This window comes from Rutidosis leptorrhynchoides, chromosome 6 (assembly GCF_046630445.1).
Source record: "Rutidosis leptorrhynchoides isolate AG116_Rl617_1_P2 chromosome 6, CSIRO_AGI_Rlap_v1, whole genome shotgun sequence".
Classification (NCBI taxonomy): domain Eukaryota; kingdom Viridiplantae; phylum Streptophyta; class Magnoliopsida; order Asterales; family Asteraceae; genus Rutidosis; species Rutidosis leptorrhynchoides.
The window spans coordinates 442750441-442822529 of record NC_092338.1 but is presented as its reverse complement, the minus strand read 5'-3'; the positions used below and the strand labels follow the sequence as shown (position 1 = coordinate 442822529).

Here is a 72089-nt window from a genome sequence, read left to right as displayed (position 1 = left end):
AATAGTCCCGACGAACATTTTTGGAAAACGATAAATCTTCCGCGGCGCGAATTTCTTGAGAAACTTGTTCTATCTAACGTTTTCAAGTCCTAACAAACTTTTTCAAACATACCTTACATAAATGTACCTCATTTCAGATCGAGATTCTCGTTTCACTTCTAAATTTCAGGGTGCCTTACAAAAAGCCCCGGGACCACGTTTAAATATGGGTACCGCGTATCATCCACAAACCGACGGACCAAGCAAACATATGATTCAAACCTTGGAAACCATAATACGAGTTTGCGTTATCAACTTCAAAATTTACTTGAGAAAAGTTTTTGCCTTTAACCAAATTCTCCTACAACGATGGTTATCATTCAAGTCTTAACGTCACACTTCTCGAGGACCTGTATAGCCGTAATTGTCGTTTTCTTAAATTGTTGAACCGAAGTAGGTGACAAGCGAACCACCGGACCCGAAATCATTCATGAAACAACCGAAAAATTTTTCAATTCCAAGAAAGGCTCAAGACGGCCCGTAGTCGCCAAAAGAGCCATACAAATGTTAAACTTAAACCTCTCGAATTCCAAGTGGGAAACCGCGTAACGTTAAAAGTCGCACCTTGAAAAGGTGTAGTCCGTTTCGGAAACGTAGAAAGCTAAATCCGCGATATTTTTAGTCCTTTTGAAATTTTGGGGTGTGTTGTGCCCGTTGCTTACCGCTTCGAACTTCCGACTCAAACAAATTCCGTTCATCCTACATTCTATGTATCAACTTAAAGACGTGTTTTGCGAAACAAGAACTTGTTATTCCTTTTCGATGAGCTTACTAACGACGATAAACCTCACTTCCAAGGAGGACCGGTTGAAACTATAAATCGTGGAACCAAACTTTAAACCAACGTAAAATCGCGACTGTCGAAGTTCGTTGAAATACCCGAAGGAGTACCTTCACTTATTCGTAGAACCGACAACGCAAGATCTCGAGGAAGAAACAACGACTACTACTTCCAACTAAATTTCGGGACGAAATTTCTTTTAAGGTGTAGGTAATGTAACATCCCGCGTTTTTCCGTTAAATTTATTTTTTTAACACTATCTTTTTTTTTAATAATACCTTTCGTGATTTAAATTCGTGGTTTCCATTGACTAACGTTCATAATATTCCCGTTATTTAATTATAACATCACTCGTTTACTCGAGCGTTTTTAAAATATTCGTTTGGTTAGTTCCCGCACCCGCTTTGAAACTTGAGGGACCAAAGTTGGCTAGTGGGCAAACTAGTTGACTAGGTCAACTAGTCAACCCACCACTACCACCACACATTCAATCCCACCTCTCTTTCTCTTTTTCTCTCTACTTCCATTATTGGAACTCAAACACCAAATTCACAAATTCATCATCTAAATCCGATTGGAGAAGCAAACATCAAAACAAATTACATTTTCGTGATCCTCTCTTCATCCTCTTCGATTTGGTACCAATTTCATAGCTTGGGGTAAAGTTTCTAAAACTCTAGATTTTCTCTAAATTCGTGTTTTTATACTTGAAATGGTGTTAGTTAGTGTCTATGGCTCGTGTGTAACATGAATATATATTTTGTTTGCTCGATTTGTTGTTTTGAGTAACTAGTTTGAACATTTGAAATGGGTTTGCTTAATCTTGCATTTTGGAAGATTAAATGTTGTTTGATTGTTAAAGTTCATGTTTTAATTGTGTTACTAGTATCACTAGCTTCGTTTTGATGCGTAGGTTGATTAAGAAAACTTCAAACACATGATTATTGATTTTTGTGAATTTTGGTTAGGGTTTGATAGACTTTGAAATGAACTTTTGATGCGTTGAATGCTTGTTAATGTTGTTAGTAAGTGTTTAGATGCAATGTATGCTTAATTACCTTCGAAACGGCATATCGTATGTGTAAATTGGATTCCCGAATCATAAAATACGTTTTACGAACTTGAAACTTTGAAAATAAACCTTTCTTGATCAATTGACGAGTTTTCGGTTATTGTAAATGATGTTTTTGCTTGATGAAAAGTGGTTAGTTGTATTCCTTGTCAAAATACCTTTCCAACGATATAAGATACTTGTTTTGGATGTTTACGGTTTAGGATTTATGGGTATTTGAAGTTGGATTCGTGCTTGAGTGTGAAAACTGCCAGAATTCTCTGCACAGGTAATGGCGCGGCGCGCCATACACCCGCGCGGCGCGCCAAAGTGGGCTGTCCAATTTTGTCAATTTTCGAATAATGTTTGCTATGCTACGCACCCCCGATTCACATGAGACTTGTTCTAACATGCTTATACATGAATAAAAACCTCAGAAAAATAGTTCGGGACCGAACCCGAACGTGTTGACTTTTTCGTTGACTTTGACCGGTCAAAGTTTGACTTTTTGTCAAACTTAACCAAATGATTATGCAATCTTTCTAACATGATTCTTTACTTTTATCTTGCATGAAACTTGATAATTTGATTCACATGCTATATAATCGAGTCATAACGAGCCATAGGACTAATTGAACACATTTCACCCGACCTTGTGTCGTAACCGGTTAATTGATACAACTTATTTGTTTAGGTCAAGGCTAAACAACTATCATGCACACGTTTACTTTGTGAAGTACTTTTATACTCGTGCACTCGAGGTGAGATCATAGTCCCACCTTTTCAACAACTTTTTATACTTTTAAATTGTGGGCTGAGAAACATATACTTTGTTACATTTTGTACTACTTACTTTTATACTTTGAACACAAGTACAAGGAAAACAAACATTCCACAGCGAGTTAGAACAAAAATCCTCAATTCGATTATCATTAGTTACACTTGCAGGGTGTAAGCGAGAACTTATATTGTGTGGCCATACGGGTTTGACAAACCCTCATTACGGACGGTTCGCTACCGTCTACGGATGAAATATATTTTCGAGAAACAGTGTATGTTCTAACACTATTGTGATGGGGTTCTATGGAAGGAAACGTTAAGTCTTGATAATTGGGTGCTCGCGAACAATACTTTTGGAATGCAAACGATTTTGATAATCAACTATGGGAATACTAAATCTTGTGGTTCAAAAACAACGTTTACAAATACACCTATGATTTCACCAACGTTTTTCGTTGACAGTTTTCTATATGTTTCTCAGGTTCATACTCGGCTACTTGATACATGCTTCCGCACACTTTGATTACTTGCTTGAGGTCAAGCATACATGCATACGCTAGTGATAGCACTTTTGGATTAAACCTTAAAGCATACATACTTACGCTATTTATAGCAACTGTGATTTTCAACTTATATTATGTCGCAAGTTATTTCATTTATACTTTACAATTTTTGTAATCTTAAACTTGTTGTCGAATTGTTTGTAAACTAAACTTTGCAAGTCTTGTACGTTTCAAATGAATGCGACATAATTTTGGTCAAACGAGTCTCATATAGGGACTATGACCACGCAACGGGACCTAAGTAGTCGGCGCCGTCAATGACGATTTTGCCGGGTCGCTACAGTATTCCCAGTCCCAAAAATATATATTGCAAAAGCATTTAAAAAGGGAGCAAATGAAACTCACAATACGATATTTTGTAGTAAAAATATTCATACGACGGAACTGAACAATGCAGGGTTGGCCTCGGATTCACGAACCTATATCATTTATATACATATTAACACATATAATAGAAATCGAACAAATTTATATATCCTTATTAATTATTATTTTAGTAAATTATATGTGTCATTAATAACTTAATTAACTATATTTACTTTAGATAAATAGTTAATATTCATTGTAAAATATTAATATAGTTAGGTTGTTAAATATATTTTTATATAACTAATATTTATTTGGTAAAATAATACCATTAATAATAAGTAAAAAAATATGTTTTTGATCATAATAATAATATTAATAATAATAATAATACTAATAATAATAATTATAGTAATAATACTATTAATGTAAAATAATAATAATAATAATGATAATAATAATAAAAATATTGATAATTCTAAATATAATATTAATAATAATATTAATAAAAATACTTTTGTTAATAATAATAATTTCAAAATGATAACATTAATAATAATAATAATGAATACTAATAGTAATAACTATAAAAATAATGATTTTACTAATAATAACAATACTAATATTTATATTAATAACTATAATGATAATAATACTACTAATAATAATACTAATACTTATGATGATAATAATAATAAAATTAATAATGATCAGAATAATAATAATAATAATAATAATAATAATAATAATAATAATAATAATAATAATAATAATAATAATAATAATAATAATAATAATAATAATAATGAGTAATAAGTAAACTACCTCAAAGCAGTAGCCCTTTTAAAAAAATGCCCAAGTCTGGGTTTGAACCCGCGACATCCCACTAATCCGATAACATCCTTAACCATATTTATTATTATCGTTATTTCACCTATCATTAACGAATCATAATCATCATCATGCTAGATCGTCTTATTATTTTGTGTATCATTAAATTTAATTCGTTATTAGTTATCATCGTCTTCATAATCACCATCAACGTGATCATAATCATAATCAACACTCGTCATCATCATTTTATGTATCACCATCATTTATTTCTCTAACCTCTAATATACCTCATTTCAACTTCTTAATCACGATTTTATCATACCATACCCTATTTCAATCATTATCATATTAACACCATCACTCACGATCAATGTCATTATCGTCTATCATCATCAAAATCGATCTATGGCACCATTATCATCTTTATTTATATCATAATTCATCATAACCTTAATCATCTAAACGTCTTTCATATCAATTATCAACTTCTCCTTTATCATTTTACACGGCATCATCAATATCTTCATATCTAGATTATCACAATCATCCTAATTATCTAGTTATCATTATCGAACCCTCATCTCAATTCATCATCGTCATTCCCTATTAGATTTGGGTTTCGATTGAAACATAAATCATTTAGGCTTGTGTTACGACCCATGGGTAGTACAAACAAATTCAGCAACCCGTAACATTTCTGTCCCAAATTCCCACGACCCACTAATTGTTTCACAAGCCCAATCAAATATGATGGATCTCGGCCCACAATAAAAATCAGTTTAAGGAGCCCATTTAACCTTTACCAGGTTTACGGTTTAGAGGGATAATTAGAAGTAGTAATAATACATTTAATGGTGTTTAAAGAACTTATAATCCAAGAATAACAGTTCCAGTCGGTCCCTCCACTACTTTTTATTCGAGTATGATGTCCTACCATCAATCAATCTAATTATCTTTAATCATGTTTCCTTACTTCATTTATATTAATAATTCGTACATCATAAATCTGTGATCATAGGAAAGCTTAAAAGTGTTACTTGAGTGAGATACAATAACCATTTATATGGCGTACCAGCTGTAGCAATTCCATCATCCTTCATTCTTTATTTTCACAAGAACCAAAAAGGTCTTGCAGCATTAGCACAGTAGCGTGTTATGGGTTTTATCGAGGCTTGGTTTGCGGTTCAAAATAGAAAGGACGTGCAGTAAGAAGAAACTGCAACAATGGTGGGTGTGTTGGTGATCACTTGGTGTTTGAAGAAAGTAGGAAACCGAAGGGACTAGCAGTGTAACGATGACAGTAAATCATGGTTGCGGGTGACGGTTATTATGGTGCTGATGGTGTTTAATTCTGACAAAACTGGAGATACAGTAGCAGCAATAACGGGTTACATGGTTTGTGGCATTCTTTATGTTTCGCTAAGAAGAAAGAATGAGAGAGAGATGATGTAGGTGGTGGTGACCGACGGTTGTTCAGGGTGATGATGGTGGTTACATATAAATAGATTGAAGGTGGTTCTTGATGGCATGGGTGGTTGTCGAAGATGGCTTTGGTGTGAGGTTTCTCGGCTGATCAGGAAGCAGATAACAGGTGCCGGTTTATTATGTTTAAGTGTTGGTTTTCGATGAAACAAGATTCTAGAGAGAGAGTAAAAGAGGTGGTGTAGTCTCATGTCGTAGATGATGGTTTATGGCTGCTCTTAGCAGCAGTCGAGTGGCATAACATAGTGGATATCTTGGTTCGAAAAGAAGTATATAGTAGTGGACGGTTTCGAACATATAGCAGCTGCATTTATGATGGTTGTCTATGGTGGTGAGGGTATTGAAATTTTATTACAAAGATATGGAGATTAGGAAGTTAAATGATTGTGTGAATAACATGTAGCACTCGATTATTTTATAATCAAATTGGTGTTGACAGAAGGAATCAATCAACAACAGAAATTGAAGAAAAATAAATATCGATATAGATGTTTAATTGAATTCGTACTAATGATCTTGATGTGTAATAATTTGTAGACAAAAACAAATTTTAGTTACAGTTTGATAGGGATTTTTAAGAGATTCCAAATATATCAATGATATAGTCATGCATGTATGATACGTGACATAGAAATATTAAATTACGTTTATGTGTTACTTAGCTTTATTTTATGTTCCCATAATTACTTGATTCTTCTATAAACATGTGAGCACCATATATGCTTGACACCTGTTGATTTCTAATCCTACATGTTAAAAAAAAAATTTGGTTGAGATGAGAATGGATTATATTAAGTATTGAATTGAACGTCCACCTATCTCTATTATATATATTGTGGTATAATGAACCCAATCACAGTAAAAGGAGGCTGTCCACCATAATGTTTGATTGAATCACATAAGTTCGAATTAAACTTTTCCTCAATAATAATCGAAACGTCCATCGAGTATTACAATTATTAAATAATTATATTTGATATACTCTATATATATAGATTATATCGTATATTATTATTTTAAGATATTATATATATATATATATATATATATATATATATACACATTTATTTACAAATAGTGGTTCATGAATCGTTGAGAATGGTCGAATTTAAATGAATGCAAGAAAACAGTTTTAAAAAAATTGAGACATAACCTAACAGAATTTTCTTATCGTGTCAAAAATATAATATCGTATCGAGAGTTTGATTTAAAATTAGTCGAAATTTTCCGGGTCGTCACATGTTTCGATGCCAATATTTACGAATTGGGGTGAGTGGGTTGCTTGGTTTGACAATTGGCAATTTCACTCATCTTCAAAGGAAGGCATGTACGCGGTAATCGCTTATTTCTAATGGCATATTTGGAAATGGAGAAATGGCGTGATTTTCAACAACAAAAAATTGAAGAAGGAGTGTATTTTCGATTCTATTCAGTTGTATTCGTTTAATTGGTTTGTTAGTAGAGGAAAATCTAACATAAGTTGGAACGATTGGCTCATTAAATCCTTGTAATTGTTGATTTTTCGCCCTCTAGTGTCTTGTTAGAGGGTATTTGTTAATAAAAAAATTTTTCGTTAAAAAAAATAACGCGCTATGAGCAGATGCGCTCGCAGTTTGTTGGCACTACAAGCGGGTGAGCTCGTAAAGCTAGCATGGTTGGCACTAAAACCTGTGCTACCAGAAAAGCTGTACAAAGGACTATAACATTCAGTTCAAGGGCAGAGCATAAACCGACAAAATATGCCACATGTGGTTGGAAAGACCGCAACAATATTGTACGAACTCCATATAATGCTTCAATTCGTACGACGGTTGTTACAGACGGTTGGCAGATAGTGTTGAGACCACTTGCACTTTTTCTGCTTTATAGACAATTGGTACGACATGGAATGTCCCCTGTTGTTCTATTACATGCCACTAATAGACAATAATGTTCTACTATAAATAGAATCGGATACCTTCATTACAACACACTTTATACGTGCTTAACACATTCACATTTCACACACAACATTCAATACAACAAACTTTCTATTTGAAAGACTGTGACGACCCGGAAATTTTTGACCAAATTTAAACTTGATCTTTATATGAATTCGACACGATAAGCAAATTTTGTAACACTGAGTCTCAAAATTTTGGAACTATATTCATGAAATCAATTACCTTTGACCGTGCTCGACGATTCAAGAACAATTGTTGTAAATAAATATGTGAACAATATATATATATATATATATATATATATATATATATATATATATATATATATATATATATATATATATATATATATGATTTTTGTAAATAAATAATATACTATGTATATTGTGAATATGTTATATGAATATTACATAACTAATAATATGTAATATATTATGTGTTGAAATTATAATTGCTAGGTTAATATTATTATCAGTATTTTATTTTAATATTTGTATCATTAATATTAGTATATAAAGTATATAAGTATAAAATTCGATAAGTACAAGTTGTTATATTGTTAATATATTTATAATAAATATATAACTAATAATATTAATGGTACCAATAATAATATTAATATTGTTATTATTAAGATCTAAATTAAAATCAGTGTTAGAAATATTATTATTATCATTAAATAGTATATAGAAATGAAAGTTGATATATATAAATTGATATAGTATTATAATTTGTAATATTGTTATTAATAATATTATTGTTGTACATTTTATAGTAATTACTATCATTATCATTATTAATAATAATAATATTAGTACTACTATACTTGTATTACTATTAATTATAATATTAAGAGTATTATTAATATAATTATATTTATTAAAAGATTAATTATATTCTATAAATAAAAGATATATATAAAAATAAGAGAAATTCAAATAAAAATAAAATAAAAACAAATATATGAATACCAATATATATATATACAGTTATATATAATTACATATACATAATACGGTTATACATATATAAACAAATATTTATATAGAGATATATGTATATGTGTAAATACAGTTTAATATATATACTCCATATACAAACACAGAAAAATCTGTATTCTGTTACATATCGTTTTCTTTCTGTTGCCAATTTGATTCCCAAGCTATACAAAACAAAGGTGTTAGATATCAAAGTCTTCAATTCGTACGATTCTGTTGAATTAAGCAATCTACTTTAATCTTTTCATTCATCTGCTACATACTACTCGTACTTCCTGTCTGCAATTTGTTACTCATCGAATCTTCACTTCAATAAGACAATCGGGTAAACACAAATTCAGTTAGTCATCTAATTCAACTGATACAAATTGATAAGAAGAATCCAACAAAATGAATTACGAACACAGTTTCATTCACCATCTGCTTTTCATTTGATTGTGATTATGTCAAATCCAAATTTAATACAAACAAAATCAGTTGCCAATCGACTTCAACTTTATCTTCTTTTATTTCTTCTTCTTGAACTCTTCTTCTGCTTGAGATTCTCTGTCGATCACCATCAACCCTACAAAACAAAATTTGATCAATTATTATTTCTGCGTCACTCACATTACATATATAATTATATATAAAGCATATGGAGGGAGGGAGAGTTATATATTATTTTCACTATCACCTTTGATCATCATCTTCATTAATCACCATGAAACAATCTCCATCATCATCTCGCTAATCATCGGTCACCTATGTCGAACACCACTGAACCACAATCACTTTGTAATGTCACATCAGTTTCTTCAATCCTCCACAACACCACCATCCATCGACACCACTGTCTAAATCACCACAAACCATTGCTCCTGCTACGCTGTTAGTGTTTCTGTCCGAAAGAAACCCTCGCAAGCCATCCTCAAACACAAACACCACCCTCTATCGAAAACCACCTGCACCCCGCCTTCGTTGTTTCTATTTCTAACTAAGTTGATTATGCTGCAACTGCAGCTGCTATACTTCTATTTCCCGGCGACAACTCACACCACGGTAACCATTAAAACATCATTGCAACTTCAATACCCATAACCCTATGTCCACTCTCTCTCTATACACTCTCTCTAACTATATTTTTTTTTGTGAACACCCATGAATCACCTTGGTTACCTTCTTAAACCTTCGACTAAGCACTGCTTGAAAATAGATACCAAGCAGTACGCTACTCTTCTTTCTTGATTTATGTCACGAAACCCATCGTTAAAACTCACTTGCAAGTCGACCTATTATTTTCTGTTTACATTAATATTTGATGAAACCTCGCTATTCACCATTTATGTTGGGATATAAAAACGCGAAATAAAGAATGATGATTCCGTGATTATGATATTGCATTATTAAATAATGGTTAGCAAGGAATAAAAGGTGGATGAGTTGTGATAAAACTGTTGGATGCTGCCACTTTTCTAAAACCATATGGCCGACATTTCCTAATGTTTGGAGCCATGTATTATTGGATATTGTGGCCGAAACACTTGAACATTTTTAGGCAAAATTTTTTGCATAATCATTTTTTGCTGTAGTGTCGACATGTGGCCACCATTCATCCCATTCCCTTTACTTTATGTCAATGTCATCCATTTGCAAAACCTGAGTATAGCTCGAGTGGACTTAAGAAAGTATTTGGGCTGCTGCAATTATTACCAAACCAGTTATTTTTCTAACTAGGCCGATAGGTTCAAAAATTTCTTTTGGGTCGAAACCCAATTAGATAATAAAGATCATAAATCGTGAGTGTATGATGAGGTGACAAAGTAGGTATTAAAATGATAATGGAAATGACGCGCATAAAATAATGAAAGTGATTATGAATAATCAATTATAATGATGATCATGTTAATATGATGGTAATGTTGATGGTAGATGTTGATGATGATGTGATGGTCATTAATGAAATGTCCCGTTCATATTGATTATAAACGTTCCAAATTAGTTGATTTCGTCGTGAGGTTTTGACCTCTATATGAGACGTTTTTCAAAGACTGCATTCATTTTTAAAACAACCATAACCTTTATTTTATCGATAAAGGTTTAAAAAAACATTACGTAGATTATCAAATAATGATAATCTAAAATATACCGTTTACACACGACCATTACATAATGGTTTACAATAAGAATATATTACATCAAAAATAAGTTTCTTGAATGCAGTTTTTACATAATATCATACAAGCATGGACTCCAAATCTTGTCCTTATTTTAGTATGCAACAGCGGAAGCTCTTAATAATCACCTGAGAATAAACATGCTTAAAACGTCAACAAAAATGTTGGTGAGTTATAGGTTTAACCTATATATTATCAAATCATAATAATAGACCACAAGATTTCATATTTCAATATACATCCCATACATAGAGATAAAAATTTATTCATATGGTGAACACCTGGTAACCGACATTAACAAGATGCATATAAGAATATCCCCTATCATTTCGGGAAATCCTTCGGACATGATAAAAACGAATTTAAAGTACTAAAGCATCCGGTACTTTGGATGGGGTTCGTTAGGCCCAATAGATCTATCTTTAGGATTCACGTCAATTAGTAGATCGGTTTACTAATTCTTAGGCTACCAAGCAAAAGGGGCATATTCGGATTCGATCATTCACCCATATAATGTAGTTTCATTTACTTGTGTCTATTTCATAAAACATTTATAAAACTGCATGTATTCTCATCCCAAAATATTAGATTTTAAAAGTGGGACTATAACTCAGTTTCACATATTTTTACTTCGTCGGGAAGTAAGACTTGGCCACCGGTCGATTCACGAACCTATAACAAATATGTATATATATATATATATCAAAGTATGTTCAAAATATAATTACAACATTTTTAATACGTTTTACTGTTTTAAATTTATTAAGTCAGCTGTCCTCGTTAGTAACCTATAACTAGTTGTCCACAATTAGATGTACAGAAATAAACCGATATATATTATCTTGAATCAATCCACGACCCAGTGTATACACGTCTCAGGCTAGATCACAACTCAAAGTATATATATTTTTAGAATCAACCTCAACCCTGTATAGCTAACTCCCACATTACTGTATATAGAGTGTCTATGGTTGTTCCAAATAATATATATACATGGTTCGATATGACATGTCAAAACATTTGCATATGTGTCTATGGTATCCCAAGATTACATAATATATTAGAATACATGTATAATACAATATAAGTTAGCTAGGATATGATTAATATAGATTTGTTACCAATTTTCACGTAGCTACAACAAGAAAAATTATCCAATCTTGTTTTACCCATAACTTCTTCATTTTAAATCCGTTTTGAGTGAATAAAATTGCTATGGTTTCATATTGAACTCTATTTTATGAATCTAAACAGAAAAAGTATAGGTTTATAGTCGGAAATATAAGTTACAAGTCATTTTTGTAAAGGTAGTCATTTCAGTCGAAAGAACGACGTCTAGATGACCATTTTAGAAACATACTTTCACTTTGAGTTTAACCATGATTTTTGGATATAGTTTCATATTCATAAGAAAGATAATTTTCCCAGAAGAACAACTTTTAAATCAAAGTTTAACATAGTTTTTAATTAACTAACCCAAAATAGCCCGCGGTGTTACTACGACGGCGTATATCCGGTTTTACGGTGTTTTTCGTGTTTTCCGGTTTTAAATCATTAAGTTAGCATATCATATAGATATAGAACATGTGTTTAGTTCATTTTAAAAGTCAAGTTAGAAGGATTAACTTTTGTTTGCGAACAAGTTTAGAATTAACTAAACTATGTTCTAGTGATTACAAGTTTAAACCTTCGAATAAGATAGCTTTATATGTATGAATCGAATGATGTTGTGAACATCATTACTACCTCAAGTTTTCTGGATAAAGCTACTGGAAATGAGAAAAATGGATCTAGCTTCAAAGGATCCTTGGATGGCTTGAAAGTTCTTGAAGCAGAATCATGACACGAAAACAGTTCAAGTAAGATTTTCACACGAAATAAGATTGTTATAGTTGTAGAAATTGAATCAAAGTTTGAATATGAATAATACCTTGAATTAGAAAGACAACCTACTGTAAATAACAAAGGTTCCTTGATCTTAGATGATTACTTGGAATGGATTAGAAAGCTTGGAAGTAGACTTGCAAACTTAGAAGTATTCTTGATTTTTATGAAACTATACTTATGGAATTTATGAAGAACACTTAGAACTTGAAGATGGGACTTGAGAGAGATTAATTAGATGAAGAAAATTGAATAATGAAAGTGTTTGTAGGTATTTTTGGTCGTTGGTATATGGATTAGATATAAAGGATATGTAATTTTATTTTCATGTAAATAAGTCATGAATGATTACTCATATTTTTGTAATTTTATGAGATATTTCATGCTAGTTGCCAAATGATGGTTCCCACATGTGTTAGATGACTCACATGGGCTGCTAAGAGCTGATCATTGGAGTGTATATACCAATAGTTCATACATCTAAAAGCTGTGTATTGTACGAGTACGAATACGGGTGCATACGAGTAGAATTGTTGATGAAACTGAACGAGGATGTAACTGTAAGCATTTTTGTTAAGTAGAAGTATTTTGATAAGTGTCTTGAAGTCTTTCAAAGGTGTATGAATACATATTAAAACACTACATGTATATACATTTTAACTGAGTCATTAAGTCATCATTAGTCGTTACATGTAAATGTTGTTTTGAAACCTTTAGGTTAACGATCTTGTTAAATGTTGTTAACCCATTGTTTATTATATCAAATGAGATTTTAAATTATTATATTATCATGATATTATGATGTATGAATATCTCTTAATATGATATATATACATTAAATGTCGCTACAACGATAATCGTTACATATATGTCTCGTTTCAAAATCATTAAGTTAGTAGTCTTGTTTTTACATATGTAGTTCATTGTTAATATACTTAATGATATGTTTACCTATCATATTATCATGTTAACTATATATATATCCATATATATGTCATCATATAGTTTTTACAAGTTTTAACGTTCGTGAATCACCGGTCAACTTGGGTGGTCAATTGTCTATATGAAACCTATTTCAATTAATCAAGTCTTAACAAGTTTGATTGCTTAAAATGTTGGAAACACTTAATCATGTAAATAACAATTTCATTTAATATATATATATATATATATATATATATATATATATATATATATATATATATATATATATATATATATATATATATATATATATATATATATATAAACATGGAAAAGTTCAGGTCACTACAGTACCTACCCGTTAAATAAATTTCGTCCCGAAATTTTAAGCAGTTGGAGGTGTTGATGTATCTTCTGGAAATAAATGCGGGTATTTCTTCTTCATATGATCTTCTCATTCCCAGGTGAACTCGGGTCCTCTACGAGCATTCCATCGAACCTTAACAATTAGTATCTTGTTTTGCTTAAGTCTTTTAACCTCACGATCCATTATTTCGACGGGTTCTTCGATGAATTGAAGTTTTTCGTTGATTTGGCTTTCATCTAACGGAATAGTGAGATCTTTTTTAGCAAAACTTTTCTTCAAATTCGAGACGTGGAAAGTGTTATGTACAGCCGCGAGTTATTGAGGTAACTCAAGTCGGTAAGCTACTGGTCCGACACGATCAATAATCTTGAATGGTCCAATATACCTTGGATTTAATTTCCCTCATTTACCAAATCGAACAACGCCTTTCCAAGGTGCAACTTTAAGCATGACCATCTCTCCAATTTCAAATTCTATATCTTTTCTTTTAATGTCAGCGTAGCTCTTTTGTCGACTTTGGGCGGTTTTCAACCGTTGTTGAATTTGGATGATCTTCTCGGTAGTTTTTTGTATTATCTCCGGACCCGTAATCTGTCTATCTCCCACTTCACTCCAACAAATCGAAGACCTGCACTTTCTACCATAAAGTGCTTCAAACGGCGCCATCTCAATGCTTGAATGGTAGATGTCGTTGTAGGAAAATTCTGTTAACGGTAGATGTCGATCCCAACTGTTTTCGAAATCAATAACACATGCTCGTAGCATGTCTTCAAGCGTTTGTATCGTCCTTTCGCTCTGCCCATCAGTTTGTGGATGATATGCAGTACTCATGTCTAGACGAGTTCCTAATGCTTGCTGTAATGTCTGTCAGAATCTTGAAATAAATCTGCCATCCCTATCTGAGATAATAGAGATTGGTATTCCATGTCTGGAGACGACTTCCTTCAAATACAGTCGTGCTAACTTCTCCATCTTGTCATCTTCTCTTATTGGCAGGAAGTGTGCTGATTTGGTAAGACGATCAACTATTACCCAAATAGTATCAAAACCACTTGCAGTCCTTGGCAATTTAGTGATGAAATCCATGGTAATGTTTTCCCATTTCCATTCCGGGATTTCGGGTTGTTGAAGTAGACCTGATGGTTTCTGATGCTCAGCTTTGACCTTAGAACACGTCAAACATTCTCCTATGTATTTAGCAACATCGGCTTTCATACCCGGCCACCAAAAATATTTCTTGAGATCCTTGTACATCTTCCCCGTTCCAGGATGTATTGAGTATCTGGTTTTATGAGCTTCTCTAAGTACCATTTCTTTCATATCTCCAAATTTTGGTACCCAAATCCTTTCAGCCCTATACCAGGTTCCGTCTTTCCGAATATTAAGATGCTTCTCCGATCCTTTGGGTATTTCATCCTTTAAATTTCCCTCTTTTAAAACTCCTTATTGCGCCTCCTTTATTTGAGTAGTAAGGTTATTGTGAATCATTATATTCATACATTTTACTCGAATGGGTTCTCTGTCCTTCCTGCTCAAGGCGTCGGCTACCACATTTGCCTTCCCCGGGTGATAACGAATTTCAAAGTCGTAATCATTCAACAATTCAATCCACCTACGCTGCCTCATATTCAGTTGTTTCTGATTAAATATGTGTTGAAGACTTTTATGGTCGGTATATATAATACTTTTGACCCCATATAAGTAGTGCCTCCAAGTCTTTAATATAAAAACAACCGCGCCTAATTCCAAATCATGCGTCGTATAATTTTGTCCGTGAATCTTCAATTGTCTAGACGCATAAGCAATTATTTTCGTTCGTTGCATTAATACACAACCGAGACCTTGCTTTGAGGCGTCACAATATATCACAAAATCATCATTCCCTTCAGGTAATGACAATATAGGTGCCGTAGTTAACTTTTTCTTCAATAACTGAAATGCTTTCTCTTGTTCATCCTTCCATTCAAATTTCTTCCATTTATGCGTTAATGCAGTCAAGGGTTTTGCTATTCTGGAAAAGTCTTGGATGAACCTTCTGTAGTAACCAGCTAGTCCCAAAAACTGGCGTATGTGTTTATGAGTTTTCGGGGTTTTCCACTTTTCAACGGTTTCAATCTTTGCTGGATCCACCTGAATACCTTCTTTGTTCACTATGTGACCGAGGAATTGAACTACTTCCAACCAAAATGCACACTTTGAAAACTTAGCGTACAGTTTTTCTTTCCTTAACAACTTTAGCACTTTTCTCAAGTGTTCTTCGTGCTCTTGATCATTCTTCGAGTAAATAAGTATGTCATCGATGAAAACAATGACAAACTTGTCAAGATATGGCCCACACACTTGGTTCATGAGGTACATGAACACAGCTGGTGCGTTAGTCAATCCAAATGGCATAACCATAAACTCATAATGACCGTAACGCGTCCTAAAAGCAGTCTTTGGAATATCATCCTCCTTCACCCGCATTTGATGATATCCAGAACGTAAATCGATCTTCGAATAAACAGACGAGCCTTGTAGTTGATCAAATAAGTCGTTGATTCTCGGTAGTGGGTAGCGGTTCTTGATGGTAAGTTTGTTCAACTCTTGGTAGTCGATACACAACCTAAATGTACCATCCTTCTTCTTGACAAACAAAACAGGAGCTCCCCACAGTGATGTGCTTGGTCGAATGAAACCACGCTCTAAAAGTTCTTGTAATTGGCTCTAAAGTTCCTTCATTTTGCTAAGTGCGAGTCTGTATAGAGCACGAGCTATTGGTGCAGTTCCCGGTACAAGGTCTATTTGAAATTCAACGGATCGGTGTGGAGGTAGTCCCGGTAATTCTTTCGGAAATACATCGGGAAAATCTTTTGCGACGGGAATATCATTGATGTTCTTTTCTTCGGAATTAACTTTCTCGACGTGTGCTAGCACAACATAGCAACCTTTTCTTATTAGTTTTTGTGCCTTCAGGTTACTAATAAGATTTAACTTCGCGTTGTTCTTTTCTTCGTACACCATTAAGGGTTTTCCTTTTTCTCGTATAATGCAAATTGCATTTTTGTAACAAACGATCTCTGCTTTCACTTCTTTCAACCAGTCCATACCGATTATCACATCAAAACTACCTAACTCTACTGGTATGAAGTCAATCTTAAATGTTTCGCTAACCAGTTTAATTTCTCGATTCCGACATATATTATCTGCTGAAATTAATTTACCATTTGCTAATTCGAGTAAAAATTTACTATCCAAAGGCGTCAATGGGAAACTTAATTTAGCACAAAATTCTCTACTCATATAGCTTCTATCCGCACCCGAATCAAATAAAACATAAGCAGATTTTTCGTCAATAAGAAACGTACCCGTAACAAGCTCCGGGTCTTCCTGTGCTTCTGCCGCATTAATATTGAAAACTCTTCCACGGCCCTGCCCATTAGTATTCCCCTGATTCGGGAAATTTCTAATAATGTGGCCCGATTTTCCACATTTATAACAAACAGCGTTGGTATTACTTGCTCCGACACTATTCGTTTCGGCATTACTTGTTCCGACATTATTTGTTTCAGAACTCTTCTGTTAAACTTTGGTCCGTAGACCTCACACTTTGTCGTGCTATGACCATTTCTTTTACACCTGTTGTAAAATGTCGTGCAAAACCCCTGATGATTTTCTTCACACCTATGACATGGCTGTTTTTGGTTTTTGTTACCGTTGTTGTTATTGAGGTTGTTGTTGGGATTGTTATTGTTGCTGAAACGGTTGTTGTAGTTGTTGTTGTTGTTGGGATGTTTGTTGTAGTTATTGTTAAGATTGCGGTTATTGTTGCGATTGTTGTTGCGGTTGTTGGGATAGTTGTTGCGATTGTGGTTGTAATTGTTGTTGTTGTTGTTGTACTGGTGACTCTTGTCACCGTTTTCCTCCCACTTCCTCTTGAGTTGTTTTGTGTTGGCTTCTTCGGCCGCCTGCTCTTTAATTCTTCCCTCAATCTGATTTATGAGTTTATGAGCCATTCGACTTGCCTTCTGTATAGAAGTGGGATCGTGTGAACTCACATCTTCTTGAATCCTTACTGGTAACCCTTTTACAAACACGTCGATCTTCTCTTCTTCATCTTCGAATGCTCCCGGACACAATAGGCACAACTCTGTGAATCGTGGTTCATATGTGGTAACGTCGAACCCTTGTGTTCGTAACTCTCTAAGTTCTGCCTTGAGTTTATTGACTTCGTTTCTAGGACGGTACTGCTCGTTCATCAATTGCTTGAATGCCGACCACGGTAGTGCGTAAGCAGCATTTTGTCCTACATGTTCAAGATATGTGTTCCACCACGTTAACGCAGTACCTGTGAAGGTATGCGTAGCGTACTTAACTTTGTCCTCTTCAGTACACTTACTTATGGCAAACACCAATTCAACTTTCTCGGTCCACCTTTTCAATCCAATTGGTCCTTCGGTTCCATCAAATTCCAAAGGTTTGTAGGCAGTGAATTCTTTGTAGGAGCATCCTACATGATTTCTTGCACTGTTAGCTGCATTGCTAGATTCAGAGTTATTGTTGGTATGTAACGCAGCCTGTACTGCTGCTATGTTTGCAGCAAGAAAGGTACGAAATTCCTCTTCGCTCATATTCATGGTTTGTCGAGTAGTCGGAGCCATTTCCTTCAAAATAGCCAACTGAATCGAGTTAATCATATAGAATATTAAGAGTAGTCAATAGTATTTTGTAGCATAATATGAACTCATTTATAAAAGCTTTTTCTTCATATTAGCGTTTTATAAGTTTAAATTTGGGTACTACCTACCCGTTAAGTTCATACTTAGTAGCTAATATACAATTCAACTACTACAATTCCATATGAAAAGCTGATTATAATAATATATCACATATAAATATTCTTCAAACTTACAACATCGCTATATTACATATAACATGAAATATAGTACACTTTGATACAAGACAGTTTTGAAGATAAACCTAGTTAATACGCAAGTTGTTCAGCAAAGGAAATAAAGACACGTAATTCATAAGTCCAGAAACAAGTCATGCATTCTGGTTTTACTAAGACGACTTCCCATCCTTAGTCTTGTGGAAAATAACCGTTATGACCATTGGCTAGGTAGCATGTTGTAATGTCGTCAAAAGGACGAGGGTTTCGTAATGTCCAACAGCCCCGTAATAATCTAAAAACCTTGTTTCTCACCCCAACTACTGAATCCGTCACTTGTGGGAAGGTTTTATTTAAAAGTTGCAATTCGATGTTCTTTTTCTCACTTAGGTAAGAAGCAAACATCACTAACCCGTAAGCATAACATGCTTCTTTATGTTGCATGTTAGAAGCTCTTTCTAATTCACGAAATCCTATTTTGGGATATGTTGAGTCAAAATAGGTTCTTAACCCGTAGCGTAAAATTGCATTTGGGTTCCCCGCATTTAATGCTTTAAAGAAAACACGGCGTAACTTACGGTCTCCCCAATGTGATATACCCCACCTATCAAAGGAAAGCCTTTTATAAACTAAGGCATTTCCGGAAAGTCTTTCAAATGTTTGACAAGTTAATTTCGCCATAACTAAATGTGCTGATGAATTCTAACCGACTCTAGACAAGATTTCCTCAATCATATCCTCTGGTAGGTCTTCTAAAATATTCGGTTGTCTACCCTTAACGTCCATTTTATTTTTATACTGTAAAATAAACAAGGATTAGATTTGTAAAAGATAATTATCAAACAATACAAGTAATTTTTACATAGAACATAAAAGTACAAGCACAATACAATACATATAATACACAACATGATTACAACCCTCTAATCTGAATCACTGGTTTCTTCTTCTTCTTCGGACTTGGTTCGTTTTCCTAATGTTCTAGGAATATATGATGTTCCTCTAATACGAGCCGTCGTTTTCCATAATAGTTTAGAAAAACCTGGTGGTTTAGAGGTTCCCGGGTCATTGTTACATTTTAGGAAATACGGATGTTGTCGATACATATAAAGTTCATCGGGGTTGGAATCGGGTTTCTCTATTTTTATACCTTTTCCCTTATTATTTTCTTTCTCTTTATTAAATTGGGTCGAGGTAATTTCTATAACATCATCGGAATCCTCATCGGGATCCGATTCATCGAAAAATTGGTAATCCTCCCAATATTTTGCTTCCTCGGCGAAAACACCATTGACCATTATTAACTTTGGTCCATTGGTTGAGGATTTTATTTTATTTAATCGATTTACTATAGGTATCAATATTTCTTCCTCCGGAACCTCTTCCTCTTCCGGTTCCTCCTCTTCCGATTCCTCCTCTTCTGGTTCCTCTTCTTCTGGTTCCTCCTCTTCCGGTTCCTCCTCTTCCGGTTCCTCTTCGGGAATTTGTGAATCTTCCCAAAATATATTTGATTCTTCATTATTATTAGGTGAATCAATGGGATTTGTACTAGAGGTAGACATCTATCACACAATATCAAACACGTTAAGAGATTAATATATCACATAATATTTACATGTTAATAATATATAGTTTCCAACAACAAAAATGTTAAGCAATCGTTTTTGAAGAAAAACACAGTCGAAGTCCAGACTCACTAATGCATCATAACAAACTCGATAAGACACACTAATGCAAATTTTCTAGTTCTCTAAGACCAACGCTCGGATACCAACTGAAATGTCCCGTTCTTATTGATTATAAATGTTCCGAATTAATTGATTTCTTCGCGAGGTTTTGACCTCTATATGAGACGTTTTTCAAAGACTGCATTTATTTTTAAAACAACCATAACCTTTATTTTATCGATAAAGGTTTAAAAAAATATTACGTAAATTATCAAATAATGATAATCTAAAATATACCGTTTACACACGACCATTACATAATGGTTTACAATAAGAATATATTACATCAAAAATAAGTTTCTTGAATGCAGTTTTTACATAATATCATACAAGCATGGACTCCAAATCTTGTCCTTATTTTAGTATGCAACAGCGGAAGCTCTTAATAATCACCTGAGAATAAACATGCTTAAAACGTTAACAAAAATGTTGGTGAGTTATAGGTTTAACCTATATATTATCAAATCATAATAATAGACCACAAGATTTCATATTTCAATATACATCCCATACATAGAGATAAAAATTCATTTATATGGTGAACACCTGGTAACCGACATTAACAAGATGCATATAAGAATATCCCCTATCATTCCGGAAAATCCTTCGGACATGATAAAAACGAATTCGAAGTACTAAAGCATCCGGTACTTTGGATGGGGTTCGTTAGGCCCGATAGATCTATCTTTAGGATTCGCGTCAATTAGTAGATCGGTTTACTAATTCTTAGGCTACCAAGCAAAAGGGGCATATTCGTCTTCGATCATTCACCCATATAATGTAGTTTCATTTACTTGTGTCTATTTCGTAAAACTTTTATAAAACTGCATGTATTCTCATCCCAAAATATTAGATTTTAAAAGTGGGACTATAACTCACTTTCACATATTTTTACTTCGTCGGGAAGTAATACTTGGCTACTGGTCGATTCACGAACCTATAACAAATATGTGCATATATATCAAAGTATGTTCAAAATATAATTACAACATTTTTAATACGTTTTACTGTTTTAAATTTATTAAGTCATCTGTCCTCGTTAGTAACCTATAACTAGTTGTCCACAATTAGATGTACAGAAATAAATCAATATATATTATCTTGAATCAATCCACGACCCAGTGTATACACGTCTCAAGCTAGATCACAACTCAAAGTATATATATTTTTGGAATCAACCTCAACCCTGTATAGCTAACTCCCACATTACTACATATAGAGTGTCTATGGTTGTTCCAAATAATATATATACATGGGTCGATATGATATGTCAAAACATTTGCATACGTGTCTATGGTATCCCAAGATTACATAATATATTAGAATACATGTATAATACAATATAAGTTAGCTAGGATATGATTAATATAGATTTGTTACCAATTTTCACGTAGCTACAACAAGAAAAATTATCCAATCTTGTTTTACCCATAACTTCTTCATTTTAAATCCGTTTTGAGTGAATCAAATTGCTATGGTTTCATATTTAACTCTATTTTATGAATATAAACAGAAAAAGTATAGGTTTATAGTCAGAAATATAAGTTACAAGTTGTTTTTGTAAAGGTAGTCATTTCAGTCGAAAGAACGACGTCTAGATGACCATTTTAGAAAACATACTTCCACTTTGAGTTTAACCATGATTTTTGGATATAGTTTCATGTTCATAAGAAAAATCATTTTCCCAGAAGAACAACTTTTAAATCAAAGTTTAACATAGTTTTTAATTAACTAACCCAAAACAGCCCGCGGTGTTACTACGACGGCATATATCCGGTTTTACGGTGTTTTTCGTGTTTTCCGGTTTTAAATCATTAAGTTAGCATATCATATAGATACAGAACATGTGTTTAGTTGATTTTAAAAGTCAAGTTAGAAGGATTAACTTTTGTTTGCGAACAAGTTTAGAATTAACTAAACTATGTTCTAGTGATTACAAGTTTAAACCTTCGAATAAGATAGCTTTATATGTATGAATCGAATGATGTTATGAACATCATTACTACCTCAAGTTTTTTGGATAAAGCTACTGGAAATGAGAAAAATGGATCTAGCTTCAAAGGATCCTTGGATGGCTTGAAAGTTCTTGAAGCAGAATCATGACACGAAAACAGTTCAAGTAAGATTTTCACTCGAAATAAGATTGTTATAGTTGTAGAAATTGAATCAAAGTTTGAATATGAATAATAACTTGAATTAGAAAGATATCCTACTGTAAATAACAAAGGTTTCTTGATCTTAGATGATTACTTGGAATGGATTAGAAAGCTTGGAAGTAGACTTGCAAACTTGGAAGTATTCTTGATTTTTATGAAACTATACTTATGGAATTTATGAAGAACACTTAGAACTTGAAGATGGAACTTGAGAGAGATCAATTAGATGAAGAAAATTGAAGAATGAAAGTGTTTGTAGGTGTTTTTGGTCGTTGGTATATGGATTAGATATAAAGGATATGTAATTTTGTTTTCATGTAAATAAGTCATGAATGATTACTCATATTTTTGTAATTTTATGAGATATTTCATGCTAGTTGCCAAATGATGGTTCCCACATGTGTTAGATGACTCACATGGGCTGATAAGAGCTGATCATTGGAGTGTATATACCAATAGTTCATACATCTAAAAGCTGTGTATTGTACGAGTACGAATACGGGTGCATACGAGTAGAATTGTTGATGAAACTGAACGAGGATGTAACTGTAAGAATTTTTGTTAAGTAGAAGTATTTTGATAAGTGTCTTGAAGTCTTTCAAAAGTGTATGAATACATATTAAAACACTACATGTATATACATTTTAACTGAGTCGTTAAGTCATCGTTAGTCGTTACATGTAAATGTTGTTTTGAAACCTTTAGGTTAACGATCTTGTTAAATGTTGTTAACTCATTGTTTATTATATCAAATGAGATTTTAAATTATTATATTATCATGATATTATGATGTATGAATATCTCTTAATATGATATATATACATTAAATGTCGTTACAACGATAATCATTACATATATGTCTCGTTTCAAAATCATTAAGTTAGTAGTCTTGTTTTTACATATGTAGTTCATTGTTAATATACTTAATGATATGTTTACCTATCATAATATCATGTTAACTATATATATATCCATATATATGTCATCATATAGTTTTTACAAGTTTTAACGTTCGTGAATCACCGGTCAACTTGGGTGGTCAATTGTCTATATGAAACCTATTTCAATTAATCAAGTATTAAAAAGTTTGATTGCTTAACATGTTGGAAACACTTAATCATGTAAATAACAATTTCATTTAATATATATATAAACATGGAAAAGTTCGGGTCACTACAATTAGATGATGATTAGAAGCGTATTAATGATGATGATAGAATACACTCTAATGATAGATGGGGATGATATGATAAAGTGACAAGTGATGATGTTTAAGTTAAGATGATGATGAAGATATTATGATATGCTAATAATGGATCAAAAGAATAAATGGTATGAATTAGAACAGAAAAACAGTTACGGACGAATGGTTAAGGGAGTTATCGGGTTAGCGGGACGTCGCGGGTTCAAACCCGGACTTGGGCATTTTTTTTAGGACTACTTCTTTGAGGTAGTTTACTTATTACTCATTATTATTATTATTATTATTATTATTATTATTATTATTATTATTATTATTATTATTATTATTATTATTATTATTATTATTATTATTATTATTATTATCATTGTTATTTTTAAAATGAGTAGTATTATTATTGAAACTAATTTTTTTTTATAAAAATTATCATTTTTATTATTAGAACTATCATTATTATTATTATTAGAATTATCATTATTTTTTTTATCATTATTATTTTTATTATCATTTTTATTATTTCTAACACTAATATTATCATTTTTATCATTATTATTATTAGTATTATTAATATATCAAATGAAGATTTTCTATATAAAAATATATTATTTACATAAAACATAACTAAATAAATATGTTTGTAATAAATATTAATTATCTATTTAATGTATATAAAAATAAATATAGTTAATTTAGTTATTAATGAAACGTACAAGTTACTAAAATAAAAATTAATAATAATACCTAAATTTGTTCGATTATGATTATATGTGTTAATATATATACTTCATATAGGTTCGTGAATCCGAGGTCAACCCTGTATTGTTCAGTTTCGTCATATGTATTTTTACTACAAAATACAGTATCGTGAGTTCATTTGATTCCCTTTTACTCTTTACATTTTTGGGACTGAGAATACATGCGCTACTTTTACAACTTCTTTATTAAATGCTTTTGAAATACATTTTGAACTGCGAATACATGAAATGCTTTTATAAATGTTTACGAGATAGACACAAGCAAAACATTCCTCGAATGAATTATGTGGACGTGATAATTGCCACCATTGAATTATGTGGACGTGATAATTGCCACAATTGATATGAATATTTTTCCCCTGATTATTATTGCTTGGTAACCTAAGAATTAGGGAACATCACTAATTTTGATAATTAGTGCACGCCTAATTGACGCGAATCCTAAAGGTAACTACCGGGTTTAACACCCCCACCCAGAATGTTCACTAGACGGAATGGCTAGTGGACGTGGTGTTTAGTACTTCGAAGTTTATATGATTATTATACAGACGAGATGTTATGTTTTGGGGATATTATTATGCGCATTATATGTTAAGGTCGGTTACCAAGCCAAGCTATGAAAGCAATGAAAAGTGAATGTTATGTATCGAGAGAATGATTTTATACACAGGTTATGTGTATGTTATTTTTGTGCACAAGATATGTGTACGGTTACTAAGATTTATGAAAGATGATTTCGTACACGAGAAAGGTGTACTGTATTTAAAAGATATCGCATGTACATTACAGGTGGGTATAGGATTCGGGCCCATTTGTACCATGCAGCATTTAAATCTTGCGGTCTATCAAAATGATGAATTTTATTGTTTACGATAGACTTATGAACTCACCAACCTTTTGGTTGACACTTTAAAACATGTTTATTCTCAGGTATGAAAGAAATCTTCCGCTGTGCATTTGCTCATATTAGAGATATTACTTGGAGTCATTCATGACATATTTCAAAAGACGTTGCATTCGAGTCGTTGAGTTCATCAAGATTATTACTAAGTCAATTATAGTTAGATATATTATGAAATGGTATGCATGCCGTCAACTTTCAATGTAAGGAAAGTTTGTCTTTTAAAAACGAATGCAATGTTTGTAAAATGTATCATATAGAGGTCAAGTACCTCGCGATGTAACCAAATGTTATTGTATTCTTTCTTATAGATTAGGACGGGTCTTTACAAAGACCATCATCGTCAAGAGTGCGGCCCGATTAAACCTGAAATCTTGACAGCTTTATAGCTCTTATTCAACAGTCACATGTAACGTTCCTTGAACATAAATCAACACTTATTCTCGGGCCATTGATACTGGTTAACCCGACGATGGTGGGTTAACATTTAACCACCCCTGCTGAGACCTTCATCTCATATCAGAGTTATTCACGGTGCACAGGAGTAAAGACTTAAATATAAAAATTGCTTAAATCCTCTTCTTTTGTTAACAAGTATGGACCAAACATTAAGGATCAATTCTATGTTTGATCACCCCAAACTAACTTTTGGAGTATTTTGGTAACTTTATTTTTATTTTTTTAATAACACTTACTGGCGACTTGACTGTCGTTTAGAACCTAAATTGAATTTCAGGCAGGTTTAAAATTCATTGAAATTTGATTATACCATTTTTATAGCATCTCACACTTTTTTAACATACTTATTGGCCGAAAGTCCATTCGGAAGCAATATCTCTATTCATAGAACATTTAGAGGACTTTCTCTACTTTTGGGAAGTTGCACTCTGTGTGGAGAAATGACTTCTCTTTATTCTAGGATATGATATGGGAAATTGTCTACAACCATTTTTTTGAACGTTCAGATAACCAACCGTCAACCTTTTATTTTAACCGTTCAATAAAACAATCGTGAACCGATCAAACTTTTTCCACTTCCTTTTTTCACCTTCCTTTTTTTCCATTACTTTTTAAAGGTTCAATTAATCAACCGTTAACCCTTTTTTTAACATTTAGTTAAACGATTGTTAACCGACTAAAATCATTCCGCAGTGAACCACATGTATTTTATTCTCGTTCTTATTTCTTTATTATAGTTTCCAAGCCAATCTTCTGTATTGTAACATATTTTTAGTTCACTATTTTTTATTTTTGCATATCACCAACTTCTTTTTTTAACGGCTTTGCATATCACCAATTAACATGAAGAATATACGAGCTTATAGCTCAGTGGTACCCGATGCCTTTGATCCCTGGGCCCACAGTGGGGAAGCTTTGACCCAAGAAAGGCGCAAGTTCAATTCTCAGTCTGGACGCCCCGCATGGAATTATTTCTCCCTCCGGGGGGAAATTTGTGAAGTGCTTCGGGGGACTAGCTAGCTGGGGTAAAAATCGCCTTGCCGTCACTGTGGGTACTGGGAGGAGGTACTTTTCCGGCACAGGTCTCTTTTGGGGTGGGATTGGTGGGTGCTACGGCACACAGGGTTAGCGTGTCCCTGCCAACTTACACGTTTTGACCCGACCCAACATGAAGAATATTGATATATTTTGAAAGTTTCTTTGTACAAGTCTTATTTTGTGTCATAAGAGTAGAAGTTAGCTAATCTCTAATCTCTAATAATAATATATTTATATATAATTAGGAATGATTTTGTTGAATTGACTTAATGTTATGAAGTTTTATAATTAGAATTGTTTCCTGTTCTTCCATGATCATTTGTCCCCCATTATTTTGACAAATGACTTTAATGATTAATTAAGATAAACAATTATTGAAAAGATTTAGAGAACAATATGGATTGAGTGTGTCTCTTTTGAGAAACCAAGCCATATGGTGATTATTTATAGTTAAGATCGATTTAGACATTAATGATTTTAAATTTTAATTACATTAAATTAAATATAAATATATCAGGTAAGAATCGAATATCTGATTTCTTTAATAGATTACGCCGTATTATATTAGTAACGTAATTTGAATGAAAAAAAAAAAAGTATTTATGTCGTCATGTATAAACTTTACGTACAAGTGGCAAATTTTATTTTACTATTCGTTTTTGTGTATATATGTACTGAACAAGTGGTAAAAAATAACTAAAAAAAAAAGCAAAAATTATTATTATGATTCTAATTATAATGTTTGATTTGTTACTCAATTATTATCCGTTAGTAAAGGACATACTTCATTCCGTAAAAACAAATTGGTCTTACTAATTGATCGTTTGATCTTTTGTATCCAATTTCTTTAATAGCTGTCAAAATATTTTTTTAACGACAAAGTTACACCCTAAATGAATATCTTTGTGCTTATATACAAATGTACGTACACTCTTAAACTCGAACTCATAGCCTCGTAATCGGAGGGGCTACTTCAATATCGTTAAGCCAACACCGTTTGGTTCTTTGTTTACATACTACATAACCCTTTCTTTGGGTGCGTACATACTACATAACCCTTTATCACCACTGGGCATTGACTTTACACTTTGGCTCAAGAGTCAAATATCTAAAGCTGACTTTTTGTAAAGAAACATGTGCTTTGACCAATTTTACTGCAATGGTTGATCTTCTTGCACTTTCTGTGGTGATTCTATTAGCTATATAGTTGTCAACAACACTATCAAGCTCGAATCGATTTAGATGGATATTCTCTTTTTAATTGGTGATCACTCATTATTGTAACATCGTTTGTTGTCCACTCTTTAACTCTCGATAGTGGCATTGACATTGTGCGTAGCGGACCAACAAATCAAGACCACACAATGCTTTCTTCCAGACATCAAGGATCGAAACAATGAACCCATCTAGTCACGCTCACCAAAAAAGGCTTTCTTTCTTAACGTGAACCCATCACCATCAGTCTCACTTTTATTATACTCCAGTTGACAAAAAAAGTCTCACTTTTATTATACTCCAGTTGACAAAAAAGTCTGAGTTAAGAAACGCGTCGAAGAGTATTTTTGCCCATACGAGTCAAATTCGATGGTGGGCCTTTTCTCAACGTCATTAATGAACTACTCCGTATGCAAGTTCTGCAAAAATAACTCTATATTCATAGTTTTGGTTGGTTTGGATTCCATGGACAAAACATTGCTATTTTTAAAAAGACAAGTTCATTGCGTGAACGGATGCTTTCGGGTAGTACGGAGAAGATATTGGTTATACAGCTCATAGATAGCCATTTTAGGATCAAAATGCTCAAGATCAATTGGGCAAGTGTATGCAGCTTACACACCATCTCTTACTAAATTTAGGGTACAGAAAAGGAATGAGGGGGCATTCCCCATGACACTTGTATAATGGCAACAATAGCAAAAGTCAGTTTTTGGTTTAGGCATTCCATCTTGCCAACTCTCATAATTGTCATCTATATAATCCCCTATTTCGGTTCTTTAAGTACGTCATAAACTGTTGTTAGAGGAAGCAAATGCAAACTAATGATTGAGTTGACCTATGCAGGGTTAATCTTAATAGATTGAAACCATATAAAACACTGGTGTCATAGGTTAACAGATAAGGGAAGTGATATTCAAGGTACTTTTAACCTGCATATGTGATTGTAAACAAGTATTCATCTAGCATTATTCAACTTTTGGATTATGTTTATGTAATAAACTAAGAAAATGTATTACCATTTGTCATGGTTGAACGAGTAAAACCTCATGTAAATGCAATGTCTCAACAAAATCGAACAGTTACAATCAAAAGAGAAAATTCCATAGCAAGTGGCCACACAATTCACTCAGGATCATCATCAAGAATTATTCAAAACATGAATCACCGCCTCATTCCCATCCCCCATTTAGTGGTGTGCCTTGGCTGCAGCTTTTCTTTGAGAGTCGGCCTTTGCCTGGAAAACATGCACATCACAAAAAGTCAACATGAATCTTCACAAGTAGTAACACATTCTGTTAGTGAGTCAAGTACGAGCATAACTCGAAAAAAAAAAAAGGACGCCACCTGGAAGTGGAATTTTTGACTCCGTTACATGCAAAATTCTAAATGGGTCAATCCACATTGTCTGATATCTCTAACAGATCAGATGCACAATAACTATATAGTATTAATAAAACAATTGAAATGGGTCAAAACTCAACCATAGTGTACTTATAAGCAATTATAAATAAAACCTCCTTTATCTTATTCAGAAGATCCAATTGAAATTTTATTATTATTGCACTTGTAACCTGATTTAACAAACTAACAAACTAATTTCAATAACAAATTTTGGTAAAAAAATATACTATAACCTTTTTATGTTTTAGGGCTCAGCAACCCAATCCAGACTATTTCGACCCATAACATAAATGGCTTGTTTTGCATGCTACCCAACCCATCCATTCCACCACCATCAGCCAACACACAACTGAAGCAAGAATAAATGTGCTCAGCACACCCACAATTCGGACTATAAATATTTGTTTTGTAGCCTCGCCTTGATTTTTCCAATCCAAAATTGCGAGAATATAACGTTTACTTCACATTTAGCAGTTATATATTCACATGTTTCAATTCATCTCTCTAACTTTTCTAAGACAATTACTACCATTCTTGTGCATAATTCATAACTAACACCTTCTATATATAGCAGAAACCTTACCCAATGTGTCCCTAAATATCTATAATACACTAAAAAACCTACAACCACAAGGCAGCTAATACAATCATCCAGAATTGGCTTAAGAGTACCACTAGATCCAAGTTTTACAGAGTAGTTTAAAATTTCTAAACAGTAAACAGAGTTTATCTGCCAGAGTAACAATGTGTAAACAGTTCACCTAACAAAAGTATAAAAATATAATCTTTTTCAAAACATGCAGATATGGTCATTCAACAACAACAATATATGAGGAATGGGGGAGGTAATATGTAGACAGTTGTTACTCTACTGGTATTGGGGAAGACTTCTGGTCAGCACATATGGTATTCGGATTGTTTATATTAACTTCCAGTCTAGAAAAAAAAACAACGATAGCAACCACAAAAAACATAGTTCAACAGGTGAAAACAGGATATAAGAGCTTAATAACTTAGACCCTACTAGGTGATTGTTATGCATAAAATTCCAAAGATTTCTCAACAGTTATCATCCCTAATAAAGCACCATCGTCCTTTTAGAGTTATTTGATCAAAGATGGTATGAATTTCTACAGATCAAACTTCGATCTACTGTGCTAAACTTATGAGGATACTACCTAAAGTCTTGCATAAAAGCACAAAACGACAAACTACCTACATATGGAAAAATGTATTGCGTGGTGGTTAAGACCCTTGTAAAGAAACAAAACTCATCCAGTACAGATTCACAAGAGCATAATTCATATCAAAGATTCACATTTGAAGTTCGAGCATTATTCTAACAGGTATAAAACAATACAGCACCTTAAGGTATTTGAGCTTAAGACTTCCGTAAACTAGTCCAGCAGAGAAGGCAGACACACGAGCCACCTACAATTGTCCACCAAAGAAAAAGGTAATCAAAATTTTGAGACATGCATGTTAAAAATTTATTTGCAATATTAGAGACGACTGATTGACTTTTGTCTAATTTTCAGATCGTACTAATGAAATAATTAATGAAACACAACACATACACAAATAAAGTGAACAAATTCACTATATTTACATTCTTATATCTCAGATATTCATGGAAAGATATACAGATAAATGAACAAAAATTTCCATGTGCATAAACTCTAGATAATGTACATACATCATTTTATCTACTTACATTTTATCACATGAACCAAACCCTAAATAAGTAACTCATAATTATCCAAATTGTTAACAATTAATTGCGTATCATAAACTAAAAATTCAAGAAAGCAATATAATCAAAAGATTTGAGCAAAAACAAAAGAATTTATGACTCAAAATCAACAAAACCGAAATTGTTACCAGAGCGAGTGTGCTGGTGCCGGAGTAAGGACCGGGAGGTGGTATTGGCGCCATCGGAAGTTGACCGGGAATTGAGGGTAAAAAAGAGCAAATATGCCTCTAGATCTAAATATCTAAATATATATATGTATGTATAAAATTTTATACAAGCCCTAAATTTGGAACAGTTTTAACTTTGGGGGTTTTCTTTTTGCTGACGAAAAGATTTGTAATAGTCTCAAGGGATGGGCAATAGATACCCTCCGGTGGATATCCATCCGATCTACCCGATTATTCGTAGATATGGACGATCTAAATGAATATGGATATAGATGTGGATGAAAAAATTTCATCCATGGATGAACCCGCTTTCACCCGAAATAATTAAATATATAAATTTATCACTCAAATTAGTACGGAGTATCATTTATGTAGTGATATTTCATTAATTGTATTCATATTTATCTTTCTTTATATTTTCTCTAAAAATATAACTTTCTTTCTTATATTTTGGTTTGTTTAAATAATCAAATGCATTTATCGTACTTTGGTGGTTCAAAAGTGATTCCATGTAACTAAAAGTAAGCAACTTACATGTCGATATCTTTACACGTTTAATAGGTTATCTATTGAATATTTGTTATATAGATTAGTAAAATGTGACTTTCGGTCGCATAACCGCTTATAATTGTTATAAATAAAATAAATTTAAACGGATATGGATAATTATCCATTAACCCGCTTCATCCGGCGGATATGGATATGGATGGATGAAAAGTAAAACAAATAAATGGATATGGATATGGATACGGCCTCACCCGATCCATATCCGATCCATTGACATCCCTAATAGTATGTGGTCTGCGCATGGTAACTGATATTAGGGACCATGGACTAATTAGAACACCGACTTTTGGGCCAAGCCCATTACAGCCCAGCTAGCTAAATTCAATTTGCTATGTTAAGACTACTTTAACTTTAGTGTATAAAATTCTACTATGATGTTGTAATCGTAATTTTAAATTAAATATATAATTGTTGTATACAAAAATTTCACACACCGTAATGACTGATTAGTGTATGTGGTATGACCTTACTAGTTTAAAATATCAATTTGAAACGTTCGTGTAAAGTGTCGGGCATAGGATTCTAGATTAGTTTAGGCATTAACAGAAAGCAAGTAATATAATCTAACTTTGACTAAGAAACATGAGTCATGAAAAGTATACACTTGTTATAATTCAGTAGGCTTATAACTACCTTTAGTGGTTTGATTCTTGATGTTATAATTCAGTAGGCTTATAACTACCTTTAGTGGTTTGATTCTTGATGTTATAATTCAGTAGGCTTATAACTACCTTTAGTGATTTGATTCTTGATTTAGAATACTAATAATGAAGTGTAAGAACAAAGATGATAATGGAGAGAAAGAAAGAAACACTTTGTAAGTGTGAGAAATGGTGCAAGTTTAATGCTTGCATTCATGAGTATTTATAGCCTAAAATCTCAATATAAAAATACATACTTTGTGTACCAAAATTGACTATATGTATACACCAAAATTGACTATCCATATCTATATTATTATTATTATTATAACACTCCCCCTTGGATAGCAATTTTATTTTGTTGAAGATCAACTATAAATTACTGCCTCGTTAAAAACCTTGCTAAAGAAAACCCAGTGGGAAAAAACTTTAGCTAAGGGAAAAAGAGTGCAGCATGGAGTTGACTCCCCCTCAAGTAGACATCGCTTCAGCTGTTACATCTTTTGAACATGTCTCATGCCAATGTTATGAACGTGTGTTCTGAAAATAGCAGTTGGAAGTGCTTTCGTGAAAAGATCAGCAGAGTTTTTGCTAGATTGCACATATCTCATTTCAATCTGGTTGTCCTTAATGAGATTTTGAGTGTATGAGAAGAATCTAGGTGGTATGTGTTTTGTTCGGTCACTTTTGATATACCCTTCTTTCATCTGTGCTATGCAAGCTGCATTATCTTCATAGATAGTTGTTGGACTTTTATCGCGTTCTAGTCCACAAGAATCAGTAATGAGTTGTGTCATTGATCTCAACCAAAAACATTCTCGAGTAGCTTCATGTAATGCAATCACTTCGGCATGATTTGACGATGTAGCAACAAGTGTTTGTTTTTGAGAACGCCATGATATTGCAGTACCTCCATTTAGGAATACATATCCAGTTTGAGATTTAGCTTTATGTGGATCAGATAAATAACCTGCATCTGCATAACCAACCAAATCTTGTTTTGATTCGTTAGAATAAAATAATCCTAAATCAGTAGTTCCTCGAAGGTATCGAAATATGTGTTTGATCCCATTCCAGTGTCTTTTGGTAGGAGCAGAGCTGAACCTTGCCAACAAATTAACTGCAAAAGAAATGTCAGGTCTTGTACAATTTGTAAGATACATAAGAGCTCCAATTGCACTAAGATATGGTACTTCTGGTCCAAGAATGTCTTCTTGATCTTCACATGGACGAAATGGATCAGCTTCAACATTGAGTGATCTAACAACCATAGGAGTACTTAATGGTTTTGCCTTGTCCATATTGAAACGTTTCAAAATCTTTTCAGTATATGTTGTTTGATGTACAAGTAAACCATTAGGCATATGCTCAATTTGTAAACCAAGGCAATACTTGGTTTTTCCGAGATCTTTCATTTCAAATTCTTTCTTTAGAAGTTGAATGGCTTCATGGATCTCTTTATTTGTACCTATGATGTTAAGATCATCAACATAAACAGCTATGATCACATATCCGGATGTTGTTTTCTTAATGAAAACACAAGGGCAAGTAAGATTATTTGTATACCCTTTGCTTATCAAGTAATCACTTAATCGGTTATACCACATACGTCCCGATTGTTTTAACCCATATAAAGATCTTTGTAATTTAATCGAATACATTTCTTTGGGTTTTGCATTTGATGCTTCTGGTACCTTAAATCCTTCAGGTATCTTCATATATATATCACTATCAAGTGATCCATATAGATAAGCAGTCACAACATCCATGAGATGCATTTCTAAATTTTTAGAAACTGCCAGACTGATTAAGTACCTAAAAGTAATTGCATCCATAACAGGAGAATAAGTTTCTTCATAATCAATTCCCGGTCTTTGAGAAAAACCTTGAGCTACAAGTCTAGCTTTATACCTTGTAACTTCATTTTTCTCATTTCTTTTTCGGACAAAAATCCATCTGTATCCTACAGGTTTCACATCTTTAGGAGTGAGAATGATGGATCCGAAAACTTTTCTTTTATTGAGTGATTCTAATTCAGCTCGTATTGCTTCTTTCCATTGAGCCCAATCATGTCTATTTTGACATTCAACCATAGATGTTGGTTCTGGATCATCATCATTATTCATGATGTCATATGCAACATTAAATGAAAATTTCTCATCAAGATTTTTCATTTCATTTCGGTTCCATAATATTTTTGAATATGCATAATTGATTGCAATTTCTGTATTGACATCATCAATCTCCTCTGCAGTAGGAGTACTGATTTGTGGTTCTTCTTGAACACTTTCTTTTACTTCATTATCAGCTGATTTTCTTTTTCGAGGATTTTTATCCTTTGAACCGATTGGTCTTCCACGTTTCTGACGTGGCAAAGATTCATGAGTGACGTTATTGCCAGCTTTTGGAATTTCAATTCGAGCTGGAGTATTTACTGCTGGTATATATGATTTTGTCACCGTTTTTGTATCTGTAAATGCATCAGGCAATTGATTTGCAAGTTCTTGTATATGCATTATCTTTTGAACTTCTGTCTCGCATTCTTTTGTGCGAGGATCAAGATACTTTAATTGAGGTTCACACCATGAAACATCATTTTCTTTATTTTTCATTTCTCCCCCTAATCTAGGGAACAATGTTTCATTAAAATGACAATCAGCAAAACGTGCTGTAAAAACGTCACCTGTCATAGGTTCAATATACCTTAATATTGAAGATGTTTCATATCCAACATATATTCCCAACCTCCTTTGAGGACCCATTTTTGTACGTTGTGGTGTCGCAATTGGAACATACACTGCACAACCAAATGTTCTAAGATGGGAAATATTTGGCTCTTGACCAAAAGCAAGTTGTAGGGGGGAATATTTATGACTTGCACTTGGTCTGATGCGAATCAATGCAGCAGCATGTAAAATTGCATGACCCCATATAGATACAGGGAGTTTTGTTCTCATTATCAATGGTCTAGCGATTAACTGTAAACGTTTAATCAATGACTCGGCTAAACCATTTTGTGTATGCACATGAGCAACAGAATGTTCAACAACAATTCCTATAGACATGCAATAGTCATTAAATGCTTGAGATGTAAATTCACCAGCATTATCAAGTCTCACCCTTTTAATGGTGTAATCAGGAAAATGAGCTCTCAATTTAATAATTTGGGCAAGAAATTTTGCAAATGCCACATTACGGCTTGATAACAGACAAACATGAGACCATCTGCTAGATGCGTCTATTAGAACCATGAAATATCTAAATGGTCCACATGGTGGATGAATTGGTCCACATATATCACCTTGAATTCTTTCAAGAAACATTGGTGATTCTTTCTCAACCTTAAGTGGTGAGGGTCTAGTTATCAATTTTCCAAGAGAGCAAGATGTACATGGAACCATTGTATCATGATGGATTTTTCTATCCTTTAGTGGATGTCCATGAGTACATTCAATAATCCTTTTCATCATTGTTGATCCTGGATGGCCTAATCTGTTATGCCATAAACTGAATACACCAGGATCAATATATTTTTCGTTAACTACCATATGTATTTCTGGTACATTTATATGTGTATAATGTAATCCAGAACTAAGTCTTGGCAGTTTTTCAACCACATGACTCTTGTCAGTGATACTTAAATATTTCTCATTTTCTGTTGTCACTGACTGATAATCATACCCGTTAAGGTATATGTCGGAGAAACTCAATAAATTTCTGCTTGACTTGGGAGAAAATAAGGCATCATTTATTAAAAATTTTGTACCATTTGGTAGTATGAAATTTGCCTTTCCTATCCCTTTTATCAAGTTAGCAGGTCCTGATATTGTATGTATAGTTCCTTCCGTTGGTTTTAGATCAATAAAATATTTCTCGGATTTAAGTATAGTGTGTGTAGTTCCACTGTCTGCTATACAGAGATCTCCACCACTTGATTGATGTTGTATTCCAGCAAAATTCATATTGAACTTCATATATAAGAAATAAATAGTGAGTACATTAATATTACACAATATTTTAAACGCAAATAGATAGTACTGAAACATTTAGCAAACATAATGACAAAGACAGACGATATTAAATCGTTTATTTTTCAAAAGACACACAACTTAAACATTCAAGAAATCTTCATATAAATCAGATGGTTTCTCAGTGACTGTTGGATCAATATTATCCACAAAATTTACTTCCTTTTCTTTACCTTTCAGCGAATCCTGATACATCTTAACAAGATGTTTAGATGTTCGGCAAGTATTAGCCCAGTGGCCCATTCTACCACATCTGTAGCAAGATTCTTCAGAATTTTTAGAAGAATTTTCTTCAACATCTTGTTTAATGGGCTTGTTTTGTGGTTGATATTTATATTTTCGTGGATTACTATTTCTTTGACCACCACGGCCACGACCACGACCACGTCCACGCCCATTACCATTACCATAAGGATGGTTTCTACCATAGTTATGGCTTTTGGCATGATGATGGTGATGGTTATTATAACCACGACCTTGCCCGCGTCCTTGTCCCTGTTTATAATTATTTGCAGTATTTGCTTCAGGGATTGCAAGTGTACCAGTAGGACGGGATTGCTGATTTTTCATTAATAGCTCATCATTTTGCTCTGCAACTAAGAGATATGAATTAAGTTCAGGATATGTTTTGAACTTTAGCATTCTCAAATTTCTTTGCACTGTGATGTTTGCAGCATTCATTGTGGAGAAAGTTTTCTCCATCATGTCTGCATCACTAATTTCATGTCCACAGAATTTAAGTTGTGAACATGTATTATACAGAGCTGAGCTGTATTCATTTACTTTCTTAAAGTCTTGGAACCTTAATGTTCTCCATTGTTCCATTGCAGCTGGAAGTAAAATTTCTCTTTGATTATTGAATCTGCTTTTGAGACCTTCCCATAAAACATGGGGATCTTCTACAGTCACATAATTATTTTGTAAGCATTCATCAATATGTTGATGAATAAAGCAACATGCCGTAGCTTGTTCTTTTTCAGAACAAGTGTTGTTTTCATTTATGGTTTCAAGAATGCCCATTGATTTAAGATGCATTTTTACTTTTATAACCCATGGCATGTAGTTGTTTCCAGTTGATTCTAAAGGAGTAAATTTAAGCTTTTCCAGATTCGACATTTTCTATTATCAAAAATTAAAACAAACATCATGATAAATTAGAGTCAATTTATATTCATAAGTATATAAACATTAAACATAAATTTAATATAACATAAATGATAAGTAGGTGACAGTGTCGACCATGTGTAAGCAATCATAAATAAATGTTATATAACAAAAATATAAATATTAGTAAACATAAATGAAAATTTGGCGACAGTGTCGACCATATATTTTTCCAGGTGGTATAACCGACCTATATCATTCTGGTGGTATAACCGACCATATATCATTTTGGTGGTATAACCGACCATATATCATTTTGGTGGTATAACCGACCATATATCATTTTGGTGGCAGAGCCAACCATATTTAGTATTAAGATTATCGTGCTGATAACGTGTTATAATTCAGTAGGCTTATAACTACCTTTAGTGGTTTGATTCTTGATGTTATAATTCAGTAGGCTTATAACTACCTTTAGTGGTTTGATTCTTGATGTTATAATTCAGTAGGCTTATAACTACCTTTAGTGATTTGATTCTTGATTTAGAATACTAATAATGAAGTGTAAGAACAAAGATGATAATGGAGAGAAAGAAAGAAACACTTTGTAAGTGTGAGAAATGGTGCAAGTTTAATGCTTGCATTCATGAGTATTTATAGCCTAAAATCTCAATATAAAAATACATACTTTGTGTACCAAAATTGACTATATGTATACACCAAAATTGACTATCCATATCTATATTATTATTATTATTATAACAACACTTAAGTTGTGCGACTAATAAAATACTCTATACCGCTATACGTTTCATAATTATTGGCCCGCTAAATTTTTAGTTGATTATATTATATTACAGTAATATAATATATTATTTACGTTGCCTCATTCAATGATCTACTTAATATTATATTACAGAATTTGTTACAAAGGGTCATTAATAAATGGAAAATTAGTTGAAATTAATTATGATATTGAAGGTCACATTTTCGATACTAAAAAGAGCATAATTATTTCTCGTAACTTACACACAGATATGAGATATGAGATAGTCATTATTCGTTTGTTTTAATTTGTTTATTATATTATATATATATTATATTATATATATTATATTATATATAATAACTAGTTGATAGACCTATAAAATTACATGTCAGTTAAAATGTGAATAATTTTTTTTCTTTTGAAAAGCAGAAGATTTTATTACTCGAGAAAAAACGCAATGTACAACAAAATTATACTGCAAAATGGTAGAGATGCCGAGCTAGAATCCTACGCCTATTAATTACATCCTACGCCTATGAATAATTTAATTTGTGTTTTTAACATTCTACTCCGTATTAGTAGCACAAATGTTTTTAACATCCTATCGTTAATTGCAACCTTTTAGGTAATTAAATTACGTATTATTTGAATAGCTATCAAATGGGTGCATAATTGATTTCCTTAAAAACAATTAACTTAAGTATTATTTGTATTAATTAATAACTCACGAAGTCTTTATACTTTTCGAGTTTTCGTGTTACTTCTATATGTGTTTGTATTGTATATTGGTTTATCGTACTTGGTGGGGTGAAGGCTTGCTCTTAGGTTGCTTACTTTGCAACCGGTATGCTCGCCTGTCATCTCCTTTCATATACGCTTCGGCTCATGTTCTTGTAAGGGCCAAGGCGGTTTGTAATTTCGTGGTTGTTTAATGAATCTTGCTTTTCAAAAAAATAAAATAACTCAGCAATTTTAGCGCACGTATGGAGAATTAGTTAGGTGTCATTTTATCCTCTTAAAATACATACGATAGTTAACATACAAAACAACAAGAAACTCAATCTTCACATAAATAGGGTATGAAAGAAATAAGATGTAGACAATTCTTTCCTTCTAAAATAAAAAAATCATTTCTCCACGCAGAGTGAAACACCTCAATAGTAGAGAAAGTCATTCCTCTCAATGTTCTATGAATAGAAAGATTGCGTCTGAATGGACCTCTGATCGATAGGTAACTTTAAAATAAAAATAATAAAAAATGTGAGATGCCATGAAAATGGTAAAATCAAATTTTCATGCGTTTAAACCTGCATGAAGTTCAATTTAGACTCTAAGCGACGATTAAATTACCAATAAATTAATGTTTATTGTTAACTCGATTAATAGAGCCAACATACGATAGTTTAAAATATATTCCTAAATAAGATCTCGTGGTTAACAAACTTAGACTTTAACTCGGCAGATTTTAACTCCGAAGATAACTCGGAAGGGAACTCATGATTGAATTTTCCATTGAATAACCTATGATTAAAATTGTTGAAGGTGGGATATTAGTAAAAAGGAGGCCAAACCCAACAATTTACACTAATATTTGCTACAAATTCCAATTGCTATAAATATACACCGGGACAATAAAAAAACACAATAACAGAATTAACATATACAGCCAATTTGTTTTTAATATTTGATTGTTACTGTATTTAATTAGTCCATTTAATTTATTTATTATTTCATTTATTAATTGTAACAGATTTCTCTTCAAAATTGCTATTTAATTAGTCCACTTAATAAGATTGATGTGATTATGCTAATATTTTTTTTTTTGACTTTTTTTGTTAATGACATCATCATTAGGTGGTGTGAAGCTTCCACGTGTACAATGTTAATTTAAGATAGGGGTTAATTTGTATCATCAAATTAAATTTGTGGTTTAATACTAAGATAAGATAGATAGATAGATAGATAGATAGATAGATAGATAGATAATAATAATTTTGCAATGAAAAAGAGAAAGAAAAAGAAAACAAATTAGATTAAGATTATTGGTATAAAACAGAAGGCTGTTATTGTCCATACATCTACTAGGCCACTTTGATTGGCCTTTGAGATTTTGGGTTTCATTTTCGTCCTAAAAGTGTTTTGAAGTCATCAACTTGTTAAGTTTTTTTCATTATTATTTTTAATAGCGATTGGGATCGACCGAGGGGGACTAAATCACACGTTGCGATCATCTCCCGTTTCAACTATGTCGATGCAGCGATCTCTAAATCTTAAACCCTAAACCCTATGTCCTAAACCCTAAACTCTAAACCGTTCGTATTAAAAACTCAATCTAAACCCTAAATCTAAACCCCAAACCCTAAATTTCTATACCCTAATTTCTAAACCCTCAAAATACGCTCGAAAAACACGATTTTTTATATATTATTTCTTCGAACGTTTTTCCGCAAAACAAAAAAACATTTATCACAGAGTGTCTTTTTTAAATGTTCATATTTTCATTCAATATATAATGTTTGTGAACAAAGTTTCTTCAAAAAACGAAAAAAGAAAATTGCTTCCTTCCGCTTCTCTCCAATTGGTTACTTCTTCATTGATCCGACCAATATATATATATATATATATATATATATATATATATATATATATATATATATATATATATATATATATATATTAAAATTCTATAATGATGATATTATTATTAGGCTAATTCTTTTGTTAAAACAATCAAAAAAGAAAAAAAAATTTAAGCATGGTGGGTGATGTCATTAATCTAAATAATTTTGAATTAAAATTAAATCTTATTAATTAATTATTATTATTAAATCTTATTAATAATTATTTTAATTATTAAATTAAATAATTTTGAATTATTGTAATTAATTATTTTGAATTGAGTACGAGAATGTATAAAAGTTAGGTAGAAGGAAACCAACTCTAAATTTATATTTTAATTTACACCTTTAAAATAAAATGACAACCAATAATATTTCTTATAATTGGATGTAGATTGTTTAATATGCATTTTAGGTGTTTGATGAAATGTTCAGTTGACGAGTTTCTTAGTCGGACTCTGTGATTCTACGGGTCATTAAACTAAATGATTTTAGCATTTACGTTCAATTAATAACAAAGATATATCATTAAACTATTTTATTTAAATAAATCCGTAATTTCACGGACCATTTCAGTAGTAGATATAGTAGAACTTAGACGTGAGTTGTGACATCGGTAAAGGACCAAAATCCCAAAAAGAACCCAAAAATACAGAGACCACATGAAATTGACAATCAAGAGATTCAATATTCTATCTACCTTATCTCTTAGTCATCTCAAAACCAAACGAAATATATTCTTTTATGTTTGTTTCTATTGCTTAACTAGTGGTGCTAAGAAAGAATATAAAATAGGTAACAAGTTAAACATTATACTACGGAGTGGAGTATAGAATAAGAAATTCGACCTCGAGCCTACAAATATTTGTTTCACAATGAATTACTTTTGCTTTATCTATTTAAAATACAACAAATACTTGTTTCACCATCCATCTTTACGAATTTATATAAATACGAGATTATCTTTTTGAGGTTGTATTTGATTGTTTCTTGAATGAAATGATTCATTATTCAATGTTAAAACTTTTACCATTCAAAATATTGATCGAATTTAAAACTAATAGTTTCAAATTTGAGCAGTATATTTAGAAAAAAAAATAGGATTTGTCAATTGTTTTAGCTTCAAAAAACGTGCAAATATGATCAGAATTTTATTCGGGTGTAAAACAATTAATCGGATTAATCTTCTCAATTCAGTTAAGTAATTCATATCTGAGATGAATGAACTCTGGTGATGATCGAAATTTTATCGAAATGTCAGTAAAACGTTATATGAGATGAGATTTTGACACGGTAAGTATAAGTATTTGAGGCCTTCAAATGATTTACCTAAGATGTCTATTTATAAGCGAGAAAGTTTGTTACATGAATGGCTGGCGTGGCACACGTACCATTTGTAACTGTAACAACTGGATGTAACAAACTTTCCTGATTATACGGGCTGATGTGGCACATACACTCCCCCCGTGTGCCACTGCCTAGATATTTTGATGCACGTGTGCAGGCTACAGGATAACACACACGATTGCCCAAGTTAAAGAGGTTACATGTAAACACAACCTATATTATTTTTCAAGTGTTGCTTCTTAGTAACTTCCGCCTTCATATCTCGAAAGCTTTGCTTATGCTCCATCCGGAATTCTTCAATCATGCACTCGATCACTGTGCCATCTCCTTTTGTTCGCAAGCCATTATTTTCCAACTTATACTTTGCTTCTTTTGTACATGCTCATCTCTGACCGTTGTCGGCTTAATTTATGATCCTTGCTTGTTCCGGTACGATTATAATAAAATAAATTATCTTTGTGTCAAAATAAAGATTATTTGATACGGATACTGGGATTTATCATTACATATATTCTTCTTAACATCTAAATGACAAATATTCTTGTATTTACTTATTCATAAATAGGGGTGTAAACGAGTCGAGCGGATCCTGAGCTCGACTAGGCTCGATCTCGGCTCGTTTAGAATTCACAGAGCTCTAGCTCGAGCTCGGCTTGATTCGAGTCTAATATCTTAAACTCGAGCTCGGCTCGTTTGATATTATAGAAGCTCCAGTTCGGCTCGAGTTCGACTAAACTCGTTTATTACGTAATATTTTTTTACTCAATTATATTACATTTTTATTTTGTATATTTTTTATTCACATATAATAAGATTTAATATTAGTACAAGATTTAATAAGATTTGAACTATATAAAATTATTATTATAAAATAATAATTTATTGTATAAAAATAAAAAGCTCATCTAGGCTCGTGAGAGTGTTCGAGCTCGAGATATAAAGCTCGAGCTCGTTTACTAAACGAGCTTCAAAACATGTTCAAGCTCGGGCTCGAGCTCGAACGCGTTTAGGCTTCGAACCGAGTTTACAACGAGTCGAGCTCGATAGCTCGCGAGTAGCTCGACTCATTTATACCCTATTCATAAATGAAAATTATTTAGACTAAGCTTTTATGTCATTTAGAATGAGGTTTGGAGTTTTGAATCATTTAGATCAATATTTATGAATCATTTGATAATTTAAGTATTACTCTACTACATTTTATCAAACGCAATTTCAAAGAGTTACAAAACACGTGGTGAATGTTAATATTAATATCTCGTCTGTACGTGCAAAGTTAAATGTAAATATTTTCTTTGGTTAATAAATACTAACGTTTAAGGAGTGTAATTCTAGTGTTGAAGTGTAAACCTTTAGCATGACATTATAGATTAGTATTTCTCATTCTCCGATAATTTTTACACTTTTTTTTTTTTTTTTTTTTTTTTTTTTTTTTTGAAAAGCAAAACTTTTGTATTAAAACCAAGACTTCGAAGAATTACAAAGAAAAGGCCCCAACAAGGGGACACCACAACGAAGCAGACTAGGTTGCAAATGTTAGACGGGTTATTATAGGTTGGCCCAAGTCCGATATGTGGGCTTGGGTCCGTTAGAGTTTTCTAGGTAAAAAGAAGAGAATATAGTCCAAATTCTTGTTTGCAGCGTTGGAGAATATTGTTATTGTCGACAAAATAAGCATATCAAAGCGGTACTTGATCCTTAGGCAGAGCAAGCCACAGCGTAAAAGAAAAAAAAAACGCTACGGAAAAGGAGAAGCCGTCAAGAAATCTGCTACTGCATCAACGAATATCAGTTTATTTAATGCAGCAAATAAGAGAAAAAAAAGCGTTACTTATGTTTATTTTATTTAATTGTAAGTGTTCTCTTCCATTCCGAGCTTTGACGATTTCGCCGCTCGGACTGCGGGGGAGTGTTAGACGGGTTATTATAGGTTGGCCCAAGTTCGATATGTGGGCTTGGGTCCGCTAGGGTTTTCTAGGTCTCTTGTATCGCTATAAATACCACATCAATAATCAATAATATTTACGGGGTTCAATTATCTAACAGCAAAGACAGCAACCAAACCTAGCATACAAACTATTACAAACTTACAACTTTCATGCACACAAAACACGAACACGAAGAAAAAAGAAGAGCCGAAGTTATACGTCGATAAGCAAGCCGTTCGGATTCGAAATCCAAGTTAGCCATTCTATCTTGAAATCCTTAGCTCTCGAAGAAATCCACCCAAACGATTTTGCTTGAACCTCACTTAATGCAATTGGGACATTCCACACTTTGTTTTGGAACACATGTTTGTTTCGGAGGTTCCAAATTATATAGAGCCCGGACCAAACGATAGCTTGCCAATACTTTTTCCCAATACAAGATATCGAATTAGAAAGCTGGTCATCCAATAGTCCTGCTACTGAAGCCGGAATAAGATGGCCAATTCCCCACCAATTGAAAATCCGACCCCATAAATCCTTAACCCGATTACATAAGGATAGCGAGTGGTTCACCGATTCCGACACCTCATTACATAAGGGGCATAGCACGGAGTCAAGATCAATGCCTCTTTTGTCAAGTTCGAGTCGTACCGGTAGCCTACCCTTTTTTACTCGCCAAATAAAAATTGAAATCTTTTTCGGGACGAAAGGATTAAGATAAGTAACCAGCTGTGTAAAGAATTGGTTCAACATAAAGTCTTCGAGGGCGGTTGTAATTTTCTTGACAATGAATAACCAGTTTGGGGCGAGGCTCCACTTCCAAGAATCACGCGAGTTGTTGCTAAGTGGAGCTGTTGCTAGAAGGCCTGTTAACGAAAGCAATTCATCGGCAGTTCTACCCGTAGGAACTCGACACCAATTCCACACTAAATTTTGACCTGCATCAGACCTTGTAACTCTACTGCTAACTTTTGCGTCTTGCTCTATCTCCAAACGAAATAACTGCGAGAACAGATTGCATAATTTGTCGGACCCAATCCAATGTTCTATCCAGAAAAATTCGAATCTCCCTTGCCAATTGTCTTGATGAACGGGTGTTTCAAGGGTACTTGGAGCGCCTCACATGCCGAACCTGCACGAATAATTTTACACCAAATACTTGTTGAGGAATAGTGAGTGAGATCACTTCCCATCAACAAACCACCACAAGGGCCATAGATACTTTTAATTACATTAACCCAAAGTGCGTTGGTTTCGGTTTTAAACCGCCACCACCACTTCTCGAGCAAAGCAAGTTTTTTACATTTTAAAGAAACAATATTTAAGCCCCCCCCCCCCCCCCCCAAAAGGAATTAATGACATATTCTCATTTTACCCAATGTATTATTGAACCCGAACCCGAACCGCCCCAAAAGAAGTTTCTTCTCACACTCTCAAGGATTTTCAAAACACTGACGGAGCACGAAATAGCGAAAAATACTACAATGGCAAACTATTGAGAACCGATTTAATTAGGACAAGTCTACCCCCAAAAGTCAACGAGCGCATTTTCCACCCCGAAAGTTTCGCATTAAACTTCTTAATTATCGGATTCCAATCACTAACTTTTGTCATTTTTGCCCCAATAGGTAATCCGAGATATGTGAATTTACCAACTTGACATCCCATATATTGAGCTAAACTAATAATTTCTGAATCCTCAACCCCCACACCATAAAGACAACTTTTCCTAAAATTCACCTTCAAACCCGAGGAGAGTTCAAAACATTTCAGGAGATTCATTAAGTAAAGTGCATTCGTCCTACTCCAATCACCGAAGAATATGGTATCATCCGCATATTAGAGATGCGAGATTAACACCTTATCCTTACTAATCTCGACCCCTTTTAATAGGTTTTTCTCTAAAGCAACTTTTGTTAAGATGTTCAACCCTTCGGCCGCTAGTATGAACAAGAAAGGCTATAAAGGGTCGCCTTGTATAACACCTCTTTCAAGGTTGAATTCATTAGTCGGTGACCCGTTTACTAGTATCGAGATGGAAGCCGAGTTTAAGCAAGTTGAGATCCATTTTATCCATTTATCTCCAAACCCCATACTCCTCATTACTTCTACCAGGAATTTCCAGTTTAGGTTATCGAACGCTTTCTCGAAGTCTACCTTGAAGATTATAGCTTTTTTCTGGGATGTTTTCAAGAAATCAATTGCTTCATTAGCGATTAGTGCACCATATAAGATAAAACACCCCTTAAGAAAATCGCTTTGTTCCGGACCCACGAGAGAAGGTATGTGTCATGACCCGAATTTTTCCATGGTTATATATTGAACGATATTAATATTTACATGATTAAATGTTTCCAACATGTTAAGAAATCAAACTTGTTAAAACTTGATTAATTGGAACAAATTTTATGTAAACGTGTGACAACCCATTTTGTCCGATGATTCACGAACGTTATAACTTGTAAATGACATGATAATATATATATGAACTTATATATATATATATATATATATATATATATATATATATATATATATATATATATATTTAACATGATGAAATGATAATTAAGTATCTCATTAAGTATATTAACCATGAACTATATACATAAAATGAGACTACTAACTTAAGGATTTTGAAACGATATATATACGTAACGATTATCGTTGTAATAATGTCTTAATATTTATATATCGTATTAAGATATATTAACACACTATGTTATCATGATAATGTAAAAATTTAACATCTCATTAGATATAGTAACAATGGAATTAATTACATTTAACAAGGTCGTTAACTTAAAGGTTTCGAAACAAAACTTATATGTAACGACTAACGATGATTTAACGACTCAGTTAAAATGTGTGTGTATATATATATATATATATATATATATATATATATATATATGTATATATATATATTTATAGTGTATTAAGATGTATTAATACACATTTGAAGGAGTTTAAGACATATATCAAAACACTCATAGTTAACAAAAATGGTTACAATTCCATTCTCATTCATTTTCATCAACAATTCTACTCGTATTCGCTCGGTATGTGTACTCGTATTATACCCAGCTTCTAGATGTATTTACTATTGGTATATGTAGTGACCCGAACTTTTCCATGTTTATATATATATATATATATTAAATGAAATTGTTATTTACATGATTAAGTGTTTCCAACATGTTAAGCAATCAAACTTGTTAAGACTTGATTAATTGAAATAGGTTTCATATAGACAATTGACCACCCAAGTTGACCGGCGATTCACGAACGTTAAAACTTGTAAAAACTATATGATGACATATATATGGATATATATATATAGTTAACATGATATTATAATAAGTAAACATATCATTAAGTATATTAACAATGAACTACATATGTAAAAACAAGACTACTAACTTAATGATTTTGAAACGAGACATATATGTAACGATTATCGTTGTAACGACATTTAATGTATATATATCATATTAAGATATATTAATACATCATGATATCATGATAATGTAATAATTTAACATCTCATTTGATTTAATAAACAATGGGTTAACAACATTTAACAAGATCGTTAACCTAAAGGTTTCAAAACAACTCTTACATGTAACGACTAACGATGACTTATCGACTCAGTTAAAATATATATACATGTAGTATTTTAATATGTATTCATAAACTTTTAAAAGACTTCAAGACACTTATTAAAATACTTCTACTTAACAAAAATGCTTACAATTACATCCTCGTTCAGTTTCATCAATAATTCTACTCGTATGCACCCGTATTCGTACTCGTACAATACATAGCTTTTAGATGTATGTACTATTAGTATATACACTCCAATGATCAGCTCTTAGCAGCCCATGTGAGTCACCTAACACATGTGGGAACCATCATTTGGCAACTAGCATGAAATATCTCATAAAATTACAAAAATATGAGTAATCATTCATGACTTATTTACATGAAAACAAAATTACATATCCTTTATATCTAATCCATACACCAACGACCAAAAACACCTACAAACACTTTCATTCTTCGATTTTCTTCATATAATTGATTTCTCTCAAGTTCTATCTTCAAGTTCTAAGTGTTCTTCATAAATTCTACAAGTTCTAGTTTCATAAAATCAAGAATACTTCCAAGTTTGCTAGCTTACTTCCAATCTTGTAGAGTGATCATCCAACCTCAAGAAATCTTTCTTATTTACCGTAAGATATCTTTCTAATACAAGGTAATACTCATATTCAAACTTTGATTCAATTTCTATAACTATAACAATCTTATTTCGAGTGGAAATCTTACTTGAACTTGTTTTCGTGTCATGATTCTGCTTCAAGAACTTTCAAGCCATCCAAGGATCCTTTGAAGCTAGATCCATTTTTCTCATTTCCAGTAGCTTTATCCAGAAAACTTGAGGTAGTAATGATGTTCATAACATCATTCGATTCATACATATAAAGCTATCTTATTCGAAGGTTTAAACTTGTAATCACTAGAACATAGTTTAGTTAATTCTAAACTTGTTCGCAAACAAAAGTTAATCCTTCTAACTTGACTTTTAAAATCAACTAAACACATGTTATATATCTATATGATACGCTAACTTAATGATTTAAAACCTGGAAACACGAAGAACAATGTAAAACCGGACATACGCCGTCGTAGTAACACCGCGGGCTGTTTTGGGTTAGTTAATTAAAAACTATGATAAAGTTTGATTTAAAAGTTGTTCTTCTAGGAAAATGATTTTTCTTATGAACATGAAACTATATCCAAAAATCATGGTTAAACTCAGAGTGGAAGTATGTTTTCTAAAATGGTCATCTAGACGTCGTTCTTTCGACTGAAATGACTACCTTTACAAAAACGACTTGTAACTTATATTTCTAACTATAAACCTATACTTTTTCTATTTAGATTCATAAAATAGAGTTTAATATGAAACCATAGCAATTTGATTCACTCAAAACGGATTTAAAATGAAGAAGTTATGGGTAAAACAAGATTGGATAATTTTTCTTGTTGTAGCAACGTGAAAATTGGTAACAAATCTATATTAATCATATCCTAGCTAACTTATATTGTATTATACATGTATTCTAATATATTATGTAATATTGGGATACCATAGACACGTATGCAAATGTTTTGACATAACATATCGACCCATGTGTATATATTATTTGGAACAACCATAGACACTCTATATGCAGTAATGTGGGAGTTAGCTATACAGAGTTGAGGTTGATTCCAAAAATATATATACTTTGATTTGTGATCTAGCCTGAGACGTGTATACACTGGGTCGTGGATTGATTCAAGATATTATATATCAATTTTTTTCTGTACATCTAATGTTGGACAACTAGTTGTAGGTTACTAACGAGGACAGCTGACTTAATAAACTTAAAGCATCAAAATGTATTAAAAGTGTTGTAAATATATTTTGAATATACTTTGATATATATGTACATATTTGTTATAGGTTCGTGAATCGACCAGTGGCCAAGTCTTACTTCCCGACGATGTAAAAATCTGTGAAAGTGAGTTATAATCCCACTTTTAAAATCTAATGTTTTTGGGATGAGAATACATGCAGGTTTTATAAATGATTTACAAAATAGACACAAGTACGTGAAACTACATTCTATGGTTGAATTTTTGAAATCGAATATGCCCCTTTTTATTAAGTCTGGTAATCTAAGAATTAGGGAACAGACACCCTAATTGACGTGAATCCTAAAGATAGATCTATTGGGCCTAACAAACCCCATCCAAAGTACCGGATGCTTTAGTACTTTGAAATTTATATCATATCCGAAGGGTGTCCCGGAATGATGGGGATATTCTTATATATGCATCTTGTTAATGTCGGTTACCAGGTGTTCACCATATGAATGATTTTTATCTCTATGTATGGGATGCGTATTGAAATATGAAATCTTGTGGTCTATTGTTACGATTTGATATATATGTAGGTTAAACCTATAACTCACCAACATTTTTGTTGACATTTAAAGCATGTTTATTCTCAGGTGAATACTAAGAGCTTCCGCTGTTGCATACTAAAATAAGGACAAGATTTGGAGTTCATGTTTGTATGATATTGTGTAAAAACTGCATTTAAGAAACATATGTCGATGTAATATATTTCTGTTGTAAACCATTATGTAATGGTTGTGTGTAAACAGTATATTTTAGATTATCATTATTTGATAATCTACGTAATGCTTTTGAAACCTTTATTGATAAAATAAAGGTTATGGTTGTTTTAAAAATGACTGCAGTCTTTGAAAAACGTCTCATATAGTGGTCAAAAACTCGCAACGATATCAATTAATATGGAACGTTTATAATCAATATGAACAAGACATTTCAGTTGGTATCCGAGCGTTGGTCTTAGAGAACCAGAAAATTTGCATTAGTGTATCTTATCGAGTTTGTTAGGATGCATTAGTGAGTCTGGACTTCGACCGTGTTTACTTGAAAAATGATTGCTTAACAAATTTTGTTGGAAACTATATATTTTTAACATGTGAATATTATGTGATATATTAATCTCTTAACGTGTTTGATATTATGTGATAGATGTCTACCTCTAGAACAAGTCCCATTGACTCACCTAATAATAATGAAGAGTCAAATGTAAATTGGAATGATTCGTGGACTGATTCACAAGTTCCCGAAGAGGAACCGGAAGAAGAGTCGGAACAGGAAGAAGAATCGGAAACGGAAGAAGAAATAGAACCAGTGGGGGAAATAATAAAACAGTTAAGTAGAAGAAAATCCTCAACCAACCGACCAAAGTTAATTATGGTCAATGATGTTTCCGCCAAGGAAGCAAAGTATTGGGAGGATTACCAATTCTCTGATGAATCGGATCCCGACAAGGATTCTGATGATGTTATAGAAATTACCCCAACACAATTTAATAAGGCAAAAGAGAACAATAAGGGAAAGGGCATAAAAATAGAGAAATTTGATTCCAAACCCGATGAACTTTATATGTATCGTCAACACCCGTATTTCTTAAGTTGTGACAATAACCCGGGAACCTCTAAACCACCATGTTTTTCTAAACCAATGTGGAAAACGACGACTCGTATTAGGGGAACATCATATATCCCTAGAAACTTGGCAAAACGAACCAAAACCGAAGAAGAAGAAACGAGCGAGTCGGAATAAGATAGTTGTATTCGTATGGTGTAATATATGTAGTATAGTGTGCTTATGCTTTATGATATATGTAAAAATTGCTTGTATTAATAAGTATTTTTTTATGAATCTAACTCTTGTCTATTTTACAGTATAAAAACACAAAATGGATAGACAACCCAATATTTTAAGAGACCTACCCGGAGACATGATTGATGAAATCTTATCTAGAGTCGGTCAGAATTCCTCGGCACAACTATTTAAGGCGAGATCAGTTTGTAACACATTCGAAGAACGTTCCAAGAATGCCTTGATTTATAAAAGGCTTTCGTTCGAAAGATGGGGATATCACATTGGGAAATCCATAAGTTACGATGTGTTTACTTTGACGCATATATTGCGGGGAACCCAAATGCTATTTTACGCAACGGGTTAAGAAATTATTTTGACTCAATATATCCGAATATAGGACTTCGTGATTTAGAAAAAGCGGCTAACATGCAACATAAAGAAGCATGTTATGCTTACGGGTTAGTAATGTTCGCTTCTCACCAAAGTGAGAACAAGAACATCGGGCTACAACTATTAAACAAAACGTTCCCACAAGTGACGGAGTCGGTAATTGGGGTAAGAAATGAGGTTTTTAGGTTATTACGAGACTGTTGGTCATTACGTAACCTTCATCCTTTTGACGGCGTTACAACACATTGTCTTACTATCGGTAACAACGGTTATGTTCCACAAAACTAAGGATGGGAAGTGGTATTAGTAAAACTAGAATGCATGACTTGTTTCTGGACGTATGAATTACGTGTCTTTATTGCCTTTGCTGAACGCCTTATTTATTAACTAGAATTATCTTCGCAACTACTTTGCATCAAAGTTTTATGTGCTATATTTCATGCTATATGTAAAAAAAGCAGTATTGTAAGTTTGCAAGTTATTGTATAAAGGTTTGAATATGATATTTTTTTTTGTGATTAGTTTTTCATATAGAATTGTAGTAGTTGAAATGGTATGTTAGCTACTAAGTATGAACTTAACGGGTAGGTACTACCGGAATTAAAGAGTATAAAACGCTAATATGAAGAAAGAGCTTTTATAAATAAGTTCATATTACGCTATGAAATACTATTGACTACTCTTGATATTCTATATGATTAACTCGTTTCATTTGACTATTTTGAAGGAAATGGCACCGACTACTCGACACACCTTGAATATGAGCGAAGAAGAATTTCGTGCCTTTCTTGCTTCAAACATAGCCGCAGTACAGGCTGCGCTACATACCAACAATAACTTCGAATCTAGCAATGCAGCTAACGGTGTAAGAAATCGTGTAGGATGCACCTACAAAGAATTCACTGCCTACAAACCTTTGGAATTTGATGGAACCGAAGGACCGATCGGATTGAAACGGTAGACCGAGAAGGTCGAATCGGTGTTTGCCATAAGTAAGTGTACTGAAGAGGACAAAGTGAAGTACGCTACGCATACCTTCACAAGTTCTGCGTTAACATGGTGGAATACCTATCTAGAGCAAGTGGGACAAGACGATGCGTACGCACTACCGTGGTCAGCATTCAAGAACTTGATGAACGAGAAGTACCGTCCCAGAACCGAGGTCAATAAGCTCAAGACAGAACTTAGAGGGTTACGAACCCAAGGATTTGATATTACCACGTACGAAAGACGATTCACAGAATTGTGCCTATTGTGTCCGAGAGCGTTCGAAGATGAGGAAGAGAATATCGACGCGTTTGTGAAAGGATTACCGGAAAGAATCCAAGAAGATATAAGTTCACACGAGCCCGCCTCTATACAACAGGCATGTAGAATGGCTCACAAACTAGTGAACCAGATTGAAGAAAGAATTAAAGAACAGACTGCTGAAGAGGCCAATGTGAAGCAAGTCAAAAGAAAGTGGGAGGAAAACGGTGATAAGAATCACCAATACAACAACAACAGCAATTACAACAATAATCGCACCAACTATCCCAATAATCGCAACATCAATCGCAACTACAACAAACAGCCCAACAACAACAACAACAACAACAACAACAGCAACAGCAACTACAACAATCATCCCAACAACAATAATAACCGCAACAACAACAACAATCAGAAGCAGCTATGCCAAAGGTGTGAAAAGTATCACTCGGGGTTCTGCACCAAATTTTGCAACAAGTGTAAAAGAAATGGTCATAGCGCGGCGAAGTGTGAGGTCTACGGACCAGGGGTTAATAGAACGAAAGGAACAAATGGTGTCAGAACGAGTAATGGCGGAGCAAGTAGTGTCGGAGCAAGTTATGCCAATGTAGTTTGTTATAAATTTGGAAAACTGGGCCACATTATTAGAAATTGCCCGAACCAGGAGAACACGAATGGACAAGGCCGCGGAAGAGTTTTCAACATTAATGCAGGAGAGGCACATGAAGACCCGAAGCTTGTTACGGGTACGTTTCTTATTGACAATAAATCTGCTTACGTTTTATTTGATTCGGGTGCGGATAGAAGCTATATGAGTAGAGATTTTTGTGCTAAATTAAGTTGTCCATTGACGCCATTGGATAGTAAATTTTTACTCGAATTAGCAAACGGTAAATTAATTTTAGCAGATTATATATGCCGGAATCGAAAATTAAACTGGGTAGCGAAATATTTAAGATTGATTTGATACCAGTAGAGTTAGGGAGTTTTGATGTAATAGTTGGCATGGACTGGGTGAAGAATGTGAAAGCAGAGATCTTATGTTATAAAAATGCAATTCACATTGTACGAGAAGAAGGAGAACCCTTAATGGTGTACGGAGAAAAGGGCAACACGAAGCTACATCTTATTAGTAATTTGAAGGCGCAAAAACTGATAAGAAAAGGTTGCTATGCTGTTCTAGCACACGTCAAGAAAGTACAAACTAAAGAAAAGAGCATCAATGATGTTCTCGTTGCAAAAGAATTTCCCGATGAATTTCCGAAAGAATTACCGGGACTACCTCCATATCGATCTGTTGAATTTCAAATAGATCTTGTACCAGGAGCTGCACCAATAGCTCGTGCTCCTTATAGACTCGCACCCAGCGAGATGAAAGAACTGCAAAGCCAACTGCAAGAACTATTAGAACGTGGTTTCATTCGACCAAGCACATCACCATGGGGAGCTCCTATTTTGTTTGTCAAGAAGAAGGATGGTACATTTAGGTTGTGTATTGACTGCAGAGAGTTAAACAAACTTACCATCAAAAACTGTTATCCACTGCCGAGAATTGACGACTTATTTGATCAACTACAAGGCTCGTCGGTTTATTCGAAGATCGATTTACGTTCTGGATATCATCAAATGCGAGTAAAGGAGGATGATATTCCAAAAGCTGCTTTTAGGAAGCGTTATGATCATTACGAGTTTATGGTTATGCCGTTTGGATTGACTAACGCACCAGCTGTGTTCATGGACCTTATGAACCGAGTGTGTGGGCCATATCTTGACAAGTTTGTCATTATTTTCATCGATGACATACTTATTTACTCAAAGAATGATTAAGAGCACGAAGAACATTTGAGAAAAGTGCTAGAAGTATTGAGGAAAGAAAAACTGTACGCTAAGTTTTCAAAGTGTGCATTTTGGTTGGAAGAAGTTCAATTCCTCGGTCACATAGTGAACAAAGAAGGTATCCAGGTGGACCCGGCAAAGATCGAAACCGTTGAAAAGTGGGAAACCCCAAAAACTCCAAAGCATATACGTCAATTTTTAGGATTGGCTGGTTACTACAGAAGATTCATCCAATATTTCTCCAAAATAGCAAAACCCTTGACTGCATTAATGCATAAAGGGAAGAAATTTGAATGGAAGGATGAACAAGAGAAGGCGTTTCAATTATTGAAGAAAAAGCTAACTACGGCACCTATATTGTCATTGCCTGAAGGGAATGATGATTTTGTGATTTATTGTGACGCATCAAAGCAAGGTCTCGGTTGTGTATTAATGCAACGGACGAAGGTGATTGCTTATGCGTCTAGACAATTGAAGATTCACGAGCAAAATTATACGACGCATGATTTGGAATTAGGCGCGGTTGTTTTTTCATTAAAGACTTGGAGGCACTACTTATATGGGGTCAAAAGTATTATATATACCGACCACAAAAGTCTTAAACACATATTTAATCAGAAACAACTGAATATGAGGCAGCGTAGGTGGATTGAATTATTGAATGATTACGACTTTGAGATTCGTTACCACCCGGGGAAGGCAAATGTGGTAGCCGACGCCTTGAGCAGAAAGGACAGAGAACTCATTTGAGTAAAATCTATGAATATAATGATTCACACTAACCTTACTACTCAAATAAAGGAGGCGCAACAAGGAGTTTTAAAAGAGGGAAATTTAAAGGATGAAATACCCAAAGGATCGGAGAAGCATCTTAATATTCGGGAAGACGGAACCCGGTATAGGGCTGAAAGAATTTGGGTACCAAAATTTGGAGATATGAGAGAAATGGTACTTAGAGAAGCTCATAAAACCAGATACTCAATACATCCTGGAATGGGAAAGATGTACAAGGATCTTAAGAAACATTTTTGGTGGACAGGTATGAAAGTCGATATTGCTAAATATGTAGGAGAATGTTTGACGTGTTCTATGGTCAAAGCTGAACATCAGAAACCATCAGGTCTACTACAACAACCTGAAATCCCGGAATGGAAATGGGAAAACATTACCATGGATTTCATTACTAAATTGCCAAGGACTGCAAGTGGTTATGATACTATTTGGGTAATAGTTGATCATCTCACCAAGTCAGCACACTTCCTGCCAATAAGAGAAGATGACAAGATGGAGAAGTTAGCACGACTGTATTTGAAGAAAATTGTCTCCAGACATGGAATACCAATCTCTATTATCTCTGATAGGGATGGCAGATTTATTTCAAGATTCTGGCAGATATTACAGCAAGCATTAGGAACTCGTCTAGACATGAGTACTACCTATCATCCACAACCTGATGGGCAGAGCGAAAGAACGATACAAATGCTTGAAGACATGCTACGAGCATGTGTTATTGATTTCAGAAACAGTTGGGATCGACATCTACCGTTAGCAGAGTTTTCCTACAACAACAGCTATCATTCAAGCATTGAGATGGCGCCATTTAAAGCACTTTATGGTAGAAAGTGCAGGTCTCCAATTTTTTAGAGTAAAGTGGGGGATAGACAGATTACGGGTCCGGAGATAATATAAGAAACTACCGAGAAGATCATCCAAATTCAACAACGGTTGAAAACCGCCCAAAGTCGACAAAAGAGCTACACCGACATTAAAAGAAAAGACATTGAATTTGAAATTGGAGAGATGGTCATGCTTAAGGTTGCACCTTGGAAAGGTGTTGTTCGATTTGGTAAACGAGGGAAATTAAATCCAAGGTATATTGGACCATTCAAGATTAATGATCGTGTCGGACCAGTAGCTTACCGACTTGAGTTACCTCAACAACTTGCGAATGTACATAACTTTTTCCACGTATCGAATTTGAAGAAATGTTTTGCTAAAGAAGATCTCACTATTCCATTGGATGAAATCCAAATCAATGAAAAACTTCAATTCATTGAAGAACCCGTCGAAATAATGGATCGTGAGGTTAAGAGACTTAAACAAAACAAGATACCGATTATTAAGGTTCGATGGAATGCTCGTAGAGGACCCGAGTTCATCTGGGAGCGTGAAGATCAGATGAAGAAGAAATACTCGCATTTATTTCCAGAAGATACGTCAACACCTCCAACTGCTTAAAATTGGACGAAATTTATTTAACGGGTAGGTACTGTAGTGACCCGAACTTTTCCATGTTTATATTTATATATATATTAAATGAAATTGTTATTTACATGATTAAGTGTTTCCAACATGTTAAGCAATCAAACTTGTTAAGACTTGATTAATTGGAATAGGTTTCATATAGAAAATTGACCACCCAAGTTGACCGGCGATTCACGAATGTTAAAACTTGTAAAAACTATATGATGACATATATATGGATATATATATAGTTAACATGATATTATGATAAGTAAACATATCATTAAGTATATTAACAATGAACTACATATGTAAAAACAAGACTACTAACTTAATGATTTTGAAACGAGACATATATGTAACGATTATCGTTGTAACGACATTTAATGTATATATATCATATTAAGATATATTAATACATCATGATATCATGATAATGTAATAATTTAACATCTCATTTAATTTAATAAACAATGGGTTAACAACATTTAACAAGATCGTTAACCTAAAGGTTTCAAAACAACACTTACATGTAACGACTAACGATGACTTAACGACTCAGTTAAAATGTATATACATGTAGTGTTTTAATATGTATTCATAAACTTTTGAAAGACTTCAAGACACTTATCAAAATACTTCTACTTAACAAAAATTCTTACAATTACATCCTCGTTCAGTTTCATCAACAATTCTACTCGTATGCACCCGTATTCGTACTCGTACAATACACAGCTTTTAGATGTATGTACTATTGGTATATACACTCCAATGATTAGCTATTAGCAGTCCATGTGAGTCACCTAACACATGTGGGAACCATCATTTGGCAACTAGCATGAAATATCTCATAAAATTACAAAAATATGAGTAATCATTCATGACTTATTTACATGAAAACAAAATTACATATCCTTTATATCTAATCCATACACCAACCACCAAAAACACCTACAAACACTTTCATTCTTCAAATTTCTTCATCTAATTGATCTCTCTCAAGTTCTATCTTCAAGTTCTAAGTGTTCTTCATAAATTCTACAAGTTCTAGTTTCATAAAATCAAAAATACTTCCAAGTTTGCTAGCTTACTTCCAATCTTGTAGAGTAATCATCCAACCTCAAGAAATCTTTCTTATTTATAGTAATATATCTTTCTAATACAAGGTAATACTCATATTCAAACTTTGATTCAATTTCTATGACTATAACAATCTTATTTCGAGTGGAAATCTTACTTGAACTTGTTTTCGTGTCATTATTCTGCTTCAAGAACTTTCAAGCCATCCAAGGATCCTTTGAAGCTAGATCCATTTTTCTCATTTCCAGTAGCTTTATCCAGAAAACTTGAGGTAGTAATGATGTTCATAACATCATTCGATTCATACATATAAAGCTATCTTATTCGAAGGTTTAAACTTGTAATCACTAGAACATAGTTTAGTTAATTCTAAACTTGTTCGCAAACAAAAGTTAATCCTTCTAACTTGAATTTTAAAATCAACTAAACACATGTTCTATATCTATATTATATGCTAACTTAATGATTTAAAACCTGGAAACACGAAGAACAATGTAAAATCGGACATACGCCGTCGTAGTAACACCGCAGGCTGTTTTGGGTTAGTTAATTAAAAACTATGATAAAATTTGATTTAAAAGTTGTCTTTTGGGAAAATGATTTTTCTTATGAACATGAAACTATATCCAAAAATCATGGTTAAACTCAAAGTGGAAGTATGTTTTCTAAAATGGTCATCTAGACGTCGTTCTTTCAACTGAAATGACTACCTTTACAAAAATGACTTGTAACTTATATTTATAACTATAAACCTATACTTTTTCTGTTTAGATTCATAAAATAGAGTTCAATATGAAACCATAGCAATTTGATTCACTCAAAACGGATTTAAAATGAAGAAGTTATGGGTAAAACAAGATTGGATAATTTTTCTTGTTGTAGCAACGTGAAAATTGGTAACAAATCTATATTAATCATATCCTAGCTAACTTATATTGTATTATACATGTATTCTAATATATTATGTAATCTTGGGATACCATAGACACGTATGCAAATGTTTTGACATAACATATCGACCCATGTGTATATATTATTTGGAACAACCATAGACACTCTATATGCAGTAATGTGGGAGTTAGCTATACAGGGTTGAGGTTGATTCCAAAAATATATATACTTTGATTTGTGATCTAGCCTGAGACGTGTATACACTGGGTCGTGGATTGATTCAAGATATTATATATCAATTTTTTTATGTACATCTAACGTTGGACAACTAGTTGTAGGTTACTAACGAGGACAGCTGACTTAATAAACTTAAAGCATCAAAATGTATTAAAAGTGTTGTAAATATATTTTGAATATACTTTGATATATATGTACATATTTGTTATAGGTTCGTGAATCAACCAGTGGCCAAGTCTTACTTCCCGTCGAAGTAAAAATCTGTGAAAGTGAGTTATAGTCCCACTTTTAAAATCTAATATTTTTGGGATGAGAATACATGCAGGTTTTATAAATGATTTATAAAATAGACACAAGTACGTGAAACTACATTCTATGGTTGAATTACCGAAATCGAATATGCCCCTTTTTATAAGTCTGGTAATCTAAGAATTAGGGAACAGACACCCTAATTGACGCGAATCCTAAAGATAGATCTATTGGGCCTAACAAACCCCATCCAAAGTACCGGATGCTTTAGTACTTCAAAATTTATATCATATCCGAAGGGTGTCCCGGAATGATGGGGATATTCTTATATATGCATCTTGTTAATGTCGGTTACCAGGTGTTCACCATATGAATGATTTTTATCTCTATGTATGGGATGCGTAATGAAATATGAAATCTTGTGGTCTATTGTTACGATTTGATATATATGTAGGTTAAACCTATAACTCACCAACATTTTTGTTGACGTTTAAAGCATGTTTATTCTCAGGTGAATACTAAGAGCTTCCGCTGTTGCATACTAAAATAAGGACAAGATTTGGAGTCCATGTTTGTATGATATTGTGTAAAAACTGCATTTAAGAAACATATGTCGATGTAATATATTTCTATTGTAAACCATTATGTAATGGTCGTGTGTAAACAGTATATTTTAGATTATCATTATCTGATAATCTACGTAATGCTTTTGAAACCTTTATTGATAAATTAAAGGTTATGGTTGTTTTAAAAATGAATGCAGTCTTTGAAAAACGTCTCATATAGAGGTCAAAACCTCGCAATGAAATCAATTAATATGGAACGTTTATAATCAATATGAACGGGACATTTCAGTATATACCAATAAAAATTTGCTCCTTAGCAGCCTTAAATGATTAAGGAATATGTGGAACCAACCATATGTCAAGTAGCATGAATTATTTAGCAAGAAAACAAAATTAGGAATCTTTTCTTTCTTTATAAACTAAAAACGTTTTTATGCATGCACACCATTTCTTCATTCCATTTTCTCATACTTACACTCCCATTTCCCTCTCAAAATACTTCTAACTTCATACTTGATCATCTTCAAGCATTTTTCTCATCATTTAGCTTCAATTACAAGCTTTAATCATCATAAAAACAACCTAGAATCAAGAAGTTGCAAGATTACTTTCAATCTTTTTAATCCAATCCAACAACTCATCAAAGATCAAGAACTTCCATCTAATCTCAGTAACTTTCCTTTTCATACTCAAGGTAAAATACTTCTCAAAATCCTTGTTCAATTCCTTGTATAGTTGCTATCTTATTATACTTATAAAACTTGTAAAAACTAGAACTTGTTTTGATGAACACCAAGCTTGTTTGAAAAACTAATCTAATCTTTCTAACTTAACTCTAATAACAATTATTTATATGTATTATGATGTTATATTAAGTTAATATAAGAACTTATAACTTGTACATATGAAGAACACCTTGAAACTTAACATATATCATTTAATCTCCATTCGGTAAAAAGCGGGCTATTTTGGTTTGGGAATTAAAAACCTATCTTAGACTTTGATTTCGATTCTAATACTTTGGAAATATGTTAATATATGTAAATAAGACTTCCAGTATTTTTTTCATGATTTTAGACAAATTGGAAGTATTTTATCAAAAATCATATATTGGGTGGATGCCGGGATTTTTCCAAATCTGTCTACCGACACAAAAGGAGGGTAAATATTTAAACATTACTACTTGGGATGAACTTTTCGAATTGGTTTTGTAAAATTTACTTCTTAAGGAATCCATAGCAATTTGATTCACTTTAAACGGAGTTGTAATGAATATTTGGCGAGCAAAACAAAATCTGCTAAAATTAACGTTGTATGGACGAAATTTATATTATAAAAACTATATTAACCATATCCTTGTTAACTTTTCCTATATCCTATATATATTTGGACATGTTATCAGTAGTATAACAAAATATTATAATCTTGGTTAATTCTGTGATTGTATATATGTATAATAATATTCTTGGTACATCCTAACACAATAAGTATACAATACGTTTTGATAAATCCTAAGACAATACGTACACAATACATCTTAGTTAATTCTAAGACAATACATATACAATACGTCTCTGGGTTGATGCAAACACAATACGTCGTGGGGTAATTCTAAGATTTATATATATATATATATATATATATATATATATATATATATATATATATATATATATATATATATATATATATATATATATACCGATTATTGGACTGTTGAACTTTTCGGACTATTTTGGACTACTAACAAAGGACTACTAACAATGGACTACTAACATAAAATGTTAAAAATTATTATATAAGTATTCTATGAACTTACTTTATTTTATTCATATGTCGTATTATTATCTGAATCGTTATTATTGTTATAGTTTCGTGAATCCAAGGACGACGGCCATATTTTTAATAAGCTGAAAACTTATTATTAATATACTTTTACTACAGTGAGTATATAGTCCCATTTTTAAACTCTAAAAATATTTTGAGATGAGAATACATGCATTTTATGTTTTACGCCATGGACACAAGTACTTAAAATGTATTCTACGTTGAGTTGTACCACATTGCATATTTTCCCTAATAGCTTGGTAACTAATATTTACATGTTGTAAGAACATGTAAGCGCGAATCCTATTGATAGATCTATCGGGTTTGACAACCCCAACCGAGCTAGTCTCTCTAGTATCATAAACGGTTGCATAGTACTTCGTTTTTACTACACTTGGTACAGTGTAGGGAGATTTCATAATAAATGGAATATGCTACATTTATGGTTAAGTATGGTTACCAAAGCGCTCAACAACTTATAGAATATCTTTATTGAAATATTTATTAATGGTGTATCCTATCGTATACACGCATAAAAGGCGTAATGGCAGCATAAAAGTAGCATCAGGAAGGCTGGAAGCAACAGTTTTGTAGAGTTAACCGTCCAGCGTTCTCCATTGTACAGGCTGCTCCGTCATGCGTAAGCCCTGAAGGCCGCCTAGTGCGTAAGCCCTGACCGAAGAACGCCACCTTCAGCATAAATTTCGGATCACGAATAACAGAACATATCATCATTTGACACGTGTCCCTGAGCAATCTGGTGGAACTGACACTATAAATAGACCCCTTGGGTCGTCATTTTACACAGTTCAGACATTCTGATGACTTTGAGAGCTGAGACTTCACCTCTCTCTTTCTCTCTCTACTTTCTCTCACTAGAAGTCATCCGGCTAGCACTTTTACGCTCTACGGACGACAGATTGATTAAGCCACCCCACAAGTTTCTACACTTGTGAACCGGGTCTGCAGGGATTATTTTCCAAGGGTAAAAATCAATCGGCAACACTCCACCCTCCTAAAGCTAGATTACTTCTAGTATCTTGTTGACACACTAAGCCTTACCTCGTAAGGAAATAGGTGTTAACAATGGCGCCATCCATTATTAAGACGAATCATCTCACCAACACTGATAAAGACGGCGAGGATAACGAATTCATACCCATAGAAGTGGGCATGATACATCCATGGAAAGCTGGACAACGGAGAAAGGCAGAAGTATTAGAAGATTGGGAAGAGCAATTAATATCATTTCCTCCTATGTGTAACACATATCCATCCGATGGTCCAGTAGTTATAGAAGCGCGAGTTGCTAATTGCTTAATACGCAACATTTACACTGACACAGGAGCTGGAGCAGACATTATGTATGAACATTGCTTCATACAGCTACCCAAAGATGTACAAGAAAAAATGAAGGAAACATATGTGCTGTTGGCAAGTTTTACAAGTGAGCCGTCCTGGTCTGAAGGAAGTATTTTGCTTGAAGTAACCTTGGGCAAGCCACCCCTAAGACGCACAGCCAACATTGAGTTCTTGGTGGTTAAAGCAAATTCACAGTACAACATAATTTTGGGAAGAACTGCTTTAATGACGTTTGGAGCTGTAACGTCAACTGTACATGGTATGATGAAGTTTCCAACGCCAGGCAGAGTAGCAACGTTATATACAGAATGGCAGAAGTCAATTGAGTGTTCTCAAGTAACAAAGGCAGTAATTAAGCTAATCATACACGATGATGGGTCAATTTCACCAAATCTTAAATTTCCAGATCAGAAAATCATAATTGGGCACACGTTGTCCGCCGAATGTAAAGAAAAATTATACAATATTTTGACAACAAATCTAGACGTTTTTGCATGGCAGCCGTCTGATATGACCGGTGTTCCAAGAGAAATTACAGAGCATAGGCTAAACGTGAATCCCAACATACATCCTGTTTGTCAGAAAAAGCGTGGCATGGCGCCAGAAAGAAGCAAATTCCTCCGTGATGAGGTACGAAGTTTGGTGGATGCTGGGATCTTACGAGAAGTCAAATATCAGACATGGGTAGCCAATCCGGTCATGGTTAGGAAGCTGGGCAACTCATGGCGGATGTGTGTGGATTTCACGGATATCAATAAAGCATGTCCAAAGGACAATTATCCTTTACCTGAAATTGATTGGAAGGTTGAATCATTGGCTGGATATCGATTCAAATATTTCCTAGATGCAGCTAAGGGATATCATCAAATCCCAATGGCTTTAAAAGATGAAGACAAAACGGCTTTTCACACGACGGAAGGCATTTTCTGTTACATGAAAATGCCTTTTGGTTTGAAGAATGCAGGAGCAACATATCAACGACTTATTGATATGGCGTTTAAGGATCAAATTGGGCGAAACTTAGAAGCTTATGTTGATGACATTGTCATCAAAAGTCATACTGAAGAAAAGATGTTACGAGATATACAGGAAACTTTTGCATCTCTGCGAAAAATTAACATGAAATTAAATCCCAAGAAGTGCACGTTTGGTGTGGAAGAGGGAAAATTCTTAGGTCATATTGTCACAGAACGTGGAATTAAAGCTAATCCTAAGAAAATTCAAGCAATTGAAGATATGAAGTCACCAACTAGCAAGAAGGATGTTCAACGGTTACATGGAGATCTAGCAGCATTAACAAGATTCTTGTCCAGAGCAGCTGAAAAGTCACTTCCATTCATGAAGGTGTTAAAGGATTGTTTAAATAAAAAAGATTTTGTATGGACGGCGGAAGCCGAAAATGCATTCCAAGAGATCAAGCAGTTGTTAAAAACATTACCTACATTAACAGCACCAAAAGAGGGGGAAACCCTAATTTTATACTTAGCTGTCTCAAAGAAAGCAATAAGTTCTGCCCTAATCGCAGAACAGAACAGTGTGCAAATGCCTATATATTTTGTTAGCAAGGTGTTGCAGCTTAGTGAAACAAATTATCCACCACTTCACCGCATGGTTTATGCCCTTGTGCATACTGTACGACGTTTACGAAGATATTTTCAAGGTCATCCCATCTTAGTGTTAACAGATCAACCATTGAAGCAAATACTCCGGCGTCCAGAATCATCTGGCCGTTTAGCAAAATGGGCCATCGAGTTGGGGGAGTATGAAATCAATTTTGCTCCCCGAAATGCAGTTAAAGGACAAATTTTGGCAGATTTCCTCTTGGAGACAAATGAAAAGGTAGAGTATGACAACAAAATGGCACCATCATAGCATGAGTGGGAGTTACACACTGATGCGGCATTCAGTGAAGAGGGAACAGGTGCAGGGCTAGATTTAACAAGTCCAGACAGTGAAGAGTATACTTATGCATTGAAATTCTGTTTTTATGCTTCAAACAATGAAGCAGAGTATGAGGCGTTACTCTCCGGCCTCCGCATAGCGGTAGAAATGGCATAACATATTTACGAGCATATGTTGATTCTCAAATTGTCGCCCAGCAGGTTAATGGAACGTTCGATGCAAGGGATACATCCATGAGGCAATATGTAAAGTTGGTGGAGGCAATTTCAAAGAAATTTGATAACCTTGAAGTCGTGCAAATCCCTCGAAATAAGAACAAAAAAGCTGACGTCTTGAGCAAGTTAGCTACTTTAACCTTTGATCATTTGCACAAACGAGTGTTGGTTGAAGAACTTAAGGACAAATCAATACATGGAAAACCAATTATTGCAATAGTTGAAGGAGCTAAGGAAACTTAGATGACTCCGTATTTGAGATATTTGCATGACGGATGGTTACCTATTGATAAGGCGGAAGCAAGAAGAATAAGAGTGACCGCACCAATGTATGAAATTGTTAGTGGTGTCCTTTATCGAAAATCATACAATGGTCCGTTGTTAAGGTGTTTAACCGATGATGAAGCATTAAAAGTGGTCAAAGAAATGCATGAAGGAGTTTGTTCTCAACACTCCGGTTTTCGTACTGTGGCATCACGGATCATGCGACAAGGGTATTTTTGGCCTTCCCTTTATCAGGATGTCGCAGAAATCATAAAAACATGTGAGAATTGTCAGAGGCATGGTACAATTCAGCGTCTTCCAAAGTATGACTTGATACCGGTGTCATCCGCTTGGCCGTTCTGCAAATGGGCTATTGATATTGTGGGGCCATTCAATAAGAGCACTGTTAATGCTAAGTTCTTGGTGGTAGCGATCGATTTTTTCACGAAATGGGTTGAAGCAAAGGCTTTAGCAAAAATCACAGGAGAAAATGTCAAGAAGTTTGTTTGGCATGATATTGTATGCCGTTATGGGGTGTCAAATGAAATAGTCAGCGATAACGGCAAGCAATTTGCAGAAAATCTATTTCGGAGTTGGTGTGAAGAGCTGGGCATAAAGCAAAACTTTACATCTGTTGCTCATCCTCAAGCGAACGGACAAGTGGAGGTTACCAACAAGGAAATCGTTGCTGGCATTAAGGCACGGTTGGGTCTAAGTCAAACTGGATGGGTGGATGAGCTGCCAAATATATTGTGGGCACACCGGACGCTGCCAAAGAGGAGCACTGGGGAAACACCTTTTAGTCTGGTGTATGGAACAGAGGCAGTGATACCGACTGAAATATGTGTGCCAACGCAACGCATTATGGCATTTGATGTTGAGGCTAATTCTGAGGCGTTAAGGGAGAATCTCAACTTGTTGGAGGAAAGAAGGTTGATGGCCGCCATCCGGCAAGCAGATCACAAGCATAAAATGGCAAAATATTATAACAAGAAAGTGCAGCATGTGCAGTTTGAAGTAGTTGATTTAGTACTACGTGATAATGAGACAAGCAGGCAAATCAAATTTGGAAAGCTAGCCCCAAAATGGGAAGGACCTTATAAGGTTACGAAAGTAAATCAGAATGGATCATACACGCTTGCTGCGCCTTCCGGCGAGCAATATGAAAGAGCTTGGAATGCAATGAATTTAAAGAAATTTTATGCGTAGCACTATATGCATGGACAGCTTGATCAACTGTCAAATGCATGAGATATAGTCATAAATGTAAAAAGTTTCTTTAAGAATATGAATAATAGCAATTATTCTTATGGCAATATTTTTCACAAATTTTATCCGGCCAAGGATTTTTTAGCCTAGGTGTCACATAGCTGTGTGTCATCCCTACCTGCAGAAAGAAAGAAAGCCTTTCGGTGGTAGAAGTACAATCATACTCAAAATGGTTGTATCGATAGTGAGACATGTAGAACTCACGAAAGCATCGAAGCGATGAAACGAATCTACAAAAAATGTCATGACACAACTTATATACACAAAATGCAGAGCAAAACGGAAAACGGATCATAGTGTCCAGCAAAATATTTAAAGGAAAAAGTAATTCATAACTTTTCCTCATGAGTTTTATGACGGAAGACGTATGACGGAGAATATGATTTTAATGTTTATAACTATAATGATTGCAAAGTATCTCAATATCTTGTGCAGATGTGTAAAAACATAGTATTTCATTCATCCTGCGGAGTATAATTCAATACATCATCTATTGTTACATCCGGCATTTTACAAAGATTTTCAAGATCAGAAAACTTCATATTTTCTATTATTGCACCGGCTGCATCAGCTTCTTTTATGGCATTTTCATTAATCTTCGATGTAATAACAACAGGCATCGGACTTGGCTATTTTGGCAGTTTTCTTTTCATAAAGTTGAAAAAATTTAGTCGTTCAGCAGACTTCGTAAGATGGACAAACTCATAAATCCTGTGAGATAGAGCTTGTCAATTAAAGATACGCTCAATAAGCGCATGGATACCAGTTATCATTCGTCTTTCGTTCTCCTCTTTGGCTTTAAGCTGTTCTTTCAATATGTTATTTTGCTCAAGCATTTTTTCGTTCTCCTTTACTAGTTCATCAATTTTGCTCAGATGCCGCTTTTCTCTGGAAGATAATTCTTTGACTTGCTCCTTATACTTCGCCCTCTGATTGTTGCTATTATCATAAAGCCTCTTCATTGACTCGTATTCCCTCTTTATCTCTGTGGCTATTCGTTCTGTCCTGGCTACTTTCTCTTTTTCAGCAGATAGCTCCTTATTTGTAGTGACTTCATTGTTTTGCAAGTCAGATAGGCGTTGAAGGTCATTTAAACCAGAAGCAATGTTCAGAATGATACTTTGTGCCTTAACCTTCTTGGCATCTGCATCAGATAGGTTGCTAAAGAATTGGGCTAGTGAAGGACACACCATGGCATTCAAAAAAGTCATGAAATCTTCGTACGAGTGTGGTGGTCCTTTTAAAAGGGAGGAAAGCATGTTTGTGTCAAGATTGGGAAGTGTAATTTGTTGTTGAGAAGAACTAGGGCCAGCTCCTTGTTGAGCGGATGCCGGAGGAATTTGACCAGTTCTTCTCCTCTTGGCGGAAGGCAGAAGAGTTGCTAATGTAGTGCCTTGATGTGATGCACTAGCTGTTGGAGATAAAGGGAAATTGTTACTTATAAAAGAGTTCCAATATGCTTCACAACATTTCAAGGGTGGCATAAAATATAAGGAAGGGTTTGGATTATAAAATCCACCAGTACTGGGCATACAAGAAAACAAGTACAGGTTTTGGTATGGTATTTTACATAATTCAGTGTTATCATTACCCGAGACACGACGTTCTCTAGAGGCAACTCGATTCATACCTATGTCTTCTTCTTCTTCTTCATCCTCCTCCTCCCTCACTTCATCTGTCTTGGGGGTATCATCAATAATTTTCTGAGTAGTAAAGGTAAGCTGCGAATAAACCGATAACCACATGGCGGTAAGCGGTGTAATTTCTGCAAAAGTTTAAAAGTCACAGTGGTTAATTGGATAGATAAAAGAGGGCATCTTATTAAGCATATGTAGCAAAAGTAAATGCTTACTCTTCCTCCCAGCAAGAATACATGCATAGCCTTGTGTGATATCCCAATCTTGGCTTACGGATGTCAGTGAAAGCATGTGTTCCTCATATTTAATGTCATTGATTTGTTCAGCTTTAATCCTCTTAAACAAAAGGTTTTCCTTGGTGACGAGTTTTGGAAAGGTAACAGATACGGTATGCGAGTATTTGCGCCACACTCGAGTAGCTGAGTATTGGTTATCAATTGCATCTTCATTAATAAAGATAAATGAAGCATACCAGTTATCGCCAGGATGATCAAGTGCAGGTTTCAGAAACCAATGAACTTTATTGAATGTGAACCAACCATTTTCATGGCGTGTTATACGTACCAAATGGCAAAATATCCGAATGGATGGCTCAATATTCCTTGCGTGACAATACATTTCAAAAATCAAGATCTTTCTAATTGATGCTGGTTCGAATTGACCAACAGCAACACCGTAAAACTTGCAAACTTCTAAAAAGAATGGTGTAAATGGCAGACGTAAGCAAAAATTGAAGATTGAATGGCCATAAATAGCAACCTTGCTAGGGGGCGGTGAGCAGGCTCTGGCATTAATTGCAGGAATCACTGGTTCAACACCAGCTAATCTAGGAAAATGTTGCAGTAGCTCGCTTAAATATTTCTCATTTACTCTGCTAGGAATAGCTGAAACATCCTTTATGGCTGCCATTAATGTTCTAATGAAACAGGAAGTAAAGAAGGTATTGATGGAAGAAGATGAATACTGTAGAAGGAAGTTGTAAAGGTAAATGATCGGTTAGGGTTTATGGTGGTTAAAAAGCAAAAAGATATAACATCTGTAATCAGTGGTGATTTTGGGGGTTTTGTTTTCAGCCACACACGTGTAAGGACAAGATAAAAAGGCGAGTACATCGAAGAGTCTTTTTACAGCTAGAGGCGCGTACGGTATTTTAGCTGTGCAAAAAGCAATCATCATAATGTCAGTAAAATTCACCTATCATTTAATGCCTGTGATGTACTTCCCAATGCAAAAGGAAAACGTGAAGACTTGGTTAGCATGCGTTATTCCAAGTTTAACAACTTAATCAATTTTCAAATGCTTAAGTCATTAAACTGGGGGGACTTAATGGTGTATCCTATCGTATATACGCATAAAAGGCGTAATGGCAGCATAAAAGTAGCATCAGGAAGGCTGGAAGCAACCATTTTGTAGAGTTAACCGTCCAGCGTTCTCCGTTGTACAGGCTGCTCCGTTATGCGTAAGCCCTGAAGGCCGCCTAGCGCGTAAGCCCTGACCGGAGAACGCCACCTTCAGCATAAATTTCGGATCACGAATAACAGAACATATCATCATTTGACACGTGTCCCTGAGCAATCTGGTGGAACTGACACTATAAATAGACCCCTTGGGTCGTCATTTTACACAGTTCAGACATTCTGATGACTTTGAGAGCTGAGACTTCACCTCTCTCTTTCTCTCTCTACTTTCTCTCACTAGAAGTCATCCAGCCAGTACTTTTACGCTCTACGGACGACAGATTGATTAAGCCACCGCACAAGTTTCTACACTTGTGAACCAGGTCTGCAGGGATTATTTCCCAAGGGTAAAAATCAATCGGCAACACTCCGCCCTCCTAAAGCTAGATTACTTCTAGTATTTTGTTGACACACTAAGCCTTACCTCGTAAGGAAATAGGTGTTAACATTTATAACTATGAAATCTTGTGGTCTATATTTATATCGATGCTAGCTTTAAACCTATATATCTCACCAACCTTTGTGTTGACTATTTAAGCATATTTATTCTCAGGTCCTTAAGAAAGTCTTCCGCTGTTGCATTATCTGAGTAAGCTGTGCATGGAGTCTCATGCTTTTGTTTAAATGAAGTGTTGCATTCAATAAAACCTTTGTCATGTATTATATTCGACTGTTATGCCACGTGTGTAGTATTTGGAAACTGATGTATTATGGGGATTATCTCTTAAATAATCGCCCACTTGTTTAAAACATGCATTATGTATAATAATTTTGTGCTTTTTATGAAACGAATGCAATATTTTCTAAAACGTATCATATAGAGGTCAAATACCTCGCTATGGGACCAATGAATAACGTACTGTATTTATAGTAATATGGATGGGTCGTTTCAGTTGGCATCAGAGCAGAGGTCTTAGCGAACCAGAAATTGCATTAGTGTGTCTGACCGGTATTTGTTAGGATGCATTAGTGAGTCTGGACTTTGACCGAACTTGTATTTGAAAACCATTACTTATCATTTTTGGTATAAAAAAATTGAATATTTTAACATGAAAATATTATGTGATATATCACTAATGTGGTAATTAATGTGTGATAGATGTCTACTTCTAGCACCAATCCCATTATCACATTCAGTGACTCTGAAGTTGAATCTCCAGCAAAAGTACCAATCATCGACTTATCTGATAACGATGAAGGCCCGAGGGAAGGTGTATCAATCATCTATATAACTGATGACGATGATGACCTGGAGTCGGATGCATTTTTGGAAGACTCACAATTCCCAGAGGAACCAGAAGAGGAACCTATAATCGACAACCCAGAAATTCCAAAAGCAGAAACTAATAAAACAATTATTGTACCAAGTGCTCCCGATACTACCACACCTAGTCAACCATGT

At 33.8% G+C, this 72089-nt stretch overlaps 1 protein-coding gene and 1 long non-coding RNA gene across 2 annotated transcripts; both read right to left on the bottom strand.

The window, feature by feature from the left end:
- Positions 1-29373: 29373 nt before the first annotated feature.
- LOC139851583 (uncharacterized) lies at positions 29374-31856 on the bottom strand. The gene is made up of 3 exons (XR_011760662.1): positions 31716-31856; positions 31200-31265; positions 29374-29667 (listed from the first exon to the last, which is right to left on the bottom strand). It is a non-coding gene; the product is annotated as an uncharacterized lncRNA (long non-coding RNA).
- Positions 31857-44969: 13113 nt separating this feature from the next.
- LOC139855339 (uncharacterized) lies at positions 44970-46859 on the bottom strand. Its single transcript, XM_071844564.1, has 3 exons — positions 46742-46859; positions 45866-45888; positions 44970-45758 (listed from the first exon to the last, which is right to left on the bottom strand). Exons 1-3 carry the CDS (start codon positions 46857-46859, stop codon positions 44970-44972), a joined length of 930 nt encoding a protein of 309 aa, XP_071700665.1.
- Positions 46860-72089: the final 25230 nt, after the last annotated feature.

What these genes read in the sequence shown, in the direction of transcription:
- LOC139855339 (XM_071844564.1), bottom strand. Translation starts at nt 46,859, where the DNA reads ATGAGGAGTATGGGGTTTGGAGATAAATGGATAAAATGGATCTCAACT. An exon ending in TGAATTCAACCTTGAAAGAG is followed by an intron (nt 45,889 to 46,741) that starts GTGTTATACAAG and finishes TTATTCGTGCAG; the next exon opens with GTTCGGCATGTGAGGCGCTC. An exon ending in CGGCATGTGAGGCGCTCCAA is followed by an intron (nt 45,759 to 45,865) that starts GTACCCTTGAAA and finishes CTGTTCTCGCAG; the next exon opens with TTATTTCGTTTGGAGATAGA.